At 51.4% G+C, this 70,018-nt stretch overlaps 2 protein-coding genes across 2 annotated transcripts; one reads left to right on the top strand and one right to left on the bottom strand.

Annotated features, from left to right (window-relative positions):
* Positions 1–16,549: 16,549 nt before the first annotated feature.
* On the bottom strand, positions 16,550–55,178 carry Iqgap3 (IQ motif containing GTPase activating protein 3). The gene is made up of 38 exons (XM_027920990.2): positions 55,124–55,178; positions 53,022–53,109; positions 51,075–51,231; positions 50,268–50,345; positions 48,554–48,630; positions 47,839–47,906; positions 47,638–47,751; positions 47,239–47,417; positions 46,705–46,783; positions 45,971–46,134; positions 44,596–44,683; positions 42,793–42,956; positions 40,812–40,969; positions 39,150–39,271; positions 38,884–39,047; positions 37,411–37,501; positions 36,255–36,422; positions 36,026–36,165; positions 35,751–35,921; positions 32,347–32,430; positions 32,118–32,189; positions 31,948–32,017; positions 29,998–30,206; positions 28,476–28,628; positions 28,101–28,264; positions 27,141–27,365; positions 26,070–26,210; positions 24,683–24,767; positions 24,046–24,278; positions 23,594–23,726; positions 23,367–23,469; positions 22,648–22,774; positions 20,867–20,954; positions 19,873–20,085; positions 19,250–19,416; positions 18,908–19,009; positions 18,330–18,438; positions 16,550–17,715 (listed from the first exon to the last, which is right to left on the bottom strand). The coding sequence occupies exons 1-38, from the start codon at positions 55,158–55,160 to the stop codon at positions 17,602–17,604; spliced, it is 4,899 nt and encodes a 1,632-aa protein (XP_027776791.2). The 5' UTR covers positions 55,161–55,178; the 3' UTR covers positions 16,550–17,601.
* A 6,965-nt stretch (positions 55,179–62,143) lies between these two features.
* Ttc24 (tetratricopeptide repeat domain 24) lies at positions 62,144–69,040 on the top strand. The gene is made up of 9 exons (XM_027920807.2): positions 62,144–62,834; positions 62,955–63,158; positions 64,042–64,170; positions 64,336–64,448; positions 65,155–65,253; positions 66,949–67,046; positions 67,142–67,245; positions 68,425–68,518; positions 68,959–69,040. The coding sequence occupies exons 1-9, from the start codon at positions 62,144–62,146 to the stop codon at positions 69,038–69,040; spliced, it is 1,614 nt and encodes a 537-aa protein (XP_027776608.2).
* The last annotated feature ends 978 nt before the right edge of the window (positions 69,041–70,018 follow it).

Raw genomic sequence — 70,018 nt, 5'->3', positions numbered from 1 at the left:
CGACAGAGAAATGGAGGCCATTCCTTGGGGGGACCTCACTGTCCTATCCAGTGGTGGTGGAGATCGGTGATTCCTGGCTGTCACAGGTGCTGAGTCCCTCGGGAGCTCCTCTTGGGGACTCTGCATCCTCAGTAGCTGCAGGATCAGAGGTCAGGCTGTAGGAGGTCCATTCATTCTTTTCTGGGCCTAGGGCTCTTCTGGTTGGCCCAAAGTCCCCGTGTCCATTTCCACTGAAGCACGAAGCAGAACTCCGGGGGCTGTCTTCTGTGACTTGTCCTGCCACAGGCCTTTCCACAAAAGAGGGGAAAGGGTGTTGTGGGTGGTTGCCCTGGTGATAGGGGGTTGCCACCATGACTGGCCTTGGAGGTGGGACTTCTGTTAGTGAAGATACTGGCAGCGACACAGTGTGACTCAAAGACATGCAAGAGGGGCTAGAGCAGCCAGAGACCCCAGGGACACACACGTGGATGAGAGGTTACAGGATGGACCAAGGGACAAGGGGCAGCAAAAGTGACACTTGATCCCCAACTGAGAGACCCAGGGCACAGAGAGGGCAGACACCTGAGAGCCCTGCATTGAAGGGGTATCAGGCAATCTGACAGAAGCTGAGAAAGGGGACACAGCAGGGCTTTGCAAGAGTCCTGCTCAGTGGTGCTCAGTGGTGGCAGGGGCAGTTCCCACAAAGTCCAGCCTTGCTGTCCCTACAGCACTGCTACCAGAGCTCCCCAGAAGGTTGCTGAGATGTGGGGAAGAGGGGCGCTGTTGCTAAGGAACAAGAGGCTGCGTCCCTGGAGGGCCCGGGAGGAGGCCCTGACGCTCCTCGCACCGGGGATACCGGAGACAGAAAAGGAGCTGGGTGGGCGAAGCTCAGGGCTCCGGCTCCCTGCCTCCCTGACAGGCGCAGGAGGGGTGCAGCCCAGGCTGAGGAAGCTGTGAGTGTGGGTCCCACTCCCGGATGCTGGGGTTGAGTGTGAACCCTCTGGGCGGAGGGGGGTGGGGGCCGGGGCAGGTTAAGCCTGGCTCCCAGGACCAGTCTTGTAGGGAAAGCGGGAGGACTTGCTCTGTCTGCTGAAAGGTGGGGAACTCAGCAGAAATGCAAAGGCCAAGGGCGAAACTTGGGAGAGGAGAGAAGGCGAAGAAAGCTGGTTGGAATTTGCATCAGCCTTCCAGTCACTGAGGCTTGGAGGACCCTACCAGGGGGAGGCCACGTGGCAGCAGGGGATCTCACCTGCCCAGTGACCTTCCCACTGTGTTTTATTTATTTATTTTCTGATTTTTTTTTTAGTTGTTGATATAGCTTTATTTTATTTATTTATTTTTATGTGGTGCTGAGGATTGAACCCAGGGCCTCGCACACGCTAGGCGAGCATTCTACCGCTGAGCCACAACCCCAGCCCCTGGCTTTGAACTTTTGATCCTCCTGTCTCAGCCTCCGCAGCGGCTGGGATTACAGGCGTGCACCACTGCTCCCGGTCTTTTCCCCATTTTTTATTGGTACGTTGTAGTCGTGCATATTGATGGGATTTGTTCCCACATGCACACAATATAACAATGTGATTTGGCCAATATCACTCCCAGCATTCCCCCTCCCTCTCGGCCTCTCTTGGTGCCTTTCCTACTGACCTCTCCCTTTGGTTTTTAGGAGATCCACCCTGACCTTTTGCTTTCCTCTTTCCTCTGTAGCTTCCACATATGAGAGAGAACATCACAGGACCCTTGACCTTCTGAGTTTGACTTGTTTTGCTTAACATGATGGTCTCTAGTTCCATCCATTTTCCTGCAAATGCCATAATTTCCTTTCTCTTTATGGCTGAGTAAAACTCCATTGTGTATATAGACCACATTTGTTTGATCCACTCATCTGTTGACGGGCACCTAAGCTGGTTCCACTGTTTGTAATCATGGCTATGCATGTGTCACTGGAGTAGGACGACTTTAATTCTTCAGGGTAAATACAGAGAAGTAGTAAAACTGGGTCATGTGGCGGTTCCATGCCTAGTCTTTGAGGAGCCTCCAGACTGATTTCCACAGTGGCTGTAGTATATTTGCAGTCCCACCAACAGTGTAAAAGTGTTCCTTCTCCTCCACATCCTCTCCGGCATTTATTATTATTTATATTCTTTTTTAAAAATATTTTTAGTTGACAATGGACCTTTATTTATTTATAGACCTTTATTTATTTATTTATTTATTTTATTTATGTGCAGTGCTGAGGATCGAACCCAGTTCCTCACACATTCTAGGCAAGTGCTCTACCACTGAGCCCCAGCCCCAGCTCTATTATTTGTATTCTTCTTGATGGCTGCCATTCTGGCTGCTGTGAGAAGAAATATCAGTGCAGTTTTGACTTGCGTTTCCCTAACTGCTAATGGTGTTGATCATTTTTTTCACACTTAAAAAAAATTTTTTTAAGTTGTAGAGGGACACAATATCTTTATTATTTATTTATTTATTTATATGTGGTGCTGCGATTCCAACCCAGTGCCTCATGCATGTAAGGCAAGTGATCTACCACAGAGTCACAACCCCAGTCCCTTCTTTTCACATATTTGTTGGTCATTTGTATTTCTTTTGAGAAGTGTCTGTTGAGTTCATTTGCCCACTTATTAATTGGGTTATTTGATTTGGGGGTGTAAAGGTTTTTGAGCTCTTCATATATTCTAGATATTAATCCTCTATCAGAAGAGTAGTTAACAACAAAGATTTTCTCCCATTATGTGGATCCTCTCTTCACATTCTTAATTGTTTCCTTTGCTGTGTGCCTCATTTTTGTTTTGAGACAGGGTCTTGCCAAGTTGCTGAGGTTGGCCTCAAACTTGTGATCCTCCGGCCTCAGCTTCAGAAATCACTGGGATTATAGGTGGGAGCCAGCACACCCAGCTTTATTTTATTTTATTTTTTAATTGCTGCATGAAGGAGGTCGATAGGAATCCACTTGTCTAGACAATAGGAGGAAATTTTAGGGGTCCATAGGGAACCATCAGGCTAGACTCTCCTTTGAGCCCTGTCACCCACCTCCCTGCATCTTGAAGCAGATCTGGGGACCTGAAACATGAAGAGCAGCTCAGTCCTTTACCTGGTGTTGACACAGGGCCATCGCCACTCTCCGTGACTCTCCCTCTATTGGGTCAGCCCCCGGCCAGAAGAGAGCCCTTTGCTTCAACAGGCACTGTGAACGGCCAGCCCGGGGCTGGGGCACCCACAGCCAGTCCCTGTGGCAGTCTGCTGGCTGGCAGCGGGCGGCTCCCTCCCTCATCAGACATCGAGTACATGTCATACACACGGGTTAACAGCTTCTTGCTGACCGTCCTGGCATGGTCCCCAAATTCTGCAGGGAACAGGGTGTGCTTCAGCCCCGTGAGGCTGAGAAGCCAGCCCCGTGGCTAGATAGCTGAGGAAGGAGAAGGGAGCCAGAGGCCTCATTCAAGACCCCCCCACCCCAGGAAGAGAAAAGGCTGGGGCTGAAAAGGGTGCGCGTTTATTTTCATTCCTGCTCTTTGCCACCACGCTGACACCAGAGGCACCATTCGTACAGGACCTCACCTGGCAAAATGATCTCTTTTTTTTTTTTTTTTGGGTACCAGGGATTGAATGCAGGGGCACTCCACCACTGAGCCACATCCCCAGCCCTGTTTTGCATTTTATTTAGGGACAGGGTCTCACTGAGTTGCTTAGTGCCTCGCCCTTGCCGAGGCTGGATTTGAACTCACGATCCTCCTGCCTCATCTTTCCAAGCCGCTGGGATTACAGGTGTGTGCCACCAAGTCCAGTTGATCTTCTTTGTTTTACAGAAGATGAGACCAAAGGTCAGAGAGGTTAAGGAGCATGTTCATGTTCACCTAGCAAAGAAATGGTGTGGGATGCTAACCCAGGACTGCCTGGGCCAGGCCAAAGGTCAAGGGAGAAAACAGCTTGGATCTCACCACTACTGGGAAGAAGAACACTGACTCCATGCCCCTAAGGACACTGTGGGGCGCAGGACTCCACATGCTGGGGAAACCGGAAGGAAAACCCTAAAGGGTAGTTAGACAATGCCCTCATTCGTTTGACATTGAAGGTGCTCCTAAGGACAAAAAGGGCACTGAAACCCATATGGTCACGTAGTGGCCTCTGAGTTGGTCCGATTTAGAGAAGGCTGGGAAATAAACCTGGGTCAGACAGACCTGAGATCCAGTCCCAGCTCAGTTATTTCTAGTGGTGGTGTGACCTTGGGTGAGTCACTGAACCTCTCTGAGCCTTGTTTCCTCGGTGATAGTATGAGAGCTACTCATAAAATGTTACAGAGATTACAGCAGATAATGGAAACAATGTACAATGCGCTGTGTTGCTTTGCAGTACGAATTACCCTGTCCTTCCATCCCCTGCAGAGAGAGAAAATATGTAGCCAAGGGCAAGTTCAAGAAAGGTGCATGGGCCGGGTGCGTTGGTGCACGCCTGGCCCACGCCTGTCATCCCAGTGGCTCAGGAGGCTGAGACAGGGAGATCGCGAGTTCAAAGCCAGCCTCAGCAATGGTGAGGCACTAAGCAACTCAGCGAGACCCTGTCTCTAGATAAAATACAAAATAGGGCTATAGGGCTGGGGATGTGGCTCAGTGGTCGAGTGCCCCTGAGTTCAATCCCCGGTACCAAAAACAAAGAGGGTGCAGGAGGCTGGGGTTGTGGCTCATAACTCCCAACTCCTATATTTTTCCAGTTTATCTCCTAAAACAGATGTTGAGAGTGGAAATAAGAACGGAAGTCCTGGAAGGTGAGAATGGAATCTGCCGCCCCATTTGTTCAATAACTTCCTATTTTCATCCTGTGAAGTTCACCAGAGGCACCAAAGGGATGCACACAGATGGTTGAGGTGGCACTGTCCCCGGCGAGCGAGGAGTTTTGGAGAAGAGAAGAAGTGCCAAAAGACTGGAGGTGGAGATAGGCCGTTCCAATCTTTAAGAAGGGGGAAAGAAGCTGGGCGCATTGGCCTACAACTGTAATCCCAGGGACTTTTGGAGGCTGAGGGGGGAGGATTGTAAGTTTGAGGCTCACCTCAGACATTTAGTGAGATCCTATCTCAAAATAAAAAAAAAATAAATAAAAAGGGGTGGGGATGTAGTGAATGGTAAAGCCCCCCTGGGTTCAGTCCTGAATACCCCAAAAGAAAAGAGGAGGGGCATTTTCAGAACTCCAGGCTCTACTATTCACAACCATTTTAGAAGGCTGGAGAAGAAAGGATTATTAGGAGCTAGTTGGGTTTTGCTGATCCCTGGAAGGTGGACAGAAATATAGAGAATCACCACCTCAGTCAGTATCCACCTGTCCCAGCTTATATTCTGACTAGAGTCACAGAGTAGCTGAAGGTACATGGAAACTATTCCTGGCCCCTAGAAGTGCTTTTAAAAGTGCCACTGAAAGCTAGAGGCTTCTTTGAGAACTTCTCCTTCCAGGCGGGGTAGGGGTCTGTCCCTTTTGCCCTGGTGGCTCCATTGACTTGCTTTGCACAGTAGGATTCCAAGTTCCCTTTTGAAGTGCCAGGCCCCAGCCACGCACATTTGAAGATCATCTGTGCTATGTTATGAAACATCTGTGCTGTGGAATGCCACACAGTCGTGCAGAGCACCGAGTGGATCTGAGCTTGCTGACACAGAACAGCTGGAGGCAAACTGTTCAGTGGAACAAGCAAATCTCAGCAGAGTACATTTAAGAGCAGGCCACCTATGCAAATAAGCACGCATGAGCACATGCATATTAATTATCTGTCCACACTCAGTGACCACGCAACAATCATTATGTTTTTAAAAAATTTTTTTAGTTATAGATGGACAAAATACCTTTATTGTATTTATTATTTATTTATTCACTTTTATGTGGTGCTAAGGATCGAACCCAGTGCTTCACACGTGCTAGGCAAGCGCTGTACCACTGAGCTACAACCCAGCCCTAATAATCATTATTATGGTGGGGATTGACTGGACTTAGCTGGATGATTGTCACTCGGGCTCCATGCTGTTGCAGTCTGATGGGGTTTGGGTGATAAGTCTTCCCAAAGTTGTCTTTGCAAGCCTGGTACCTGGGCTGAGCACATTCTAGCAGGTGGGGTCTGGGACAGCTATGATCCTTTTCTATCTCTCGTTTCTTCCTGTGGTCTCCCCGGCATGGGGACTTCAAGGGAGTCACACTCCTTACAAGGGGGTTTAGGGGCTCAAAAAGCATATAGCCTGACTGGGCATGTTGACACACTGCTATCATCCCAGCTATTTGGGAGGCTGAGGCTGGGGGATCACAAGTTTGAGGCCAGCCTCAGCAACTTACTATAGTTCTAGCAACTTAGTGAGGCCCTGTCTCAACATAAAAAAACAAAAAGGGCCAAGGATATAGCTCCAGTGGTTAAGTACCCCTGAGTTCAATCCCTAGTACCACCGCCCCCCAAAATAAATAAAATAGCTCAGTGGTAGAGAGTTTATCTAGCATTCATGAGGTCCTAAGTTTAATCCCCAGAACCATAAAATAAAAGGGGTTGGGTGGGGTGGGATGTATCTGAGTGGTAAAATGCTCTTGTACTGGGGTCGGGGGGAGCATATTGCCTGAGAGAAGACCAAGGGGACCAAGTCTGTTTCCTGCTGCTAGAAGCACAGTATTACAAGTCTGGGGAATTCATGAGTAACCACAGCAGAGGTTTATTTTCACTGACAGTTACGGAGGTCCAAGGTTGAAGGGCCACACTGGGTGATGACTTCCTTGCTGGCAGAGTCCCAGGATGGCACAGGGCATCACATGGCAAGTGACAGGGAGCTTACGTATCTGTATATGTGCTCCCTCTTTTTTGTGTGGTACAGTCGGATGGAACCCAGGGTTTCATGCCAGGCAAGCCCTCTACCACTGAGCTACATCCCCAGCCCTTCTTATTTATTTATTTATTTTTAAATTTTGAGACAGGGTCTCACTAAGTTGCACACACTGCTTTTATAGTCTTTTGCTTTGTTTATAGTACTGGGCATTGAACCTAGGATTGCTTAACCACTGAGCCCCAAGCCCAGCCCTTTTTATATTTTTATTTAGAGACAACGTCTTGCTTAAGTTGCTGAGGGCCTCACTACGTTGCTGAGGCTGGCTTTGAACTTGCAATCCTCCTGCCTCAGCCTCCTGAGTTGCTGGGATGATAAGTGTGCACCACTGTGCCCTACTCTGTTTGCAGATGACAGAGTCTTCATAGCACGATGGTAGAATTCCAAGAGCAAATGGCCCCAAAGGACCAGGAAGAAGCCATTTTGCTTTTTTCATTTGAATTTATAAGTTGCACAAATTCACCTTTACTGTAGTTAGAGGCCCACCCACATTCAGGTGGAGGGGACATAGAAGTCACCTCTGAATGGGTAGAGTTCCAGTATCACCACAAGAGGGGCATAGGGGATGGCAGATTTTGTTGTGGCCACTTTGGAAAATACAACCTGCTACATTCGTTATCAAAGACATGAAAACTTCTTTTGGAATGAACGGCTGACTCAGTTGTAACCCAGGGGTAAAAGCCAAGTCCTTTCTGTACAGGCCAGATGGGCCGCGTGTGCTGCAGGATGACCACCCCCCACGTCTCAGGAGTGTAACATAATAAGGGTCGTCTCAGAACCAGGCTAGTGGCTGTCTCTCCAGGGTGCTACGGAGCTGGTGACTCAGCTCCTGATTCACGTCACACACAGGTTAGCAGGAGATGCTCCAGAGAGTCACTCAGGGCTCCAGGCTGATTGGAATCTCTACTCTCTGGGTGCACAAATACCATGTCAGGGAGAGATCAGAGAATCACATATGGGATTTTTATGGCCTTGAGCCTGGGAGGTGACATACTCATATTTCCTGCCACATTTCATGGTCCCAAACTAGTCACATACTTCTGCCCAACTGCAAGGGGGCTGGGAAGGTTGCAGAGTAACTGGAGGTTTTAAGTGAGTGTTTGGTGGCTCTGCCCCACGTGACCTGCCCTTCCACCCTACCTCTCAGGCTTCCCTGCAGATGCCCACAGACCTTGTCACCTCCTTCAAGTCATAGCTACCATATTGCCTGTCAAGGAAGTCTCTCCTGATCACTCTCCTTTTATTGTGGTGCTGGGGATCAAACCCAGGGCCTAAGACAAGTGCTAAGACAAGTGCTGAACCACTGAGCTGTGCCCTCAGACCTGAGGGCCCTCCTTAGAACTGCAACCTATTCCTTACTCCTTTTCTCTACCCTGATGTCCCTTATCCTGCTCTTTTCTTTTTCCAAAGCACTTAATACCTCTCCCATACTCAAGCATCTTTCTCTGCTCCGCGAAGCTCTGACCTATGTCTGTTCTGCTCACCAATAAGTCCTGAGGGCCTGGGACAGTGTCTGACTAATAGAGGATACTTCACAAATATTTGCTGAAGGATTAAATTTTTTAAAAATACTTGCTGCTGGCAAGGGTGTGGTAAGACTGACGCTACGGTCCCTCGTAGCTGGATTATAAATTGAAGCAATCCATTTTTTAAATAAACTTTGTTATAATTTTAGATTTCCAGAAAAGTTGCAAAGATAGCACAAAGGGTTCCTGTGTGTTCCTCACTGAATTTCTCTAGGGGTAACATCGCGTGTCACTGTGGTCCATTGGTGACAACTAAGAAGCCAGTAGGAACTTTTTTTTTTTTTTTTAACTATGAACCAAACTCCAAAATATGTTTGATTTCACCAATTTTCCCATTCATATCCTCTTTGTCTGTCAGGATCCAACCCAGGGTACCACACTTCATCTGCCAGTACATATTTTTGTGTGTTGGCACGTTCATGTTCCTTGTGGGCAGAGGGGCCCTCATGCTAGTGGAAAGGCAACCGAGAGGTTTCACAAACACAGCAAGGACTGATCTGTACTGATTTGTGGCAAACTGCATCTGGGTTTCTCTAACTTTGGTCCCAGTGGTGTGCACAGGCTACTGTGTGCGTTCCTCCAGCGCCCAGTACTGACCTGCCATCTCAGGCCAAAGAGGAGCAAGTGGACCCCACGCAGTGACTTCTCACCAAAAACCTATTCATGGCCAGGTGCGGTGGCACACGCCTATAATCCCAGGGGCATGGGAGGCTGAGACAGGAGGACCTCAAGTTCAAAGCCAGCCTCAGCAAAAGCGAGGCCCCATGAAACTCAACCTTGTCTCCAGGTGAAATACAAAATAGGGCTGAGGAGGTGGCTCAGGGGTCGGGCTCCTGAGTTCAATCCTGGGTACCAACAGACAAAAGGAAAAGCTTTTCACAGCGGGTGGGGAAAACAAAAGCAGCTTTGACTGACTCCCCTCAGGGATTCCACTTTGCTCCTTTTTATGGACCTTTAAAGGAGAGAAAGTAACTCCCCAGAGAACTGCTGTGCTCTTGTGCCACGCAGTGATGAGGTAACCCCAGACGTTTGGGAGGTTGAGGCAGGAGGAGCACAAGTTCAAGGTCAGCCTCAGCTACTTGGCCAGACCCTGCCTCAGAATAGGACATAAAAATGACTGGGATGGAACTCAGTGGTAAAGCACCCCTGGGTTCAATCCCCAGTATCACACACACACACACACACACACACACACACACCACACACCACACACATACACAACACACACATACCACACACACCACACACACATACACAACACACATACCACAATAACACACACAACACACAACACATACACACACACCACATATCACATACATACCACACACACATACACAACACACAACACACACATACCACACACAACACACACACAACACACAACACACATACACAACATACATACCACACACACCACACACATACACAACACACACAACAAATGTACCACACACACACATACACAACACACATACCACACAACACACAACACATACACACACACCACATACCACACACACACCACACACCACACAACACACCACACACACATATACACAACACACACACCCCACATACACACCACACACATACACAACACGTACCACACACATCACACACAACACACAACACATACACACACACTATATACCACACATACACCTCACACACACACAACACACCACACACAACACACAATACACACCACACACAACACACACCACACACATACACAACACACATATCACACACCACACACACCACACACACACATACACAACACACAAAACACACACAACACACAACACATACACACACACCACATACGACACACACCACACACACATACACCACATACTACACACAACACACACATACACAACACACATACACACAACACACACAATATTCCACACACACATACACACACCACACACACATACACACACAAAACACACCACACACACACCACACACCCCACACATATTCCACACAGACACACACACATACACACACAACACACACCCCACATACCTCCCACACACACCACATACTACACACACACCATACAACACACACAACACACATATTCCACACATACACACACCACAGACACACACACATACACCCCATATACCTCCCCCACACACCACATACTACACACACAACACACAACAAACACACAACACATACTACACATGCCACACACACATACACACACCACACACACACCACACACCACACAACACACACACAACACACACAACACACATCCCACACAACACACATCCCACACATTCCACACACACATACACATTCCACACACCACACACACTTACACACACAAAACACACACACCACATACAACACACACAACACACACATCACACACCCCACACATATTCCACACAGACACCACACACACAAACACACACACAACACACACACCACATACTACACACACACAACACACACCACACACTACACATGCCACACACACATCACACACACATACACACCACACACACACACATACCACATACTAAACACCACACACACACACACACACACACTCACACACCCGACCACCCAAAAAATCTCCTGAATTTCTGTCTCTCTTTCTTTCTGTTAATTGGTTCAGGTTTTCTAAACAGTAGAACTCATGTTAAAAGACCTCTTTTAAGTGCATGTACTTTGACCCAGCAACTTCCTTTCTGGAAATAAATAAACAAATTTTGGTACCAGGGAATCAAACCTGGGATGCTTAACCACTGAGCTACATTCCCAAACCCTTTCTATTTTTTGAGACAGAGTCTTGGTAAATTGCTTAGGGCCTAAGTTGCTGAAGCTGGTCTTGAACTTGCCATCCTCCTGCCTCAGCCTCCTGAGTTGCTGGGATTACAGGCGTGCATCGCCACACTTGGCTAGAAATTTATAAATAATGAGCCTCCGGGGGTGTATCTTGGTGGTAGAGTGGGTGCTTAGCATGTGCAAGATCCTGGACTCAGTCCCCAGTACCCCCACCCACACCAGATATGTATAATAGTAAAAATGGAAAACCACCATCCGATCTGTAGAAATGTTAAAAGCATTAAATATATGGGCTATATACTATTGGCATTTATAATGTTTTTGGAGGACTTCTGAAGATACAGGAGAGTTTTTTTCATGGCTAATGAATAAAGCACAATCTAAAATTGCATATGCAATATGATCTCTGCAACTTGACTCAGTCCAGTTTACTTATTTATTTATTGTTACTGGGGATTGAACCCAGGGGTACTGAGCCACATCCCCAGCCCTTTTTCATATTTTATTTAGAGACAGGGTCTTGCTGAGTTGCTTAGGGCCTCACTAAATTGCTGAGGCTGTCTTCGAACTTGTAATCCTCTTGCCTCAGCCTCCTAAGGGGCTGGGATTACAGGTGTGTGCCACCATGCCCTGCTGTTATTTACTTATTTTTTATTGTGAATTGGCAAATTTGTATATTTCTGTCTAGTTTAATTCCACAGAGCCAGTGCCTTCCTGTGTCACATTACTAAAATATGCCTGCTAGAGCGTAGAAAAGAATGCATTTACAATTTTTTTTTTTTCGGTTAGGCACTGTGACACACACCTGTAATCCCAGCAACTTTGGAGGCTGAGGCAGGAGGATCAAAAGTTCAGTTCAGCAACCTACTGAAACCCTGTCTCTGAACAAAAATTAAAATGGTTGGGGATGTAGCTCGGGGTAGAGTACTCCTGGGTTCAACTCCCAGGGCTTGCAAAAACAATAAAACACAAAACAAACACTAAAATACACCTGCTAGAGCGTAGAGAAGGAAACAAAAAATCCAATCTGTTAGGTATTAAGACTTTTATGAAATATAAAACAAATGAGTTACTAGAAAAATGAAATTAAAAAGACAAGCCTCGATTTTTTCTCACTATTATCAGGCATGGAATTATTAGTGGCTTACTGTAAGTTTGTAAATGCTTGTCCTCAGTTCCTGCTTTATCTGGTTGCAGACTAGTAACAGCTTGTGAAGTTCACTATGGTGGGCTTTACGCTGCTCTAGAGTGTAGGGACAAGGGACAAGCCATCCTCCACAGGGCCCAGATCTCAGTTGTTTCCTCCTTCTCCTCCTCCTCTCCCTCCCTCTCCACTTCCTCCTCCTCCTCCACCTCCTCCTTCTGGAACCCAGGGCCTTGCACATGCTAGGAAGTGCTCTACCACGGAGCTACGTGCACCCCCAGCCCACACCTGAGTCTAGAGACGACTTCTGTATTGGTTTTCCTTTTCTAAAAGTAATATAAGCTCATTTTAATAACAGGCTGGAAAGAGACTTCCTTCATCGATACTCCCCTAAGGTGACACCACTGCCAAAAGGCCTCTGCATCATTCCAGACAATAGATAGCACTGACAGCTTTGCACATCAGCACACAATCTAGTTCATCATTCCCTGCGACTGCACGATGTTCCATTGTGTGGCTGCCCTACTAAGTGCTTTACCATTGCAAACAATGCTGCAATAAATACTCCAGAGCTCTTTGCCAAAATATCCAGATAGATACACAAGAAAATTTCTAGAAATTTCCTAAGTGCTGGACATGTGCACTTTCATTTTTTTAAATGAAAGCTTTGCTGGTCATGGAGGTGCATGCTTGTAATCCCAGTGACTTGGGAGGCTGAGGCAAGAGGATAGCAAGTTCAAGGCCAGACTGGGCAACTTGTTTTTTTGGCGGAAGTGAAGGGCTACTGAGGAATGAACTAAGGGGCGGGCACTCAACCACTGAGCCACATCCCCAGCCCTTTTTTTTTTTTTTGTATTTATTTAGAGACAGGGTCACACTGAGTTACTTAGGGCTTCGCTGCTGCTGAGGCTGACTTTGAACTCGTGATCCTCCTGCCTCAGCCTTCCTAGCTGCTGGGATTACAGGCCTGCGCCACCGTGCTGGGCTTAGACTAGGCAACTTTGTGAGAACCTGTCTAAAAATAAAAGATAAAAAGGTTGTGGCTCAGTGGTAGAGCACTGGCCTTGCATGCATGAGGCACTAGGTTTGATCCTCAGCACCATATTAAAAAAATAAACAGAAAATAAACAAAGTAAAGTTATACAAAAAAACCTGAGGGCTGAGGATGCAGGTCAGCGGCAGAGTGCTAGCCTAGCAGATGTGAGGCCCTTGGTTCGATAACCCAGCACCACACAAAGAAAGCTTTATGGAAATATAATTCCTATACCATAACATTGAGCTTTTAAAAGAATATGGTTGAGTGGCTTTTACTATATTCTTGAATTGTGCACCCACATTTTTTTCCTTTGGAATGGAAATTGACCCAGGGGTGTTTTGCCACTGAGCTACATCCCCAACCTTTTTACTTATTTATTTTATTAGAACTCTATAGTTGTATGTAGTAGTTGGGTTCATCCTGACAATTTATTTTTTGAGACATAACCATGCCTAACTCTGCCATGAACATCTGTGTGCAGATTCTTGTGTGGACATATACTTTTAATTTTCCTGGGTACATATAGGAGTGGAATTGCTGGGTCTTATGGTAACTATTTAATATTTGAAGAAATTGCCAAATTATTTATCAGTTAGGGCTCGCCCAGCTCACAACCCATCTAACAGTGGAAGAGCGTTGTAATTTCTCCACATCCTCACCAAGATTCATTCTTGTCTGTTTATTTTAGCCACCCCAGCGGAGGTGAAGTGGTATTTCATAGTGATTTTGATTTGCATTTCCCTAGTGACATTGTTGGGCATCTTTTCATGTGCTCATTGGTCATTGTATACCTTCTTTGGAGAAATGTCTATTCAAATCCTTCGCCTATTTCTGTTTTTCTTTTTTGTATCACATCCCTAGTTGTTTTGAGACAGTTTCTTGCTAAGTTGCTTAGGGCCTTGCTAAATTGCTGAGGCTGGTCTCAAATTCATAATCCTCCTGCCTAAGCCTCCCAAATCACTAGGATTGAAGGAGTCTACCACCACGCCTGGCTTGGGTTGTCTTTTTAAAAAATTTTATTTTTTTAATTTTAATTTTATTTTTTTTAATATTTATTTTTTAGTTCTCGGCGGACACAACATCTTTGTTGGTATGTGGTGCTGAGGATCGAACCCGGGCCGCATGCATGCCAGGCGAGCATGCTACTGCTTGAGCCACATCCCCAGCTCCTAAAAATTTTATTTATTTTAGTTGTTGATGGACCTTTATTTTTTATTTATATGCGGTGCTAAGAATCGAACCCAGTGCCTCACATATTCGAGGCTAGCGCTCTACCACTGAGCCACAACCCCAGCCCTTGGGTTGTCTTTTTATTGAGTTGTGAAAGTTCTTTATATTTTGTAGATGTGAGTCTGTTATCAGACATGTGACTTGCAAATACTTTCTCCTATTCAGAGTCCTTTTCTTATCCTGAAGGTGTCCTTTGTATCACCAGCTTTTAACATTAATGAAACCAATTAATTTTGTCTTTTATCACTTGTGCTTTTAGTGTTCTAGCTAAGAAACCATCGTCTAACTCAAAGTCAGGAAAATTTATAATTATGCTCTCTTCAAGGAGTCTTATAGTTTTAGCTCTTACATTTAGTTTGCTGATTGTTCTGAGTCAATTTTTGTATGTGGCGTGAGGTAGGGCTCCAACCTTATACTCTGTGTGGCTCTCCAGTTCTCCCAGCGCCATTTGTTGGAGACTACTCTTTCCCCATGGAACCGTATCAGCACTTTGCACTTATATTTTTGATATTGCCAAATTGTCCTCCAAAGAGGTTGTCTGGGTGTATATTCTCACCTAAAGGAGCCGCGTCTCTGGCCATGAAAGGTCAGCAAGAACATTGATGAACCTGATGAGCATACGGGGACCATCCCCAGGGTGGAACAGCGTGGGGTGGGCTAGAGAGAAAGTGTCATCAGCAGGGGGTGGTGGCGCACACCTGAGATCCCAGCTACTCAGGAGCCTGAGGCAGGATGATCAAAAGATGGAGACCAGTCTCAGCAACTTGGTGAAACCCTGTGCCAAAATAAAATTTTAAAAAGGGCTGGGGGTAGCTCAGTGTTCAAGCACTTACCTAGCAAGTACAAGGTCCTGCGGTCAATCCCCTGTTCCTTGTACACACACACAGGGTGGCAGAGAGGGTGGGTTGAAGACGACGAAAATGTTCCTCAGAGAAGGGAAAAAAGTGGGGGAATCTGAACTCTGAGCAGAAGGGCCTGAGCTTACAACCTGTCCTGCTCCTTACCAGCTAAGCAGCCACAGGCAATTAGCTCTCCAGCCCTCTGAACCTCAGTCTCATCCTCTGTTGCACGGAGATGGTGACTGCTTACTTTTGTAGGGTTGTTCTGAGTAGGAAATACACATAAATAGCCCAGCCCATGACAGGCCCTCGATAGCAGTAGCTCTTGTGACATTTCTATATGTGGTATATGTGGCTGAGCTCCTGTGACTGTGGGGGGCATCACCGTGGGGGTGGTGTTGGAGCCATTTGGTGAGTGTGAGATTTTTAATGATGACTGAGCACGTGTAGAAGCTAGGCTCCACTGGTATGTGTCACTGTCACCCAGAGCAAGGCAGTACTTGAAATCTTTGCTGTGACATGTTAAGGGGGGGAGAGGCTGTGACTGAGATTGAATGTGACAGCAAGACAGATCCTGAGTGACAGAACGGAATAAAGTGGAGAGAGGCAGGCTGCGCCAGGCAAGCGTGGGTGCCCAATAGGGGCTGTGGGGAGTTCAGATGTCAGGGCAGGTGTCGTGTGTGTGTGTGTGTGTGTGTGTGTGTGTGTGTGTGTGTGCCCCTCCTCGCTTCCCGAATGCAGGGGAGACAGCAGAAAGGGGATCTTGGTCACAGCATAGGACCTGCAGTACCCAAAGAGTGTGGCTCAGGCACCTTTGGTATTGTCACTCAAGGCCCCGGGAAAGGGACCTGCTGGAACTGTGGGCACAGTGTGTGGGAAGAGCCTGGGCCGGTTTCTTCTCCGAGCTTTAGTGTTCTGAGTGGCCAAAAACACAGAATCGAAACCTAAGCATTCCTTCCTCTTCTTTGTCCCTGGGGGGAGGGAAGAGAGGGACAAGTGCCACATCTCATTAAGCCTTTGCGAGCTCAGGCAGGCAGAGGGGGTCCACACCCGAGGCAGGCAGGGGGCTGGGGGAGCGGAGCCCAGAACTTGAGGCCTACTCTGCAGGAAATGAAATCAGGGGTTAACAACAGATGTGAGGCTGACAGCTGCTTTTATTAAGAAGAAATCAGAAGGGCAACAGGGACAGGAAGTTGGGAGAGGTGGGGTGGACAGAGAGTGGCAGAGTGAGCCTGCAGATCTGTAGAACCTGAGGAGACAGCTGTAAGGCATAAGAGTCCTGAGGGTGGGAGGGAAAAGTGAGACGGCTCTTTGTACCGTAGGAAGCTGAGATAACGAGATTTTAAACACCAGCAGGAACCCTACTGCCCTGACCCAAGGTGACTGCAACACCAGGTGGAAAGACCAGCATGGATATTGGTTTGAACAGGGCAAATGAGAAGTCTTTCTTTGAGCTCAAGAAGATGAAAGAATTAAAATCGTGATCAAGGCTGTACACTGGCTTGGAGCAGAAGGATGGGAGAGAAAATAAATACCCCAGGGACCCACATGTAAACAGACCATAAGCACGGCGAGGCTTGAGGGTCATGGAAGGCCACCTTGCCCATCCTGCCCCAGAGGACAACGATGCCACATGGGCACCCATAAACACTGCATTCCCTGGTCCCTGCGGGGGTGTGGGCGAGGGGTCGGAACGTGTGCTGTGGTGTTGAGCCGCAGCGTGGCCAGGCTAGGGCAGGACCACCCCCTGATGATGGAGTGGGAGGCAGGGTATGGAGCCCGGCCCAGGCTTTGAGGGTCTGCAGAGAGAAGGCAGGGAGAGGGGAAATCAGGCTGCTGGGGCAGTGCTTGTAATATTGGGGTGACCCTGGGAGGCAGTGGCAGACCCAAGAGCAGCAGCCTTCCTAGGAAAGATGGAAGCCCTAGGTTCATCCCCTGCTGGCTGGGTCACGGGTTGGTCCTGTGTGGTAAGAGCCACGCAGCCAGACCCAGAGGCCAGGCCCACTTACGCCATAAGAAGCAATACTGTGTGGCCAGGGAGGCGGACTCTGGCAACGGGACTAGGGGGAGAGTCCCTGAGCCTTGCCCGGTCCTGACTCTGGGCATGTCTGCGGGGACCGTAGCAGGATAGTGTCGAGGAAGGACGTCCAGCAAGGAGAGGGCGTCTGGCGTGGCACCACTGCCTCCATCACTTCCGCAGGAACTTCTTGTTGAGGAGGAAGATGAGAAGGTTGACATTGACCTTGGCCTTGTTGAAGAGCTTCATGACAGCCACGCCCTCATACTGGAGCTGCAGGAGGTCCTGGGAAGCAGCGGGCAGGGCAGGGCGGCTAAGGGCTTCTGGCTGCGGCCCAGGCAGCCTCCAACTGCCAACTGTGGGAGCCTTCCCTCGCCACAGGTGGCACTGGCTGAATGCCACTGAGACAGGGCCCTGAAAACCCACTTCACAAACAAGGCAACCAAGGCCGAGAGGGGTGCGGTCACTGGGCAAAGCAGCAACGCGGCAGAGTGGGGGCTTGAAATCAGTCTTTTCACTCAAAAGGCAAAATGGCAGAGCACAAAGATCTGGATTTAAAACCCGTTTCCCTGAACACCGGCTCTGACTTAGGCTGGCTTCTTGACCTTTGAGCCCCAGGGACTGTAAACCAGGGATGACGCCTCAGAGCAGCGGAGGGGACTAAATGAGGTACACGTGATAGGGCTTCCGACACTAAACCTGCTTCTGACACCACCAGCCACTCCACTGTCCCCGATGGGTAGTGCTGGGGTCTGTGTCAGGGCAGTGGACCTCCCGCTGATCGGGTGGAGGGCCAAGCTGAAGTCATGAGGCCTAGGGAAGTCGGGGGGCCATCCTCTTGAGGCCAGCACCTAAAGCCCACCACTGGGTGTCCTGAGGGTCATGGAGTGTCCCCTCACCTGATAGTGAAGCTGGAATCGTTCCATGTCCACACCTAGGAACTTGGCGTTGACTTCAAACATTCCTGCCTCATCGCCAGGGGTGATGTCAAAGATGACATTTCTGAAGCTGTCGGGAACAGAATTCAAAACAGGGACCCATGGCCTCTTTCCAGAGCTACAACCTGGCTCTTGCTGCTTCTCTTCCTGGGTGACAGTGTGCGACATCCAGAGCCCAGTCTTCCCGTCTGTCTCCCTGGGTGGGTGGAGTGGGGGGAGGGTGGAGCAGGGGCCGGGTGGGCTGGGGGCAGCTCTGTCTTCTCCCAGGTCTGCATCTGCTCACAGGGTATCTGTCCTGCTGATCCTGCCTGGTGGCCTCACTTCTGGAACCACTCCCAGCACCCCGAGTCCATCCAGAACCGTCCTGCACCATGTTCACGGTCCTCGACTCTCTGGGGTGCCCTGCCTGCACCATCACGCGAGTGGCTCCTTCAAGGCAGGGACCACGCTCCTCCTTCCCTGCTACCCTGTGCCCTGCCCAGAGCCGTCCCCAACAGGGGACAGGAAGGGCTGACATCCTGCCTTCCAAACACACATACTGAGAGGTGGGGAGATCTTCGATTTCCACCAGGACGCCCTTCTCCAGGAGCTGGGCAGCAGTGTAATGAAGAGACGGCTGCTTCTTCCCCTTCCTGGAGCTCCTGATGAAAAGAAGGACCCAAAGAACTCATCCAACAAGCTCTCCAGCACCACGGACCCTTGTTCCCCGGGATGCAGGAAGGAAACGAGGCCCGAGGAAGGTGCCTCACTCAGGGTGGGAGACAAAGGAGGGGGCTGCTGTGCTGAGATTCCCAGCTCCAAACCGGGAGACAGGGGCAGAGGGGGGCGTGGGCAGGGTAGCGGTCACAGGTAACTTCCAAGTGCAGGACGGCAGCACCTACTTGTTGCTGGGGGCCAGGTGGTCCAGGCAGGCCCGGATGTACTGGCTGTAGTAGTCGCCCTGCTCCTCGTAGAAGGCCGTCTTCGTGCTCAGGGCCTGGAACGTGGCCCGAAGCTTCACCAGCTCTGCCTTCCGCCGCTGCCGGTGCCTGCGCTGGTTGCGGATGTCCTGGAGTTTGGGACCGAGGGAGGGGGTCAGCTGGCCCTTCCTGGCTGGACAGCCCTGGGGCCTGACACAGGCTGTGAAACACTCACTGGGAGGATGTTAGGAAGAGCAGGAAGAGGCGGATTTCCAGCTGTTTTTCCTAGGAGGACAATCTCGAGGATGCCATCCCAGGCCCTTAAGGCATTCGCGACTCTGACTGGTTTCTAGGCCCCTCATTTTTTAGCAAAAGAACTGTAAGAACATCCCCTTCCCTGGCTAAATTTAGGACGTTTTCTTTGAAAAGAACCCTGTCCTTCCTCTGGCAGGTGACAATTTTGGGTAGCATTCACCAGGGACAGGCCTGCCCATGGACCCCTCATGTCGGTGTGCAGATACCTGGTACAGGTGTGTGCAAGCATTCGCACGCACATACACAGATGCCTGCGTGCAGATACCCAGAACTCAGACCCAGGTCATTACCTTTGCCAGCTCATCCACCAGTCCCTGATAGCCATCGCCGGCACTGACCAGCCCCAGGCCCTCTAGTCTACGCAGATTCCGCAGGACACGCCGCTGCTTCTCTGCCAGGGGCAGGAGGGAGTGAGCCGTGAAGGAGCGGTGTCGACGCAGAGCCTCGGGGGTCTGGGCTTCACAGGCCTGGCGCCGGCACATGAGACGCTTGTGGGCTGCTTCCTAGGGGCAGAGATGCTGGATGGGGCGCCATTCTTCCCCCACACTAGGACAGGCCGGGGACCCCAGCAACCCAGGGAAAGCACCCCCAGAGCCTAGCTTCTGGGGGGAACAGTGGTGGAAAAGGGCCTAGCAGGAAAACATCAGGGTGTGACATCCTGACACTTGGTGTGACACACGGACAGGCCTCGTGGACTGCCACAGGACAGAGGGGCCACCAGGAGAACCAGACAGAGGCTGCAGCATAAAACATCTGGATGGACATGGCTGTGACTTCCCAACCATGGAGCTCTGTGCTGCTCAGGGTGTGGGGGCACCTCCCTCCCTGCTCTACTTGAGGACCTGCCTCTACTGCCATCACCCCCTTTCGTCTGGGGAGCCCGGCTTTGTCTTTACTCCAGCTGGTCCCAGCCCCCACCCACTTCCCACCTTCTCCTGTCTGCAGCCGTCATTTGGGGAGCGAAACCCTTCTGCACTCTTCCAAGTACCTCTTGGAATGCCCCCTGCAGCCCCAGCACAGCAGACCCCCACAGGAAAGCTCATTTCAGTGGGGGGAGTGGGAGGGACATGGCCTCCACCACCCCGAAACCTGAGGCACCCTGAGGCAAGGCGGCTCCTCAGCCTGCTCAGGGTGGAGGGCAGATGCTTGGCCCTCGGAGCCCTCGTCACGGGCAGGCCGGGCACCTGTTTTAGCCAGCCATTCGAACCAGCAGTGCAGAGGGAGTGAGGTGGGTGAATGAGGCAGAAGCTGTGGGTGGGCTGGCCTGGTCACCTGGCCACTCACCTGCTCTCCGGTAGCCGGGAGGGACAGGATCTCTTTGAGGGAGTCCCCAGGATGGAACTGTATGATATCGGCCAACATCTGCTTGGTGCTGTGGAGGGAAGGAGTGGTGGAAGGGAGTGGAGACGCAGGACAGGGTCTGGACACGAGTGGCAGAAACCACAGGGTGGGCGTACCCTGTCCCATATCATGGCTGTCTGGGGCCCTCGGGGGTAAGGAGAGAGTGAGGGCTGGGTGGGGGGAGAGGGGTGTGGCCAAGGACACCTCTCCCTCAGAGTGTCTTCCTCAGAGTCCTTCGGCTGAGGGACACGTCCTCCTCGCAGCCCTGGTGTCCCTTCTGCAGCGCTCTCAGAGTACCTGGAACCCCCTTCTCCTGGTGGCTGTGTTCTCCCCAGCCCACCCTACTATGTGCTCTGATGAGGACCAAGCACAGGCCTTGCTGGCTCGTTTACTGAGCAAATAAGTGAATGGAAGCGGCTGCCTCGTTGGCCAGGAGACTATCTGGTTGCCTGGCTCCTCTTCTGCCCAGGTGACCGGCCCAGTCCTGCTGGGGTCCTGCCTTACTCTTGCAGAAGTGGGGTGAAGAAGAAAAGCCCCACGCCCCGTCCTTATTATCACAGTAATGGGAATGAGAACGTGAGCTCCCTCACCCACGGCCTGTGGGACTTTGGAGGAGACTCGTACCTACTGAGTTCCTTGCCTTAGCTATGAAGAGGGAAACCACCACCCATAGCTTGTCCTAAATGCTGACATTAAAAAGAATTTGGCTGGGCACGGCGGGGCCTGCCTGCAATCCCAGCAACTCAGGAGGCTAAGGCAGGCAAATCACAAGTTCAAGGCCAGCCTCAGCAACTTAGTGAGACCCTGACTCAAAATAAAAAGGGCTGGGGATGTAGCTAAGTGGTAGAGTATCCCTGGATTTAATCCCCAGTACCACACACAAAAAATTTTCTTATTACAAAAATTGTATAGATAGCACAACATTTGAACTCTGCTTGTTGTCCATATCTTTTTTTTTTTTTTTGCGGGGGGGTTGGAGGCGGGTACTGGAGATTGAACCTGGGGGCATTCTATTTCCCCAACCCTTTCTTTATTTTAAGTCATGGGTTGTTTTTTTTTGTTTTTTTTTTTGTATCAGAGATTGAACCCAAGGGTGCTTAACACTGAGCCACATCTCCAGCCCTTTTTATTTTTTACTTTGAGACAGAGTCTCCCTAAGTTGCGTAGAGCCTCACTAAGTTCTGAGGCTGGCTTTGAACTTGTGATCCTCCAGGCCACTATGATTACGGGCATGCTCCACCTTTCCCAACTAAGGCAATGTCTTATTTAAATTTATAGGATTTGCTTAAACCTTTCTTTTTCCCTTTTTTTGTGTGTGTGGTGCTGGAGATCAAACCCAGGACCTCGTGTAAACTAGCAGGCGCTCTACCAAGGACTGATTTATTATATTTTCTTTTCTTTCTCTCTCTTTTAATTTTCTTTTTGAGACAAGAGCTTGGTAAGTTATTCAGGCTGAACTTGGACTTAAGATCCTCCTGCCTCAGCCTCCCGAGCAGCTGGGGTGACAGGCTTGGCTGTCGCCCATTTCTGAACTGTCCTTTTCTTCAGCTATAACCCGAGCACGAAGTTAAGGTGGCAGAGGGCTGAGACGGAAGCAAGGGGAGTTCAAGCTGAGCTTCAGGGAGCACCTCCTACAGGCTAACGGGCCAACAGGAAAGTGGAACCACAGTATGGGGCGCAAGGCCAGGGAGGGTCTCAGGGGGGGCAGGGGCCACCACACCCACCTTAGAAGCAGGCTCTGGGCTTTGGTGTCGTCAGCCTCTGCCTCAAGCCCTTCGAATTTGTTGGCGAGTGTCAGGGACACTTCGAGCTTGCTCAGATCCACGTGCCCATCTGCAGCTATGTTCTCCCCTGGGTGGATTGAGGATCAAGAGGGACAGTGCTCAGATGGGGTCCCAGCACCGGGCTCCCCACACCCTCTCCCAGGAGCCCTTCCCGGGCTGCCCCATGGTTCCACACGATACCCTCGACCTGAGCACCACGGAAGGACCTTGCATTGCTGGTGATGCTCCCCACACCTCAGCCCTGGGGGCCAGAGCAGGGGCTGGGCCGTCCCCCCCACAGCCTGGTGCCCCTGCTCTCCCCCAACCCCTTCGTTCCGTCCTCTACCCTTGGAAATGTCCTCCTCTCACTCCTCAGCCTGAAATTCCTCCTTATCAGAGAAATCTTCTGAGACCCACAGAGAGGCCCTGTCCCTCCACGTCTCTTGCACAAGACTGAACTGGCCATCGACATAATGGGAGTGGGTCCCTCTAGGATCTGTCCACTCTCTCCAGGTCAGTCTGCAGGCCTGTGTCCACCTCAGGACAGGGAGGCGAGGGAGGGAGACATCACCAGCTGCTGGCACGCACCCCAGGCTGAGCAGACATGCCCACGTGCCTTCCCACTGCCCCTTCCTGTCCCTCCTTCTTGGTAGGTCCCAGCTGCCAAGGGGGGCACGCACCGATGAGGTCAGGGATGGTGGGCAGCTCCCCAAGGTCCTCTAGGAGCTGGTGCAGGGGGTCCTGGTGGTCAGGAGCGACCCAGTCCTGGTGCTCCAGCAGCAGCTGCGGCAGAGGAAGGACAGAAGCTGCAGGGACCCAGCAAGGCCTTCCTTCTGGGACCAGCCTGCCCACCGTGGGCTTCCAACCCCTCCCCACCTACCGGTGTCCTTCAGTCCCGGCCCCTCACCCTGTGCGTGTTGACCAGCTCCCCGACTGTGATGTACACCATGGGCTTGGCCACGGCCACCATGTCTGAGTACTCATCCATCGCAAAGCGCTCCTCTGGCTCTGGCACCTGGCAGGCTCTGCAGATGAACTTCCTGTCCCCAGAGAAAGGGCAAGTGAGATGGGGAGGGCTGGCATCCCCACCGTGTTCTGTCCCCGTCATTCCTTCCCTGACCCTCTCTAGCGACTGCTGGGACCACTTCTGACTCTCCAGTCTCAGCTCCTGCCCTGGCTCTGTCCCAGTGTCCCACTCAAACCAACCTCTTCTAATATAGCCCTCCCTTCTCCCCTGGGCAGTCCTCCCCCCGCCTGGCCCCCGCCTGGCCCCTGCCCGCTCTCCACAGGGGAGAAGTGGGCCACGGACCGTGGGAATGGAGAGAAAGGACAGAGAGCAATGGGATGCCAGGCCCAGACCTGAACTTGAGGTGTGTCTCCTCCAGGTAGTCATTCAGCACCTGCAGGTGCCGGCTCTCCCCAGAGAAGGCCTTGCCAGCCGCCGCGTGCTGCAGGAGCTGGGCTATGGCCCCCAGCGCATGGCGCTGGGGGGCGGCCAGGGCACCGCCCGCTGCCAGGGCCACGATGTCAAAAGCGTCAGGAGCCACCACAGCGGGGTTCAGGAAGCGGTAGTACAGCAGGTTCCCCACCACCTAAGGGCAGAGGACACTTTCCCAGAAACGCCCAGAGGCCACCCTCACAGCTACACCTCTATATTCCCAGCCCTCGTAGCTAGAAGGGACCACTTGGGCCAAACCCTTACTCGGCAGAGAAGAAACCAGACCCAGAGCAGGTGGGCAATTTGCTCAAGGTCATGCATCAAACTTGAGCAGGAGGCGCGTCTAGAACCCACGTCTCCCAAGAAGCCACCCAGGCCCGGGTTCCTTTCTGGGTTCCTTTCTGTCGTGGGAAGCCCTGCTGATGGGTGAGGCTCGGTTCACAGGGGGGAGCACATTTCCTCCTTAGATTTTACAGCACAGGGTTCTCTGTCCCTTTGCCTGTCTGGGGAGTACAGCGCCAGCAGGGCTCAGGAGGGGGAGGGGGGGACGACACTTGCCTTATAGACCTCAGTCTCTGTGGCATCGGGGAACTTCTCCGCCAGGGTTGTCTTCAGAACTTTGGCCACATACCGCATCCCGTAGCTGGGGAAAAGCAGGAGGTCTGCTGCTTCTGCCATCCCTGGCCACAGCGTGGCCTGGCTGTCTGGCCGCTTCTGCCTTCCCAGCCTCACCAAAGCTGAGCCCAGTCCTCGTCCCTCCACTTCCATAGGCAGGCCCCTGCGGCCATCCTCCAACACCTCTGAGCCTTGTCAGAGACAGGGCCTGGTCATCTCCTAAAGCTCTCCCGCTGCCTCCAACACGGCTGGAGAGTCTCTTCTTTGAGACTCCCGGCTCCTCCCAGAATACCCAGGTCACCTATCCCCTGCCTTCCCCAGGGAGGCTTTGACCTACCCCTCGGGTATCTGGCATTCATAGACACAACACTGTCCCAAGACAACCCAGGAGGCTCTATTTTTTAAAATATTTTTTTTTTTTAGTTGTTGACGGACCTTTATTTTATTCATTTATTTATACGCGGTGCTGAGAATCGAACCCAGTGCCTCACGCGTGCTAGGCGAGTGCTCTACCACTGAGCCACGGCCCAGCCCCAGAGGCAGCCGATCTTGTCAGGGATCTTAGGAGCTGTGAGGGGCCTGTCTGGGCCGGGGCAGGGCCTGCCCAAGGAGGTCAATGAACGGGAGTGGACACTCCAGTCCGACTGCTCACCAGCCGGAGACTTCAGGCTCTTTCCTTTCCCTCTGAGGGTGTGTTCTCTGGTCTGGAAAGTGGCAATGACCACTCTTGTCCTTTCTAGCTTATTTTAATTTAATTTAATTTTTTTAAATTTTTTGGTACTGGGGATTGAACCCAGGGGCAACAACCCTACCCATTCTTTATATATATTTTTAGAGACAGGGTCTTGTTGAGTTGCTTAGGGCCTTGCTCAGTTGCTGAGGCTGGCTCTGAACTCAAGATCCTCCTGCCTCAGCCTCCCAAGCGGCTAGGATTACAAATGTGCAACACCATACTCAGCTCTAGTCAGACGACTTTCAAAAGCTTTTATTGACTAAATTTTAAGAAGGGAAAAACTATAAGGTGCTTTACTGTTTCGAAGTGTTTCTTCTGTTTGACTTTGTGGATCAAAGAGTTCCATTTGATCCCCATTTGCTCAGACAGTAATGTCCCCATCATCATCTCAGGTTCCCTGCTCTGGCTCCCGTGACCTCCAATGGGACAGACCCGCCGCTGAATTCCACCCTGGCAGTGGCTCCCAGCCCGCTCGGGCACCTCCAGCCTCACTCCCCTCTCTGGCTTCCTCCCTCGGGCTGTCGTCCAGTTCTGCCCTCCCCTGATGGCTGCCCTGGGCATCCAGTGCCCAGCCTGTGGCACAGCAGTCCTACTTACGGAATTTGGTCCACAGAAGAAACGATGGCCACGAGGAACTTGTCAGTCACGGCAAGGAGGTTGCGCAGGGAGATGTCCAGCCTTCTCTGGACCTCGGGGTGGCTCAAGGCCTGCTCGGGGGTGACGTCATAGGGGAGACGGCTGTGGGCAGAGAGACCAGGTAAAGCCGGAGCACCTTCCTGCTGCCTCTCTCCCCACACCAGGGTTTCACACTGACTTGCTAAGGACTCGGGGAGGTTTACAGAACTGTGTGGCAGGGGAGGAAGAGTTAGCATACCCACGGGAGGCTGGAGAGTGTGGGAAGGAATGGAGAACCTAGAATTTATGTCAAGACTCCTAAAGGGAACCAGAGGAAATAAGGGGACTGCCCATCGAGGTGTGTCTGTGTGTGTATGGAACTTGGGATTAAAGTCAGGGGCACTTTACCACTGAGCTACATCCCCAGCCCTTTTTATTTTTTATTTTGAGACAGGGTCCTGCTAAGTTGCTAAGGCTAGCCTTGAACTTGTGATCCTCCTGCCTCAGCCTCCCAAGTTGCTGGGATGACAGGTGTGCGCCATTGTACCCGGCCCCATCAAATAGTCTTTGGCACTTCAGACAACAGGGAAAGTTGGGGACTTGTATTTCCCTTACTTATAGCCTCCTATGCCATCCAGAGCAGCCGTTGGGATTGCCAGATCTCCTCACTGGATCCATTTCCCTAGCACCTGTGAAATTGAGCAATGCCCCCCAACCTACAAGGATAACCTATTACTTCCATGTTCTCATTTGCTTATTTATCTGTAAATCTGAATATTCATATGAACCCCTATCAATAAGAAGTCTACATCCTAACTCCCACAGCTATTAGGCACACTAGCATAGTCATGTGTGCCCACTTTATGTTGAGCCCACCGGTGTCAATCACCAGAGCGGGTCTGAAAGGCTACCTCATTTACTCCTATGGGGTGGTGTCATATTTGCATGAATCAGCATGCTCATCCGTATGTCACCTTCAAACACACCCAGGCTTCCCCAGTGAGGTCCAGCTGAAGCTGATCAGAGAGAGCTCTCCTCTGCCCATCTGCTCACCTGCGCTGCCCCGTCTGGGCCTCAGTCTGGTTGATCCAGCTCTTGTAGATGTGGACGGGGTCTGTGTGGATGCTAAGCACTTTGTCCTCCAGCACATCCTGGATAACCTTGCCCAGGATCTCCCGCAGGGCGCTCTGTCCCCGCTCATTTCGGTAGAATCTCACCACCAGCCTCACCACCGTGGGGTTGCCTGTCACTATGTCCTGGGGCCGTTCCACCTTTGACCTGTGGTTCAAAAGATCAGTGCAGCTGGTCTCCGACTCTGTGTAGGACAGATAGTTGCTTTTCCTTTTTGGGATTTTGGTTCTTGGAAGCCTGCTCTGGTGTCCCTTTTTTTTTTTTTTTGGTGCTGGGGATTGAACCCAGGGGTGTTTTACCACCAAGCTACATCCTTTTTATTTTTTATTTCCAGATAGGGTCTCACTAAGTTGCTCAAACTTGCAATCCTCCTGCCTCAGCCTCTTGAGTCACTGGGATTACAGGCATGCACCACCATGCCCAGATAGTGTCTTTATCTTAAGAAATGTCCCGCTATCTCGGTTTCATCCTTTTTGCTAATATGTCAGCCCATGTCCGCCCACTGTGCTACCCGGAAATGCCCTACAGTCCTTCCACGGAGGCAGAGAAGACTGGGCTTCTGCTGCCAATCTACCCTGCACCTCAACAAGCCATCATCTTGTGTGGTTTTTTGGTACCAGGATTGAACCCAGGGACTCTCAAGCCACATCCCCAGCCCTGTTTTATATTTTACTTAGAGACAGGGTCTCCTTGAGTTGCTTAGGGCTTCACTAAATTACTGAGGCTGGCTTTGAACTCATGATCCTCCTACCTCAGCCTCCCAGATACTGCGATTACAGGTGTGCGCCACCATGCCCAGCGGAGCCGTCACCTTGTGAGGGAGTCCCAGGGGCATCACCTCTGAGCCCACCCTTTCCCCTCCTCTGCATCTGGAGAACCCACTTGATTTCCTCCTGCAGCGCAGTCTTGAACAGCTGGAGCAGCAGGTAGGCCTCCCGGCGGTTGGAGGCGTAATTGTACAAGCTGAAAATCACTGCCTCCATGAACTTGGTGGTCCTATTCTGTGGCATCTGAAAGATCAGCTTGGCCAGGTAGATGGGTTGAGTCTACAAACAGTTGGGGAAACAGGAAGGGCTGATAATGGCACCCAGATTGGAGAAAGTAGTCTCACCTTCTTAGGAAGCAGACAGTCTCTCCCCCAGGGACAGGGCATTAGGATTATGGGAAAGGATACCTTGCAAGGGGGAAAAGACACAGAAAAGGTCTTGGGCCCTGAGGGGGTGGTAGAGACTTCTCCTTCCAAAGTCCTCTGCTCACCTGGAGCAGGTAAAAGAGGTGCTGGTAAGCTTCTAGTTTCTGCCGTTTCTCTTTGCTCAGCGACTTTAATCCCTTCTGCTTGTCCAGAACCATCATATCTGACAGCTGCTCCTTATTCTTCTTGGTCAGCTTCTTGCAGTGGGAGACCACTTCCTGCAGGCGCAGGAGAGCAGGCAATACAACCAGCCCAGGCCAGCACGGCACAAGGAACATATGGTCTAGAATCAGCGCCTGGACGGGCCAGGGCTCTCTGCTGTTCAGGGAACAGGCATGAGCCAGGAAAGAGCAGCGGTTCTGGGGCGAGGGAGGGCCCCTCCTACTGCCCAGACTCCATCTGGCACCTCTGCTTTCACAGGAGTGAGTCCCCAAAGAGGACCCGGCTGCCAGGCTGGAGGCATTGTGTCTACTTGTGTTTTGTGATTCTTTCTCTCTTTCTTTTTTTCCCCCCCCTTCAAGTCTGGGGATTGAACCCAGGGACACTTTACCACTGAGCTACATTCCCAGCCCTTATTTATGTATATTTATTTATTAATTTTTTTTTTAGTTGTAGATGGACACAATACCTTAAGTCAATTAATTAATTTTTTTTTAGTTGTCGATGGTCATTTTAAAAATTTATTTATATGCAGTGCTGAGAATCAAACCCAGTGCCTTCCACATGCTAGGCAAGGGCTCCACCACTGAGCCCCAGGCCAGCCTATTTATTTATTTTTAATTACTATTATTATTGTTGATTTGGTACTGGGGATTGAAGCCAGGGCTGTTAACCACTGAGTCACATCCCCAGCCCTTTATATTTTTTATCTTTTATTTTGAAACAGGGTCTCACTAAGTTGCTTGGGGCCTTGCTACGTACGTTGCTGAGGCTGGCTTTGAACTTGTGATACTCTTGCCTCAGCCTCCTGAGCCACTGGGGTTACAGGTGTGCACCACTGCACCTGGCCCCCTTTTTTGTTTTTTTATTTTGAGGCAGGGTGTCTCCAAAGTTTCCCAGGGCTGGCCTCAAACTTGCAATCCTCTTGCCTCAGTTTCCCTAGTGGTTGGGATTACAAGTGTGTGCCACTGTGCCCAGTTTGCTATTACTTCGTATTAGACTGTTATGCAAATTTGAGGGCAATATCACAATGTCACTACCATCTTCTCACTGCATGTTTGTATATCCGTTAACAGTTTAAGAAGTTTCCATATTTACCTTCACATGTGGCCTGAGGGTGGGGCGGGTAAACACTCTTATTATTTCAGTTTCCTAAACAGGAAACAGGCTTAGAGGTGAAATGACCACCCACAGCTCTTCCCTAGCAGGCAGCAGAGCCGGACATTCCAATTCCACCTCCCCTGTTCTTGCCCACATCCCCAGCCAATGGCTCACTGCAAGGCCAGAGGACCACTGGAACAGGACTCAGGCTTTAATGAAAAAATCCACACATTTTGAAAAGGTTTCGTCAGCAACCAGAGACTGGCCAACGTGCCCTCCCCAGAGGCAGCTGGATTTGGCGGTGGGGTGTGGCTGAGGGCCCCTCACCTGTAGGGTGATCCGGTTCTTGACCAGCAGGCCGATCTTGATGTCCATGAGGTTGAGGTCCTGCTCCAGCTGCTGATTGGAGCGGATCTTTCTGACCACCTCTTCCTGCAGCTTCAGCAGCTCGGCCTCGGCTGAGAAGTCCTGCTGGCTTTGGTTGAGGAGGTGGGCAAACCTGCGCACCACACCGAGGGCGGGGTGGGCTGCGTGCACTGCCGGAGGGCGGAGGTGTGGGGTCAGAGGCCTCCCCCAGCCTCTCTCCATTCCAGTCAGCTCGCCCTCAGGCCCCTCTGTTGACCTCTGCTCGAGGCCACAGGCCCTGAACTTCAGACCTGCTCCAACTGGCTCTGTCTCCCGGCCAGGCCTGTCCCTGGGCTCCTTGTCTTACAGTTGGGGTGGACAGGGAGCTGTTCTGCCCTGATGTGCTCCCTGCCCTCTGTAGGTGACCTGCCACACACCACAGCCAGAGCCCAGCTCCCTCCGGGTTTCCTTGGAGGCCTCCTCCCGTCCACCCCCCTCTCTTACTGGGTTCAGCTGCTTCTCCTCGCACTGACCAGCCTCCTCTTGGCCCCGCTGCCTGGCACAGAGCTCTTGTGGGGAGGGTCTGTGCATGCAGGGGAGCCCAAGAGATGGGGCGGTTGACGTGTTCCATAATACGGGGAGGTCAGAGAAAGACAGAGAAAAGGTGGGAGGAGAGGAAGAGCAACAGAAGAGGAAGAAGAGGAAGCAGCAGCCTCTGAGCCGCCAAGCCACCAATGCATACAACGTTCACTATAAGCTGGACGTCATGATAAGGGCTTTGGTTTTTCTTTTCTTTTTTGGGGGGGGTGGTGGTGGAGGGGTACTGGGGATTGAACCCAGGGGCGCTTAACCATGGAGCCAGACCTTAACATCCCCACCCCTTTATATTTTATTAGAGGCAGGGTCTCACTGAGTTGCTTAGGGCCTCACTAAACTGCTGAGGCTGGCTTTGAACTTATGATTCTCCTGCCTCAACCTCCCGAGTTGCTGGGATTACAGGGGTGCGCCACGCTGTTCTAAGTGTTTTAAAATCACTCCACGTGGTCCAGACACCATAACCATCCATCTTACTGATGACCCTACGAGATGGGTGTCACCATCTCTACCATGTAAAGGAGGAAACTGAGGCAATAAAGAGGTTAGGTAACTTGCCCGAGCCACACAACTAGCAAGTGGCAGAGCTCTGGGCAGAGTCTGGGGGCTGAAGAAGTTGGGAAACAAGACCGGGAAGAACAAATTTTTCTAGAAAAATCAAGAACTGAAAAGATAAAGGACGGTCTTGTGTCAGCGCAACAGCCAGGCTGGGAGAGGTGGGCAGGGAAGGAAGCTGGCTGCCCTGGAGATGCCCGAGGCCCCTGAAGGGCAGGAAGGGGGAAGGAGGACTGAGGAGTGAGGGAGGGGACTCGAGATGGCACGTTCAACCTGAAGCCCAAGAGTGCGTAGCCTCCAGCCCAGAGAGGCAGGGGGCTGCGGGACCAGAGGTAAACACGGAGATGACACTAGTCAATTCCACAGAAAAGAAAGGCACCTCAAGGCTAGGCTTCTGGATTTGAGGGCGGGGGCCAAGAGCAGCAGAGAAGGGTGTTCTTGGGAAATAAAGGCCTCGTGTGTGGGGGCCACAAAGTGAGGTGGCAGAGTCACGGGCCAGGGAAGCGACAGAGTTGGAGAAGGTGGGAGCCCAGGGAGGAGGGGAATCTCGTCGTTCTGGTCTGCTGTGGTAGATACGCCGGAAGCAGAGAGGACCTGGCGAGAGGCCCTTTGCCCGCAATGGGCTGCCACTGGGTCACCACCCCTGCTCCACACTCCCGCACGGGCAACTTGTGAATGCCTGTCCCCTAACTGCTGTGCACCCCAAGAAGGACCACCTAGACCTGCCTGGCTCTGGGGTCTCATGTCCCCATGAAGAGGGGAAGGGTAGGCCAGGCAGCTCACCCAACATCCTGTAGTCATCCCGGGCTTTCCTGGCTCGGAAAAATGCCTGGATCTTCACAACGGAGTCAACCTGCCGTGAACACAGAGGGCAACAAGGTGGCTGGCTGTCCTTGCTCTGGTCTCATGGGCAAAGGTTGGACCAGGGGCCAGGGGACCAGGGTGACACTCACATTCTTCTGGAAGTAGCGCAGGCGCCTCAGGTATTGCCTCCGAGCTGCACACATCCGGGCCCAGGCCTGGATCTGGGAGGAGACGCTGCCTCAGAGCACAAGGCCAGAGACCCATGACAGACCAGGCCAACCCAGCCAACTCCAGAGGTCACAGGGTTGTGAAAGGACTACAGAATCGTTCTCAGAGCGTCCCTCAACATTCAGAAACCCACCAAGCCACGACACCTACCTTGATTATGGCATCCAGGTTTGCTTTAAAATACTGCAACTGTTCCAGGTAAATTTTGCGCTGTCTATAACCCCGCCAGTGAGCCTGCAGAGCAGGAGAGAAAAGGAGGTAACCAGAGCAGGTGTCCTCTGGCTCAAGAGACCTGCAGGAATAGCCTGTCCTAGGGTTTGCTGAGAGGGTGGGGAGAAAGGGAGGAAGAGAAACTGGTCCTGTTATCAAAGAACTTCCCACTTTATGGGGAAGACTGAATGGTTACCCGTAGCCAACCATGTCTCCTGCACACTCCCTGGCCCCAGAGGACACAGACGCAGACACACAGACACCACCCCTCCACACTAACACCCCCTCATGGAAACTCAAGCAAGAAACAGGCCTAAGAGATATTAATAGAGCAAACACCTACTCACCAACTTCACCAAAGCATCTACCATATCCCCCCAAAATACACTCAAGACACCCATATGCAGACCACCCACACCCTATCACACACTCCACCTCCCTCACACGCACAGAAAGTGGGTAGAGAACATTCTGGAGCAACATGCAGCTGCGGATGGGAAGTGCGTACAGGCACAGAGTCGTGTGTCCATCTCCGCCAGTGGCCACCTGGGCAGCAGGTTCCTATTGTTCTGATAAGTCACACTTTTCTCTATAATGACACCATCCAACAGTTGACCCCAGCTCTCAGCAGATCTTCCTGCCAAGGTTCCTGAATAGCTGTCAGTCTGTTGGCCTCTCCGGGGCTGGTCTGCTGCAAAGGGTCTACCTGACCAACCCCTCCCCAAGCCACACCCCATCTCTTCTCTCAAATGCAAACCTCACAGCCCTCCTGTTTCAGTCTTTCCCAGGAACCGCTTCCTCTCACCCCAGGCTTGGATGAGATCAACCTTTCTGAAGTACCACTTGGATAGCACTTGGACACAAGTTCCCGACCCTCTGGCCCCACTCCCCATCTGACTTTCCACTGGTCTTCGACCATCTTAAGGATGCCGGCCACAGCAGGCATTTCATGCCTTATGAGGTTCTGGCCTTGAACCTTTATTTGTGCCCACCCTCAGCCCCAGCTCTACCTCTACACACTGAAATTCTTCCTGTCTTTTAGGCCAGTGCCAAGCATTTCCCAGTGTGCAAGCCTAGGTGGTGGTCCTCTACCACTGACATTGCTGTGGCTTCACCCAGTTGTCCCCCATCCTGCCTAAAGCCACTTCTCCTGGATAGGTTTCTTCCTCAGGCCTACTCAGTCCCTGTTAAGCTAGGATGAAAAAGAGGCAGCCTGGCCCATACACCAGCTGTCCATGCTGGAGCCCAGAGGCCAGCAAACCCATGCCTGCCCTCTGTACTCCCCTCCCACTTCAGCCTCTGCTGATATACCCAGTGGAAAGCACTGTAGGGAAAGGCAGAGGGCTCTTCTCTCTTTCCTTTTATTTTTTTCTTTTTGGTACTAAAGATTGAATTCAGGGGCACTTAACCTCTGAGCTACATCCCCAGCCCCTTTTATTTTTTATTTTAAACAGGGTCTTGCTAAGTTGCTGAGGCTGGTCTTGAACTTGTGATCCTCTGCCTCATTCTCCTGCATCGTTGGGATTATAGGTGTGCACCACTGCACCCAGCCTTTTTTCTTTTTTAATTTGGAGACAGGGTCTCACTAAATTGCTAAGGCTGGCCTCGAACTTGCAACCTTCCTGCTTCGGCCTTCCAAGTTGCTGGGATTTCAGGAGTGTGCCACCATACTTGGCACCAGAGGGTTTCTCTCTCTGCTCAGTCCCTACCCAGCCCGGACAAAGCGCTTCTTTAATAATCTGCCTCCCGGGCTGGGGCATGGCTCAGTAGCAGAGAATCTGCCTCACATAAGCCAGGCCCCAAGTTGGATTCCCAGCACCACAAAATGACCAAAAACGACCAAAAGATACACGCTTCCTAATCTGGACTAGTCAGAATTCAGAACCCTGGTTGGGGTTCCAGCTGGATCAGAGGTTTCAGGAAAGACTGAAATCTCAGCATGCCCAGTCAGTCTCATCTTTGAGGCTGGAGGGCAAGTGGCCTGAGGGTCTCAGCTACCTCTCTGATCCAGGACCCCACAGTTCTAGAATGAGAGACAAATGCCCCTGCACACAAACACGCACACCATCCCCGTCTCCTCTCCCACTGTCGTGTGGCTCCTTATCTCCAGGTGTGAAATCCTAGCCTCGGCTCAGGAGGGGAGTCCCCATGATTCAGAGCACTACCTGAAATTCCAGAAGCTCTGTACTAAGTTGTGGGACCAATGCCCTAATCGCAACATCTCATAACGGCAACCACTAATGGAGCCACTAAGCCTTCCATGTGATTTCCTACTTACTCCTCACCATCAACAGAGGAGGCGAGTACCGTCATTATCAACGAGAAAACTGACTGCCGGAAGGGTGCAGGTAAGGGGCACAGACGGCGTCTTTGACCTGGAAGGGTAGGTCAAGGAGGCAAACTCTGGCCTCTGACTTCAAAGCCTGAGCTCTGAGTTCCTGCCCTGCAGGCCCGAGGTCATAATCAAGGGCCATCTGCCAGTCTCAGGCCCACATGTGTCTCCCTTGGTATTTCTGCTGTTGTCTTTGTATCCTGACTGTCACAACATCTAACGTCGCAGGCAGTTCCTGCGAGGGGAGAGATGTGACCACTCACTGGGGGTCTCAAGCCCATCTCCCGTGCGTGCCGTGTGGCGTGCTTTGCAGATGTGGGGCCTTCGGAGGCCTAAATAGATCAAGCTAACATTCCCACGTGGTCCTCCAGATATCCCTGCCTGCAAGGTCTCCCGTTATTCCCGGCTTGCACAGTGCCCTGGCTATCCTCCCAGCTGGCAGGTGCGTGAGGGCCAGCCTCAGAGGCCACACTGGACCACCAGAGGGTGGACGAACCCGAAGGGCTGGCTGGAGCAGGGGAAAGGCGGAAGGCTCCCCTGTCCCCAGGCACAGTCCAGCCCTCTCAGCTCCTCACACCCCCTTTTCTCGTGAGGACACCCCCCTGGTGTCTGACTAAATCTTACCTCACTCTTCCTTTGGGGAGGCTAAAAAGCACCCCTTCCGTTCTCTGGACAGTGATGAGGAGGCCACTAACCAGGTCACCTCATGTTCCTGCCTGCTTGCAGGCACTGCTTATAAACACTGAACGTCACTCACTGAACCCTGTAACAACCTTACCATCATCTCTTATTTTTCTGGGAGCAAACAGGCAGAGAGTAACTTTCAAGGTCACACAGTTAACAGGGGCAGGGCTGGCTTCCAACTTCAGTTGTCCCTTCCAGGCTCCGTGCTCCACTGCCACCGTCTACAGGCCCAGGATCCTCCCAATCCCCGCGGTCAGGAGGAAGGGGAGCGAACACCCTACAGCTCAGGTCAGCCTGGGCCCGGGCCACTTAGAAAGCCGGAGATCACCTGGATCTTGATGACGGCTGGGACCCAGGTCCTCAGAAAGTGTGCACGCTCAGCAAACTTCTGGCGGACCAGGAAGCCACGGAGGCGGGCCTGCAGCTGGACGATGAAGCCGACGTTGGCCTTCCAGAGCTGCTGGCGGTCATGGGCAGCAGTGACTTTGGTGATGGCCGACTGTGGAGGCAGGAGAGAAAGCCTAAGGTCCTCTGACGGGTAGGAGCCTCTCCTTTAGGGTAACACCATCCGTGACCCCTTGCCCTGGAAGGGTCCCTGCCCACCTGGATCTCTTCACGACTCAGGTGGGAGGTGTGGAGGTGGCCGTTGAGGGGTTTCTCCCAGGTCCCCTGGAAGGTCTTCAGGTGGAAGTAGTAGGCGGTGCCATCCCTCATGTCATGTTGAACCCAGAAAGCTGTGTCCCCTGAGCAGGAGCCAAGTAAGCAGACAAGGTTTGAGAAGGCACGAGTTGGCCGGGGTAGGCAGAGAAGCGATGGCCAGTGGGGCCATTACCTGCACGCCTCTTCTTGGCCACGGCACCCTCCAGGGCCCGCTGGTAGCCATCGGCACAGTCAGGAACCACTCCTCGGAGGGCCACGGCAGGGTTCCGCAACACCCGCTCTGTCTGGGCCGCCTTGCCCTCCTTGATGGCCTGGTTGATGGCAGCCACACCGAGGGCCACTGACAGGCACAGGAGAGAGCAGTCAGTCCTGCCCTCCAAGTCCCTCCCACGGGCCCTGTCCTACCCAGTGGGGCAGGACTCAAAAGAGAAGGACAGGGCTGGGGCTGGGGCTCAGTGGTGGAGCGCTTGCCTGGCAGGTGTGAGGCACTGGGTTCGATCCTCAGCACCACATAAATACAAAATAAAGGTCCATCTATAACTAAAAAAAATTAAAAAAAAAAAAATAGAAGGCCACGAGGTCACCCCATCTGATGGAGATGGGGAACATCCCAGGATGGACAGACAGTCATGAGGAGCAACAGCGGGTGCTGTGCTTGAAGGAGGAGCTGGCCGTGCGGGAGGCTCCTGAGGAAGCAGGCGGGCCAGGCAGGCAGGCGCTCAGGGGAAGCAAAATTGGCTCATTCCAAGGTCAAAGGCAGGATATGGGCAAGGAATTCTGGGAGAGTTTCTTAGAAGAAGAGAGTACAGAAGTGGGAAGGGCTAATGTGCACCTGCCCTCCAGGCCCCACAGACCCTGAAAACGGGCCCCCTGAGTACCCCCCAGCACACCAGGGTCTGCCTGCACCCATCCTGCCCGTTGCCCTCCAACTCTGGCCAACCTTTCTTTCTCCTCCCCAGGACTCAACATTCTTTAGACAAGCCAGAACTCATTGTTGGAAGCAAACTCAACCGACTAGCAGAAATGGAGTGGATTTTGGGCCACCCCATGATCTCATAGGCTCATGTTGCAGGGAAAGCGCCCACAGGAGGGCAAAGCAGGAAGCAGTGGTGGGCTAGGCTGTCCATTCCTAAGAATTTCCTGCCCCGCTGCTTGCCAGGAAATCCACCCTGTGGTGCAGGCAGCAAGCCTCCTGTTCTGCCTCCTCTCAGAGGCTGGAGGGAGAGGCGGGGTGGGGTGTGGGGGTGCTGGGTGGCTGCTTATCTGGGATGCTGCTGAGTCCCTGTGTCCTCCCCTGCCCTCCCAGTGCCCCTGCTTAGCCCGTTTACTTCTCTGAGCTGTGCTTGTGTCCTGGTTGGCTCTGACCACTCCCTGGCGGATCTCCTCCAGCCACAGCACAGCTCCAGGATCACCTGTCACCTGGAAAATTGAGAGAGACAGAAAAAAGATAAGACCCTAGGCTGACCTCTCCAGGTTCCCAGGCTAAGCAGCCAGGGAGAACCGAATTGCAGGCAGACACCAGGAGCCAGGGATGGCAAACTTCATTCCCTTCTTTCCTGCGCAGGCATGGCCTTGTGGCCCTCTGGGACTGCCACCAGGCACCCAGGCACAGAAGGCTTTTTTTCTTTTCTTTTTTTTTTGTGTGTGTGATACTAGGGACTGAATCTGGGGGTGCTTAACCACTGAGCAACACCCCCAGCCCTTTCTGTTTTTTATTTTGAGGCAGGGTCTTGCTAGGTTGCTTTCAGCCTTGCTAAACTGCTGAGGCTGGCTTTGAACTCACGATCCTCCTGCCTAATCTAATCCTAGTGGCTTAGCTTCCTGCCAGCGAGCCGGAACTCCACGTGCACTCCCTGCCCTCAATGGGGCTCCCTGAGAACTCAAAAGTAGGGTCTATATACAACTGAATACACAGCCTGTTTCAAATCCAGCATCATCCAGTCACAGCAATTATACACAGCTTAACTTAATTATCATCATCTTAATGGCTCGCTGGTGTCACCTCTCAACCACTCCTTCCGGCAACATGCCAGGCGCCATCCCGACTCGGCTGTGGCTCTCAATGGCTGTGGCTCACAACATCGCTTCACTGTTGCTGAGGCTGGCTTTGAACTCTGATCCTCCTGCCTCGGCCTCCTGAGCTGCTGGGATTACAGGTGTGCGCTACTGCGCCTGGCTTGCTAAAGTACTTTTATGAATTAATGTTTATAAGGAACATAAAACAATGCTTGGCACAAAATGATGCTTGGCACCTCACTTAAGCCCTATAACTGTGAGGTGAGCTCATTATGTCAAGTCTGTAGACAAGGAAACAGGCAAAGGGAGGTTAAGTAACACTGCAGGATCAGACTGTGTGACGCAAACTCAAATAATCTGGCCCAGGAGCCCTAGTTCTCAGCCACTCTCTCTACTGCCACATACTCAGGGCACCGTTTGTCAACTCTCTTGATTTTCACCCACATTCTGGGAGATCTGTAGGAGCGAGGTGTGTAGTATTTTACAGGTGAATAAATAAAGTTCAGAGACTTTAAGGGTTTTGTCAAGGACAAGTGGCCAGCAGGCATCAGGGTAGGGAATTCAGCCCAGCTTCTCTGAGTCCCAGGCCTGTGCTCTTCCCAGCTGTCCAGTGCCCTGGCAATTGGAGCCATGCTTCCCCCATGAGATCCGAATCCTGCCTGTGCCCCGCACCTTGGAGTGTGGCCATCAGGATGGAGCTCTGCCTGGGTGCATGCTGGGCACAGCTGTACCCACAGGGCTGTCCCTCCTGCTCTGGTGACCCACCCGGCCAGCCCTAACCTCACCTGGGCCTTCTGCCTCTTGGCTGCCACAAGGAGGAGATGATACCGAGGAGCAACAGGAAGGCTGACATCTTCCAGGCCAGCTGCAGGAAGCAGCAGGGCCGACAGGGTCTTCTCAGAGCTGCCCTGGTCCAGAGCCTCATTGATAAGACTGACCGCAAGGACCTCTGAGAAAGAGAGACCTAGATGGGCAGAGGCCCCAGAACTGTGGCCGAGGGAAGGGATTGCCTTAGTGAGACCGCCTTCCCCCTAGCCTGCAGTATACTCACGATCGGTCTCTTCTTGGACCTGGGCGTTGACCTGGCTCACGGTGGCCTGCAGGTCATTCCAGCTCAGGAAGGTCCCATCTACTCCACGCCCCTGTCGCAGCTTCATCAAGGCATCAAAGTACCTGGCATCAGGGAGAAGGGAGCAAGATAAGTGGTGTGTACACTGTCAGCCAGAGTCAGGAAATGTTCGAGCCAGTTCCTCTCGTGGGACACCACACTCTCTTGGCTCACCCCCACCCCAGGCAGTTCTTTCTAAGGCTTCTCTGCAGGTTTCTCCTGACCTCTAAACAGGTGCATCCTGATTTTTTGTCTGTAGAACTCTTCTCCCTGAATTCTCACCCCTAACCTCAGGACTTAAATGCTAATGACTCCCAAAGGCACACCTCCAGCTGCCAGATATCCAGCAGCCTCTTCAGAACCTCCACACGAGTGTACAAGGAACACCTGGGCCAGGCACGGTGGCGCATGCCTGTAATCCCGGTGCCCTGGGAGGCTGGGGCAGGAGGATGGGAATTTGAAGCAGCTTCAGACATTTAGCAAGGCCCTAAGCAACTCGGCGAGACCCTGTCTCTAAATACAATACAAAATAGGGCTGGGGCTGCGGCTCAGTGGTTAAGCACCTCGGGTTCAATCCCTGGTACCAAACAACAACAAAAACGCACGGACACCCCTCAGCTCACATCTGGACTCCTGATTCCCCATTAAACTGTGTCCCAAGGTCTCTTCCTTGCCCAAAACCCTGGAGCCATACCTGACTCCACTCCCTGTCACATCCCACATCACTCCACCACCCAACCCTGCCACTTCTGCTTTCAAAACAGCCACAAGCTGACGCTTCTCTCCACCCTCACTGCTGCTGCCCTCGGCCACAGCCCATCACTAGTGTCTGGATTACTCTGATAGCTCCTACCAGGTCTTCCTGCCTCGCCTCTCGCATCCCTGCGATCGATTCTCAGCCCAGCAGCCAGAACGACCCTGCTAAAGTAGGTCAAGCTGTCTCCTTCCTTGCTCACTTGGTCTGACCTCTGCTACCCCGTCTTCACCTCCCACTCCTCTCCCTGCCTCAGGTCACCCTGCTACCCGGTCTTCCTCGTGTTCTGTTTTCACTTTTTGTGGTCCCAGGGATGGGATCAAACCAGGACCTTGCGCATGCTAAGCACCCGCTTGGCCGTTGAGCTAACAGCCCAGTCCTTCCTGGTGTCCTCTGAATGCACCCAGAATATTTCTTTTTAGGCCTCTGCCTCATTAGGCCCTTTAGGTCCCTCTTGGATGACCCCCCATGCAGAAGGTCATCTGAAAACGCACAGTGGGAACAGGAAGCCCACCCGCCCCCCGTGTGCCCGCCTTCGGCTTCCCTGGCTTCCACTCTGGTAATCACCCTTCTCCTATTATCTCACGGAGGTCTGAGGAGAGCGGCACCTAGAATAGTACCTGGCCTGTGGGAAGCTACTCAAACATTTGCTGTGAAAGAATCCATCAGTGGAGACAAGGGGAGCGACCGAACTCATCCACACCGGAGAACAGGCCCAGAGCCGTGAACAGACCCAGAGGCACCTGGGCCCAGGGTGGAGCACCCACTAAAGGCTGATCTCCAGCACAAGTCTTAGTCTCATCCGTATTACCTCCATCCCTGGCCCCCACAAGTGGCAGAACCTTTCTCACCGCTGAGCATTTTCTCCTTCCACCTCTGCCAGGCCGGTGGCAGGATCCGCCAGACTGCTCCAGAAGCCACAGGCATCCCTGGCCTCCAGGGCCCTGTTGATCAGGACCACAGCCGACAGCATCTCCACAGCCACGAAGAGCTCCTCCTGGCAGAGCTCCTGCAACGGGAGGGAGGGTGGTTCCCAGGGGGAGCTGGGCCCCTGGGGAATCCTGCTGGCCTGCCCGGGGTCCTACCATCCCCTAGACTATGCTCAAAGCCCGGGGTCTGGATTCACCCACTGACAACAATCGTACTAAAAACCTGGGGATGCTTACTCTGGGCAGCTAGAAGCACTTCACACCTAGCACCATTTAATTTTCATAACGAGCCAATGAGGCGAGTATCATGACGAGTCCCATCTCACAGCCAAGCCCGTGGCCAATAATGTCTGTTGACCCAACTGCCGATTCCAGAGCGCAGACCTGAGCAGTGGCCTCGCCAGCGACCTTCTAGTCTTCACTTCACGTCAGTCCTGCTCTGGGCTGATAGCAGAGCAAGGCCCTGGTCTTCATCCCCAGTACCAGGGGAAAAGAGAACTGCACTAGGCCAGAGATGGGGGCAGAGGGGCACCTCCACCCTGTGCTGTGCATGGCAAGGCCCTGGACCCATTTCTCTGCCCAGTTCTCATCCGCCTCCTCTTCAAATATTTGCTGATGCTATTCTATCTGAGCACCCTTCCTGCTTTCTATTAATAGAACAGTGCAAATAACAACAAATAGTAAAGATGGCCAGAACCTCCTTACCAGGCCCTCTCTCTAAGCACCTGTTAACTCACTGAATCCTTATGACAATCCAATGAGTAGATATATGATTGCTGCCCCCTGCCTTTTTTATTATTATTATTTCTGGTAGTTGTAGATGGACACAATGCCTTTATTTGTTTATTTCTAAGTGGTGCTGAGGATCGAACCTGATGCCTCATGCATGCTAGGTTCATGCTAGGCAAGTGCTAAGGATGGAACCCAGAGGGCGCTTACCCACAGAGTCACATCCCCCGCCCTTTTATATATATGTATACATTTTTTAGAGACAGGGTCTCACTGAGTCGCCTAGGGTCTCACTAAGTTGTTGAGGCTGGCTTTGAACTCACTCACGATCCTCCTGCCTTGGCCTCCTGAGCTGCTGGGATTACAGGCATGAGATGCCATGCTTGGCTTATTGTTCCCTTTTTATTCACAAAACAGTGACGGGTGGAGAGGGTAAATGACTGGCCCAATGTCACACAGCTAAGGACTAGCAGAGCCAGACGTAAACTGGGGCCTCTGAAGTCCCTAACCTCGCTCGCTCTGGTTTACCTCTTGGTACTCATTTCGCACTTCCTTGTTCTAAGGGATTCGCAGGTGGCGACTGCTCCTCCTGAAGGCGCAGCTTGTGCCTGAGGTAGCCGCCCTGCAAATGCCTGCTGTGGGTGGACGATTGTCCTGTCTCCGGAAGCCTTCCCAGGGCCCAGGCTCTGCTGCCGCACCCCCTGCTCTGAAGCCTTCTTGCAGCTACGTCGTCTGCTCTCCCTTCCTGTCTCTGTCTGGACCCACAGGGGTATTGTAACTCCCCCACAGACAGGGAGTCCCTGAGCGAGGTCCCATCATCTCACTGTCAGAGAAGCTGGACGGACTGGACTGAGGTGGACGGTGGAGTTGTTCAGAGCATGTGCTTCCAGCACATTCCGGCTCGCATTCACTCCCAGCATTGCTAGTTGCACAAGTTACTTTGCATTTAGGTTTCCTTACCTCTAAAATGGAAATACTCCTCCTTACCCAGTGGGGTCCCCTTAAGGACTAAGTGAGTGAGGAGCAGGGTTTGCTCAGGGGCGTTGGCTGGGTAATGCTCAGGAAAGCAAAAGTGACAGCACTTTCCCTGGCCTATCTCGTGCCAGCATCTCGGAGAATGGACTGCCCTGGTCCCTCTGCCTGCAGCCCCTGGCCCTGCCCTTCTGGGGCTTACCCCCTGCTGCTGTTGCTGGAGCACTGCCAGCTCCTGCTGGTACACAGTGGCGGCAAAGGGATACACTGGAGGCAGCTGGGCTTCGGGGCACATCAGCTCCCGCACGGTGTCAGCGGCCACTCCCCTCTGGATGGCTTTGTTGACCCGCCTCACAGCCTGGAGCACTGCAGGGGAGGAAAGCAAGAGGATGCCCAGGCTCAGCCTTCCCTGCCCGGGTTCTCCTGGCTAACTGGGCTCTGCGGGGGACCTCCGAGGGCTGATGGCCTTGTAACCGCTCTAGAAAGCCATTCATTCTTCAGGCTCAAAACGTGTTTCTAAATGTTCAGGAGGAAAAGGGGCTGGGTTGCTTTAAGAAGAGGCTCCCGAAGAAGCGATTTGTCAGGCCTGGAAGTAGAGTAGCTCAGCAAGAACAGGAGCGGCTGTCAAGGCAGAGGTGAGCTCCTAAGGTAGTGAGCACAAGATTGACAGGTGGCTACGAAGCGTAACTAAGAGAAGCTTAGTCAAGGGGCTCCAGGGACCAAACCTTGGTGACAGCGCAGAGGAATATGGAACCAGCTCCAACAGGCGGGAATAAACTCGAAAGGGGCCATGGTGCATTTGAGTAGTTTGAGTTTACAAACTCTGGGCAGATGTGGACCCTGGCATCAAGGAGCACACAGCCTACTGGGGAGAAATACGGCTACAAAAATACCCGTGGAGCACTGCTGTCAAGGCCAGGTGAGAAGTACCCCCCCATCCCCAGAAAAGGCTATCCGGCAGCAGGGGGGGAGGGATTCTGGCTGGGAGGGAGCAGCGAGGCCTCACGGAGGAAAACCATGTCTTTGAGACAGCTCTAGAGGTGTCTCCATCTGCTCCTGACAGGTGAAAATGTGGGAGAGATGCAATCCAGAGGACCAGAGCCTAGTGCCGGGAAAGGCTGGGGCATCAGGAGCAGGTCCTCGGCTCAGCAGAGCGGGATGGAATGCGGACAGAAGAGGTGGGGAAGAATTCTGGAAAGGTCTTATCTGCCAGGCCAAGGAGATAGGACCAAAGTGGAGGATAAATAATGAAAGAACCCACGAAGATCTGAAGATGTCCAACAAGGGAGAGGAGATCTGATCTGTGCTGAGATTCCTCTGGCAACAGCCAGCGGGAATGTTCCAGCCACGCAGATAAGGCAAGCAGCTAGCCAGGAGTGACCTGGGAGCTACTGTGAGCTGGCGTTCGAAAGCTGCTAGGCATAGGTAAGTGGCTACCAAGCAATCTCAGAACCTGACAGCAAGTCAGACCGAGTCAGGCAATCGTGACAGATCTAGTGTCTGCAGGCCACGGTAGCTGGCCTGAGCATCCCTGTCTTCACTCTGGCTAGACAGACTGACCTCTTGGAGGGAAATCATGACTCATTCACATTCTTTGAATAAGGAATTGTATTTGTAAGTAATATTCTTAAAGGAAACTGAGCTAGAATATGAGTTTCTTCTCTCACCTGGGAAATCACTACATTTCATAAGCCAAAGAAATTCAAGCAGGTTGACACTTGTCAAAATTATAGGTGAACTGCCCGGATGGAAACTGCATGCCCAGGAGTCCAGGCCAGTGCAGTACTGACAAGGCACTATCTCTAAGGCCCTGATTAACTTATCTGTAGTGTCCCTCCAGCCAGCCAGAAATGGGAGCAGAGTATGTGAGGGGGAAAGTCCCTTGCTGGGCTGGGACACTGGGCAGTCGTGAGCCTTGCTCAATACAGAACCCAGGAAGGGATGGGATGCTCTTCTAAGGGGTTGGGAGCCACCCAGTCTGGGCCTCGGCCTGGGGAGGACTTACTGGCTTGCTCCTGATCACCCTTGGTGTTGGCTGCAGCCACAGCAGCCTGAACTTCCTCTTTTTCCAGAAGCTCCACCAGGCCCAGCTCCTGAAAGAGGGAAGAGATCCAGTAAAAGAAAAGTCTCCAGGACCAGGGACATGCTTCAGGAGTGGCCAGCAAGAGCTTCCAGGTCCACCAACCCACCCTCCCCCAGTCCTACCTCTCTCGCCTTTAGGCAAAATAACCTGGTCAACCCATCCTATTAACCCATATATATATATATATACATTTTTTTCTTTTCTGGTACTGAAAATTGATCCCGGGACCTCACACATGCTAGGCAAGTGCTCTGCCACTAAGCTACATTCCCAGCCCTTTCTATTTATTTATCTTATTAATTTTTTTTTTTTTTGACATTGGGGATTGAACCTAGGTGCGTTCTGCCTCTCAGTTATACCCCCATCTCTTAAAATTTTTTTTTTTTTTTTTTTTGAGACAAGGTTTCCCTAAGTTGCCTAGGTTGGCCTTGGACTTGTGATCCTCCTGCCTCAGCTTCTGGAGTTGCTTGGATTACAAGTGTCCTCCATGGTTCAAGTCCTTTTTTTTTTTTTTTTAACTTTTGCATTACTGGGGATTGAACCCCTGGGTACTTTAACACTGAGTCATATCCCCAGCCATTTTTAAAATTTTGAGACAGGGTCTCACAAAGTTACTCAGGGTGGCCTCAAACTTGCAATTCTCCTGCCTCAGCTTCCCGAATCATTGGGATTATGGGTATCACTGCATCTGACACCCAGTCCTTTATATTTTTAAGATATTTTTTAGATCTTTATTCATCTATTTATACGTGGTGCTGAGGATTGAACCCAGTGCCTCACACATGCTAGGCAAGCTCTGTGCCTCTGAGCCACAACCCCAGCCCTCCTTTTTATTTTATTTTGAGATAGTCTTGCTAAGTTTTTGAGAATGATCTGGAACTTGTGATCCTCCTGCCTCAGTCTCTCAAGTAGCTGGGATTACAGGTGTGCACTATGACACCCAGGCAATTAACCCACCGTTAACTTTTCTTACCAAGAACTTGAAACAACAACCTAGACAACACAAATGTCCACAGTGTCAGAGAGAAAGTCTACAGCACTGAAAACAAGACGAAGTTGAGGTCTCAGTTCACCAACGGGGGAGTCTGCCAACTAGATGGCTCCTGGGTCCCTCCCAGTTAGTCTGAGGGATTGTCAGAGAGTAGAAGCTGGTTAGTCTCATGCACTAGGCTTTGGAGTGACTGAACCATCTACGCAGTTGATCACATCCTGCTGAACACAAAGAACTAACAGTGGAGACGCTGAGAAGAGCCCTCTCCTACCTCACAGGAAAGAGTGTCAGGTAACAGAGCCTTACCTGTGCTTTCTGCTCCCTGTCTGAGCTCAGCTGTTCCAGGTACCAGTCAGCAAAGTCTCTTCTCACCCCTTGTAGGGCCAGGGCAGGGTCCTGAAGGGCCTCTAGCAAGGCTTCAGAGCTCTGTCTTTCCAGGGCTTCATCAATGACTTCTAGAGCCCCACGGACTGATAAAGACCAAGACTCCACGATGATTAGTGTGAGACAGCCCATCTCTCCCAGCCCAGCCCAGCCCTGGGAATCCGCTTCTTCCTATAGGCCCAGAATCACCTCCACCCTTGCCCCCTGGGTTCCAGAGCCCATTTGGTCCAGCCCCAATTCTTCAGCTTGGTCTTCACAGCCTTTCCATCTTACCATCCTGGACCCTGAGGATATTCTAACCCTAACTGGAAAATGCCCACCCATCTTGCCCTTCCTGCCCTGATCTCCTCTACCTTCATCTTTACCCCATTCCCTTCTCCAAGGGACCCCAGGTCCAACTGCCCCCCCTGCACCAGGAGCTGAAAGTTCTGCCCCTTTGTCTCTGCTCCCTCCTTGGGCCTTCAAGCAAACAGAAACTTCCCTGGAGGGACCACTTCTCCTCTGGACACTGATGGCTAGAAAGCAGAGCAACACTCCTCAGACCTAGATTTCCCCGAGGTAACAGCTGGCCCAAGTGGGGCCAAAGGCATCCCTCAGCCTTTCAGTGCAAAGGCTCACCCCTCAGCCCCTCCAGCCCCTCCAGGCCTGTCTCTTACCATTGACATGGTTGATGTTGCCCTGGATTTCAGCCTGGGTAAGATAGTAGTCATAGATGTCCTGGTTTTCCCTGTCATCCTGCAAAAACCACACTGAGTGGAACTCCTAGGAAGACCAATGGAGTCTTCTTCTCCTCCCTCCCTGTCTACACTGATTTCTTCTTCTGTAGACCTTCGCAAGACCAAAGGTCAGTCCACTCCTAAGGACTCTGGGGACAGTGTGGGGTCTAACGCCTGACCCTGACACAGTTAAAGCAGACCCACTTTTGGAATCTCCAGTCTAATCTCATCCTGTCCCCCATTCCAGAGCCTCTCAGGCTTCCCTGGAGACCATCCCACCAGAGCCTTTTCTCCAGTTGACTCTTTTGAATTCACACCCTTCTCCCACGTTCCTCTCCATTTCTCTAAGATCACTCTAGTTACAGTTTCTCTAAGAAGCAGCTTCGGGACTTAGAGACGGGACCCAGGTGTCCTGTTCCACTTGAGACTTCCCAAGCCACTCACTTTGGCTCTGCCCTCCCCTGTGGTCCTTACGTGGTTCCTGGCATTGGCAGCCTTCTCCACCTTGGCCAGGGCCAACATTTCCTGGTAGATGGCTGCCAGAGGCTCTCGAAGATTCCCCAGAAGGGCACTGGGATTCTGCAGGGCAGCCAGGGTGTCCTGGACCACCCCTCGCTCCACTGCCTCATTGATGGCAAGGACAGCTGCGTGGACTGGGCGGAGACACGGGAACAAGGTCAGAAGGCCAGGAAAAATGCCGGGCCAGAGCCCAACCAGTTGTGGGCCACTCTACGTCACCCCTTTTCATCCCCAGAAGCCAGGTAACTGACCACCCGCGCCTATGGACACCAGAGAACAGAGCCGGGCACTGAGGCCTGGAGTCCTCCCACGTTCACTGGGCCGATTCCCAGCAGGGCAGAGCCCAGGCCCCACCTGCAGCCTCATCCACAGACAGCTCATTGGCCAGGATGCCCCCGATCTTGCTGAAGGCAGGCAGCTGGAGGCCATATTTGGCCAGTTCAGAGGCCATGTTGCTGAGTTCCTCAGCTGGAAAGAGACCACCGGTGCCCTTGGTCAGGCCAGGCATCCCCAGGCCTTGGCCAGGTGGTGATGTCTGGGAAGGAGCTGGCTTACCTGTGAACTTCACTTTCCCGTAGAGGTCATGGATCTGAGGGGCCAATCCCAGCTGGAAGAGGAAGAGACTGGGGAAGAACGGAAGGCGTTGGGGCCTGTTCACTTCAGTGCTCTGCCTACAGTGAGTTTGTGGGGCACACCGTGGGGACCAGAAGGCCACTCAACGCCTGCCCTCAAGCCACCCCCAGTCCACAGGGAGAAATGTCGTCCATCAGCCCAAAGCAAGTGCTACAGAAGGTCAGCAAGATGCTGTGGGAGGTCCAGGGGACTGGGAAGGCTTCGCAAAGGGTACACTGCAGTAGGAGGTCATAGGATGGAGACGGAGGATAGGAAGGGCTCAGCAAGCCCGAGACCTGCTGAGCCCAGGAATGGAGGCACAAAGGACAGGGGGAGGCAGGAAGAGATGGCATGGTGACCACAGGAACCGGTCTGTGGTTTAGTTAAATGATGGCCTTTGCCATTCATACTCAGTGGCTTGCATGTGACACTCTGGATGGGTCCTATTCTGATTCCTTTATACCCCAGTTACAAGGATCCACCATAACTGCTCTTTCTCACATAAGTGTCACATAAATCTCAACTTACCCTGGTGAGTCTAACTTTCTGGAGAGGTGCTTGCTATGGTCTACCCTCCCTCCTTCCTATTGTGTTTCTTGACAATTATTGGTTACATCTACCCAGAGGAACCTGGGTGACAGAATTTGGGATCTCTCACCTAAGAGCATGAATGCAGTAGATCACCCGGGGCATGTTCTTCTTGTCATAGATGTCTGTGGTCTCCGGGAAGAAGGTCTAGAGGGGAAACCAGCCAGTTACCACCACTGAGGGCCTTTGAGCAGCACCAGGCATGTACAGAGGAGCGGAGCAACTGGGTCTTCCTCTCCAACCCGAGGCGTGTGTCCCCTATGCCTGAGGCTTCTACGTCAATCTCCTTAGTCATTTCTAGGCAGTTCAATATAAATGAAAGGCAGCCGGGCACGGTGGCGCATGCCTAGAATCCTGCTGCTCAGAAGGCTGAGGCAAGAGGATCGTGAGTTCAAAGCCAGCCTCAGCAACTTAGCGAGGCCCTATGAAACTCAGTGAGACCCTGCCTCTAAATAAAATATAAAAAAGGACTGGGGATGTGGCTCAGTGGTTAAATGCAGCTGGGCTTAATCCCCAGTACCAAAAAATAATAATAAAAGAACGGCACTGGGGACACACTGAGCCAAGACAGCCACAGTCACTCAGTCACAGGGTGCCCGGTTTAACTCAACCCCAGATGATGCTATCAAGGCCATAGGATACAAACCCTATCTTCCAGGAAAAATAGGCCCCAGTCACTTATAGCCACAATAAGCCTATGCTCATGTCCCTCACCTTAGATTCCCACCAGAAAGGCGATATGCTGGGGGGCTGGCCGTGTTCCCATGGGGAGCCCAACGAGGCATGCGTTGCCAGGGAGCACAAAGACATCAGGATATGTCATCCCTGTCTCCAAGTCAGAGGCCTCTGGTCAGTGGTGGCCCCTTTAAGAACTGGGGCACCCTAGGCATGTCTTCTCTGGTGACTATAATGAGGCCTAACCTCAATACATCTTGGCTACATGTAGGCTTAGGATAAAGGACCAAATCTAGAGACTTAATGTCAGTCCCACTGAAGGCACACGCCCTCCATCGCTTCTGCCTCCCGTCAAAAACAAAACAAAACAAAACAAAAAAAAGGGCATCTTTCTTCACTACTGTTTCCTCATTTAGAGTTCCCTTCTACAGGGAAGGAAAACAAAATGGAAAAGAACCACACCTTAGAGAATCCTATCATGCCTTGTAGTTCTTTACAAAGAGGATCTGTACCGAGCAGGGGATCCCATCAGAAGATAAAACAGGGCAGGGTCCTTTATCCATTTCAAAGTTGAGAAACAAATTGAGACTCACAGAATAAAGAACATGCAGCAGGCACCCAGCGAGGGTCTTAGGCCTAGGAGTCCAACTTGAAGCCCACCACCTAAGGATGTCCTTACTCCATTGGAATTCTCATGGAGAGATGGCTGGCTGATATAAGCATATCTCTGGTGTTATACAGGGGCCCCACTGCAGAATGGCAGCTGTAACTCAGGCCAGAAGACCTTCACCCCATTTTATCCATAGGGAAGTGGAACAGAGACTAAGGAACTCAGTTCAAAGACACACAGCCCCAAGGAATTGATCTCTTAGAGTCATTCAGAAGATACATGAAGATGGGGGCTAAAGAGCCCAGGAAGATAAAGCTTATGGAGCTGGGGGTCAGTGGGGAGAGGACTGATGAAGGTAAAGATGAACAACGATATTTTTGTTTGTTTGTTTGCGGTGCTGGGGATGGAACCCGGGCTTCATGCATGCTAGACAAGCACCCTGCCAATGAGCCCCACCCAGAGCCCGAACATGGGAAATGATCTTGAGGCCCAGTGTTACCGAAGGCAGACCGACGTGGGCAATGGCCGACAGCCAAAAGTTGATGTTGTCTGTGTGGCGGAAATGCAAGCCCGTTGCCTGAAAGGGAAGGGAAGAGAGAAGAATTTATTTCCACAGTTGTCAGTGCTCCTTATGGGCAGAGAGCCCACCACAGCTTAGAGAGTCAAGAGGAAAGGGTGGGGAAAGCCGGAGGACCCCACCCTGTGGATTTCCCATCTTCCCAGGACAGAGGAACACAACAGAGAAGCCACCAGGAATGGATGATCCACTTGGACAGCTGGAAATGACGGCACAGGGGTGGGGCTAACAATCCAGCAAAGGGGAGTCTGGAGCTGGGAGGAGGTTTAAGCTGGCTACAGCATGGAGAAGAGGTGCATGCCCAGGAAGAACTCAGGGTGGCAAAGCCCACTAGTCACTGCGTGTAGCCTGTGGGCAGAGGAGTCTGCAAGCAGTTCTAGTCTCAGGGTCATCATTTTCTTTTTAACTTTGCTGTGCTGGGAATGAACACCAGGACCTGGCACATACCACCCAAGTGCTCTATCTCTGAGCTCCATCCTGTGCTCCATCCCAAGCCCTTCAGGGCCATCTTAAAACACACCTAGCAAGTGTCCTTGCTGCTAAAAATGATCCACACCCACTTGACAGAGAGACACTGATTAATACCTGTTGTCCCAGTGCAATGATTAATAGCATCCTCTTTCATCCTTTAAAGTATCCAGATTTGGACAATAAATTCTATGGGCACTCTACCCTCACAGCTGCAAGGAGACGGGGTAGCTTGAGAGGAGGAAAGTAGAGAGTGCTCGCCTGGTACCGCAGCTGCTCCACGTCGTAGATCTTCTTCAGGGGAACCACAGAGGGTGCAAAACAGTGGCCCAGCTTAGCCAGCAACACTCCGTTACGGAGGCTCTCCTCCAGCTGCACCGGGGAAGGAAGTTCCTCCTTCAGGCAGGCCTCCATCCAGCTAGGAGCAAGAAAGCAGAGAGCCTTCTCACCTGCTCTGGTGGGCCACGCTAGTTTACACCAACTGCAGGACCTGTCCTCCCTCCCCAACCCTTCCCCTTCTGCCCCATTGCCTGACTGATCCCACCTTCTTCCAAGCTGCCCCAAATACCTGGACAAGCCAACCCTCAGCCTCACTGACCCCAGAAAATCCTCCCTCAGGGATCCTGCACCTGCCCATCTTCAGTGAGGCTTAAACAGACTTTGCTTGTTATATAACATAAGCTCTCGTCTGCCTGGCTGTGTAACAGTCTACTGAACCAAGGTGAATCTGCTTCTTCCTCCATATTGCATTGTTCCCTGGGAACCTGGTGCAGAAAGCTCATGTTTGGGTGCAGAAAGCTCATGTTATGTGGCTCATAACTCAGCTTTGGCCAGGCACAGTGGTGTACGCCTGTAATCCCAGTCTTTGGAGGCTGAGGCAGGAGGACCATAAATTCAAGGCCAGCTTCAGCAACTCAATGACATCCTATCTCAAAATAAAAAAATAAAAAGGACTGGGGCTTTAGATCACTGGTACAGCACTTTGGGTTCAATCTCTAGTACTCCCTCCCCACCCTCACACACAAAAGGACTGTTGGTTAAAAGGAAAGAATTAGATGTTTATCCTGCTCCTCCTCCTGGATAAATTGGATGGTAGAATAACCAAATAGTCCCAAGATGATGAGGGAAAGTTTTGTTTGGTCTTGTTTGGGCAGATTTTCGGCTGATTAATGAAGACATAACAGAATTAGAAAACAGTTATTTTGCATTTCCAATAAAATAATAGATTCTGGTAGGTCAACCAAGGAGGAAGCCATTAGAAAGGTTAATGGTGAGTTTTATGAAATAAAGAAAAGGCTATAACCTGAGCTCCCAGATCACACTAACATCACTAAAAGTGGGACAAGCAGACACTGTTCCTCCTATGAGATGTGAGGTGAAACACACCACCACCCATGAAGTCTACTTGTCAAAAAAATGTTGAACCTGAATCTAATCAAGCCTTTAGAACCAACATCCATTTATAGGAAATTTGGGGTTTAGAGGAACAAGTTGAATGACACAAGGAAGCAAATAAAGTCAGAATGTAGGATGTTCTACAGGAAAAGTGATCCAGTTTCTTAAATAAGTCAATGACATAAAAACGGAAAACGGGGAGGTGAGCTGCTCTGGATTAAAGAAGACTGAAGAGGTAAGTGTAATACGAGAGCTTCTCTAGAACTTTATTTGAATGAGTCGAAGGGAAAAAACTAGTTGTCTTTTTCAACAATCAGGACAATCTGAAAATGGCCTGGGCATTGATCTTCCAGGGACTGCAGACAATTTAGTTGGGTATTATAATGGCACTGAGGTTATGTAAGCAAATGTCCACAGGTTTTGGAAATATGCATTGAAGTGTGAAAGAGGATAAAAAGATATAATGTTTGGGGTTTGCCTTAAAGAAACAGAACATGCTGACCCACGCAAGTGGTCCCGGCAACTTGGGAGATTAAGGCAAAAGGCAAGTTCAAGTCTAGCCTGGGCAACTTAGCGAGACTGTCCCAAAATAAAAAATAAAAAAGGGCTGGGAGAGTAGATCAATGGTAAAGCACCCCTGAGTCAACCCCTAGTACCAAAATAACCCCCTCAAGAGAGAAGATGCTATTTTAGCTTGCCCTTTCCCACAGAACAGATCTTTGTCCTGTTGCATTTGCTTTGGGAACAGGTGCCTGGGGGTGGGGGAGTGGGAAAGGAGACCAGGAGGAGTCCATCTTGCTGGGCCTCACTCACCGCTTGGCTTCTTCCAGCCGACACAGGTACTGATAGGCCACGTTCTGCCTCCTCTGGTTATCCATCTCCTCAGCTGTGAGGCGTTCATCTGCGGAGGGAAGAAGGTCCGTGAAGCCCTCAGCACTGAAGCTTTAACAGACTTCCCGAGGCAGCCCTGCTCAGAGTCCTGATACGTCCCCATTCCTCTTCTAGGACACCCTTTACCAGGGGCCTCCTATGCCAGAGGCATTTCTTCCTTTGCCTCTGTAGCCATATTCCTGTCCTCCTCCTCCTTCCCTCCATCTTGCCCAAGCAGGGCTGTCTAGAACTTTCCTTGGCTGAGAATGTTGCTCCATAATTTATTCCTAATTAGCCTCTGAGTTCTCCAAGAGGACGAGCTGTGCCATCCTCATCAGGTGCTCTCTCAAAGGCTCAATTAACAGAACCACCCAGGATTCATCACTCAACAGCCACTCATTCATTCAATACCTCCTTTTGACCAGGCCCTGGGCACTAGTGGATTCTACTCTTCTTCTTTTTTTTTTTTTTAAATGGTGCTGGGGAATCAAACCCAGGGCCTCATGCATGCTAGGCAAGTATTCTACCACTGAGCTATGTTCCTAGCCCTCAGAACTCTACTCTTATATCTATATATATATATAGATATATCTATATATATATATATAGATATATCTATATATATATAAAAATTTTTTTTTACTTGTAGGTGGACACAATATCTTTATTTTACTTATTCATATGCAGTTCCGAGTATTACAGAAATAAATAAACAAACAAACAGAAAGGGGAAAAGGTGGTCCAAAAGTGGGAACCACACCATTCACTTGGGATTAAGTGGAAGGACAAAAAGAATTTTTGTAAATCATAAAGGTACTTCAGCTATCCTTTTGTTATAGGTCACCGAGGAGCAAAATAACTTTCAAGTTAAAGAAAATGCAGACAACATTCTGACCTTTAAACTTGAGAAGTGGGAATGCCTTAAATGATAGTGTCCTCCTGTGTGACCTTAGCCCACAGCCTCCATTTATTCTCTGCCCCAACTCTATATTCTCTTTAGAGAAGACAATAAAAATGAAACACAAAGGGTGAGAGAAAGCGAAATACACCCACCAGAAGGATAAACAGAGAGGTCCTAGAGAGTCAGAGCTTGGTGATTCTGCCTTTGACTCAGCATTTAATGTCATTCTCACTCCTGATCCTATTTCCTCATATTGCATACCCAGCAATATGGTTTGGGAGAGGGCAGGACAGTAGCAGTTATGAACTGGCAGTTATGAAAGCTAACACACACACACACACATCTCCAAGTACAGATTTGAAAGCACTGGCCAACCACAGGAAATCCAACAGTTCCTCTGAGGGGGTGTACAAGGAACAAGTGTTGGCTGTTGAGCATGGAAAATAAAACAGTAAGTGGGTGACATCACCTCAGAGTTATGAACTGAGGACTGAAGGACTTTGCACACCTCTCTCTCTCTCTCTCTCTCTCTCTCTCTCTCTCTCTGCCCCCCCCCAATGGAGAAGGAGGGGGTGAAGGAAGAGCTAGCAGGTTTTGCCTGTCATTCAGACGATCTGACGGAGACCTGCCCTCCCACCCCTTCCAACCCATCTCGGTCCCTAGCGCAGTGTCTTGGAAGTGAGGCTCAGGACCACCGGCCTCCACCACCTGGGTGGGGTGCTCCTTATAAACGCTGACTACGGGCTCCAACCCAGATCTACGGAGCGGGAACTCCGGGGTGGAACTCGGGAATCTGCACTCTAACAAGCCTCTCGGGCCATTCGGGCACCTGAGGGACAGTCTCAAAGCCCAAGGGCTTCCCAGGTTCCCCAGGAGTCCCGATCCTCGGCGATGCTGGGCAAGGCCGTCGGTCATCAGCAACAGCTGAGTTTTCAGGGGCGTCTAGGCCACTGCGTTCTCCCGCCCTGCAGTGCCACGGTTCGGGGATGAGAAGGTTCTGGAAAGCTCCGGCAGCCGGGGGCGTTTCGCACCGGCCAGGTCCCCCGCCGCTGGCCCAGCGAGCCCGGCGCAGCCCCCGAGCCACCCTGCCCGCCATGGCCACGACCCCACCAGCAGCAGCCCCCCGGACCCTCTTTGCACTCACAGGCCGCCCGGCCCCGGCCCGCTCCTCTCCCCTCCATGTTCCTCCTTCTTCCAGGTTTGAATCTCCCGCCGCTGGGCCACCGCCCCTCTCCGTCGCCACCCTGGGACAGGACACTTCCGGTGTCCGCCGCGGGAGACCCTGGGATTTGTAGTCCTCTGCCGCAGAGTCCGGCGGCCCAGGTGGGGAGGATGCGGGCCACCTGAGGCGGCGCTCCCCTGCCTCGCCGTTTCCCCAGGCTCCTTCGTTGCCCCTAGCCTCGCCTCTGTCCTTCCTCCGTAGTGCTCCCATTACCGGCCCCGTTTCCCATTGTTTTCTTGGGTCTCGCTAGCTTGCGGGCCTACTAGGTGCTGTGCACTGAAGCAGGTGGTGGAGCAGCGTTGGATGATGCAGTGAAAGCTGGAGCTGAGTTTGCTGTTCTAGGACGGACAGCCGGACAGCCGTGTCGTCAGATACATCAGGGTCAGCGACACACAGGAGGGAGGCAGTCCTTGCAGTGAAGGGCTGGCCAGTCTTCCTTTTGGAGGTTGACAGCTGATGTGGGTTGAAAAGTGAAAGAGAATTTATCAGATTGAAGGAGAGAGGCGTTCGGGTCAGTGGAAACAGCTTGTTCAAAAAATGATTTGGAGAAGCCAGAGGGGTGGCTCTTGCCTGTAACCCCAGCCTCAGCAATTTAGAGAGGCCCTAAGCAACTCCGTGAGACCCTGTCTCTAAATAAAATGCAAAAGAGGGCTGGGGATGTGGCTCAGTGGTCGGGTGCCCCTGAGTTCAATCCCCGGTTTTTTGTTTTTAAGTGATTTGGAGAAATAAAACCAAATTCAGCTTCAGGGGAGAGCAAAGTTCAGCCAGGGAGAGGCAGGATGGGATCTCTGAGGTCAAGCCAGGTCCCACACAACCATGGTGTCATGCTAAGGTGTTGGGATGGGGTCTGGTTAGCAGTTATCAGTCAGGGAGCCCTTTAGACCTAGATCAGGACCCGATTTACAATTTAGAAAGAGTCCTCTTATAGCAGGGGCTTGGAGGAAGATGTTGCTAAGGACAGAGACCAACTGGGAGACTAATGCAGTAGCCCTGATGAAAGCTAATAAAGACCTGAACTAATGAAAGAGAACTATAACAATAATTATGCTGAAAAATATTTTTGGCATGTTTTGTGATGGGGTCCCTCGTCTGGTATTTTTCCTATCTCCACTCAAGTAACCAGGCCATCTATGCTCACTGAATCAGGGGAGACGTGTGAATGGGCAGAAAACAGAAAGCATCCAAACCTACAGCCTTCAGAGGAACAGAGAAGATTCAGTGCTGAGGCAATACTCAGAAAAGTAAGACTCGAAGACAGTGAGTATTCCCCTGAAGACCGTGAGGGGGTCATTCCCCTTGCCTCTTGCCAGCTGGGGGAAGTAGAGAGAGTCCAGGTGCAGGGGGCTCCTGGTGATAGGAGTTCCATATTCCACTTCCTGGGGAGGCTGGGAAGGCTTCCAGTAGTACTGGACCCTGAGACATTCAGAAGCCAGGCAGATACACCCTTAGATAGCTGTGCAGAAATTCCCTAGCCAACAAGAAGTCAAGTTCCTGAATGAGTTACCCTCCTCTTCTGCTTGGTGAAGGTCTGGGCCTGAAAGGGTCAGCAGGATAAGGAGAGTGGTGTCAGTGAACACCTTTGTGAACAGATAGCTGAGGACCAGATGGGCCTCCCCTCTCAAGACTTGGTAGCACATATCATCATATCATCTCCTCTTGGGCTCCCAAACTGACTCACATTGCTTCCACAATCCCAGCAGAATTGGGGCAAGAAACAGAGACGAGTAGAGATGTATTTCTTGTACACCAAAGTTATGTACCAACACATGACGTCACTATGTATTGAGTGCTTATATTCTAGATGCTTTATTTAGCATCATAAGAACCATCTTATTTAATCTTCACAATGTTGATGATAAACCGAGGCTCTAGACAGCTAATAATTGGTAGATGCCGCAGTCTGGCTGGGCACAAGATAACCGAGCCGCCACGAGGCACTTGTAGGTTCAAACAGGAACTCCTTTATTGCCCAAACTCCCGGGAACACCACCCACGCGGCCCTCCCAGGAACACCACACACCAACCAGAACTCCTTCCACTGGAACCTCACCAACCAACGCGAACTCTCCAGGAATCCCTGTGAGAGCTCAACTGGAACTCAACGGGCGCCCAAGGCAACAGGAGCCGCCCTATTGCCAGACAGCAGGGGTCCATATACAACTGAATACACAGCCTGTTTCAATCCAGCATCATCCAGTCACAGCAATTATACACAGCTTAACTTAATTATCATCATCTTAATGGCTCGCTGGCCTCACCTCTCAAGCACTCCTTCTGGTAATATGCCAGGTGCCTTTCCGGCTCTCAACCTCTCCAAGATTTAAATTGGATAGTCCCCTTCCAAGTTTAAGTTCTTAGCCACTATATACAGTTTCACCTCCAAGGTCATAGTCATGAGACTGTGGAAAAGAGCATGCACTGGAGAGGAATTTCAAAGGTAAAACCATTAACCGGGTGAGGTGGTACATGCCTGCAATCTCAGCAATTTAGGAGGTTGAAACAGGAGGATTGCAAGTTGGAGAATGGCCTCAGCAATTTAGGGACACCCTCTCTGAAGAACTTAGTGAGACCCTGTCTCAAAATTTTAAAAAAGGACTGGAGAGCCTGTAATCCCAGTGGCTCTGGAGTCTGAGACAAGAGGATTGCAGGTTTAAGGCCATCCTCAGCAACTTAGTGAGGCTGTAAGCGCTTCTGTCTCAAAAAATAAAAAGGGCTGAGGATGTAACTCAGTGGTAAAATGCCCCTGGGTTGAATCCCCAGTACCCACTCCCCACCCCACTAACAAAAGAAAAAGAAAGAAAGGTGGAATCATTGGGCTAAGATGAAGAATCAAAGAAGGAGCTGAGGTTTTCTCCTGGGTTTCTACTTGTAACACTACAAACATGAAGAAATACGAGTTTCATTTGGACAAGTTAAGTCTACAGAAATTATTGACTTATCAGTGGTGTCAAAATCAAAGGAGTGGATAAAATGTTCTTGAAAGAGGGCAAAGGACAGAGTTTGGGGAAAACTAGCTTAGGAGGTGGAAAGAGGACCAAGAAAAGGTGAGGGAAGAGGAACTGTCAGCGAAGGAAAGACAGAGCCAGGACACGTGGGTGATGGAAAGTAAATGGAGAGGCGCAAGGATGTGGTAGATACAGCGTGAAACCAAACAAGGAAACAATTCAGAAGCCATGGGCTTCTGGAATCCCACACCTGTAAGCCCAGCAGCTCAGGAGGCTGAGGCAGGAGGATCACAAGTCCAAAGCCAGCCTCAGCATAATTTAGCAAGGCTCTAAGCAACTTAGCAAGACCCTGTCTCTAACATATAAAACGGGCTGTGGATGTAGCTTGGCACCTGTACAAAAAAAAATTCAGAAATGGTGGCTGGATCATTGGAAGGTCATTGGAACGTTGGTGAGAGCAGTTTGGGTCCTTTCCCTCACCACAAATCATCCTGTCCATCCTTAAGGAGGGCTGCTGATTGAAGGACAGACTGAGCTGCGTATTTAGCCCGGGGCTAGACTGTGGTAGGGTTCTGAAGGCCTAGAGGAGCCTGCCGTGGGCAAGGGCACCCTCTAGGATGTCTGGCAGGATGCCTGCCCACAGCCAACACTCAGCAGAGGCCGCAGGGCAAATGCAGGTGAGCCCAACAACTTCCTTATAGGTTCGTTTCTGGCAAAGAACTCTCTACTTAAAAGAAGCCTTTCTCTAGGTAAATGAGGACATGTGCTTTCTGATTCAGGCCACCCTTGGAGAGTTGGGTCATTAGGTCCCTGTGGTCCTGGGGCCTGCAGTCCTCTCATTAAGCAGAACCTGGAGGTTGCAGATCAGTGGAGCTAGGAAAAAGAGTTTGGGGGCAGGGAGGTCTTCTGATCTTCAGGCCTTTTCTGACCATCAACCTTTTTCACCCTGTTCCCAAATGTGAGACTACCACACAGAGGCACAGTTTGTCAGAGTGTGTGTGTCTGTGAAAGGATTCACCTCCAGAACAGCCCAAGCCCATTAAAGCTTGTAATCACGGCATGGCGAAGGGGCTCGGGGCTAATTATCTTGAACCAGAAAACCTGGGGTCTAATCCCAGCTACACGACTGCCCTGGGCCCTCTTTCAAGTCACATCTTCGTTCTGAGCCTCAGCCATGTTGCCTGTGCAGGGAAGGGATGGGAGAGATGATCTCTAGAGTTTTAATTAGTAACCAGCCCTATGAGGCTGTGATGCTTTCCTTGAAGGAAGGGACTTGGGGTGGGGGTGTTTGCAGGGATGGGGGAGAGGGAGGGGAATAGACCTCTGGTGTCTGTGTCCCAGCACCATCAGGGCATAGCACTAACATAGGCCACCTGAGCTGTCACTCAATTCCCTGGGAGGGGAGGGCGGTACCCCGTTGTCTGGTAACCCTGGGGGCTCCGAGCTTAGAGCTAGGGGAAGTAACCCAAGCCAGAGGAACCATTCCAGAAAGCCAGCTGCAGAGAGAAACCCAACAGGTAAGGCGTTCTGCAGCAGGGCACCCAAACTGGATGGGGATGGCCAGGAACACCCCAGGGTCGAGGGTCTTGGAAAGTCAGCAGGTCTGGGTCTGTTTTTGTTTGTTTTTGATATTGGAGATTGAACTCTTTGGTACTGGAAATTGACGCTTTACCCCCAAGCTATTTCCCCAGTCCTGTTTATTTTGAGACAGGGTCTTACTAAGTTTCTGGGTCTGGCCTCGAACTTCCAATATTCCTGCCTCAGCCTCCTGAGGTCCTGGAATTACAGGCTGTGCCACTGCGCCCGGCCAAAGAGACTGTTTTTAAAAAGAGAACGCCTCACTTCTGCCAGCCCTTCCTAAAAAAAGATGGAGACAGGGGAGAAAATAGGAGGGGCCAAGAGCCCAACACCTGGGGCTTTTCCACTCCTTTTCCTGTGTCCTAGGAAAGAGTTCAGGAATGGGCTTTGCATTTGTTTCAACAGGAAAAATACTAATAGGATACACATGCGGATGAGATGAATGTATTGGGGTTTAAGAGAACTCTGGGGACTAGAGCAGGATGTTGGGGGACAGAAACCGACAAGCAGGTAGAAGGCAGAGACAGGGAGAGAGAATCCCGCCCCTGAGGAAGGGAGGAGGTAGTAGATCTGGAGACAGAATTGCTCTTCTGGAGGTTGGCTCCTTGCCCATTCAGTAGCCTGTTCAGCTTTGGGCCCCGGATGCCTCATATGGCTCCTGACCACAACAGGAGCTCACTGACCTCAACTACATCTTGGATTTGCAGCAGGGAGCCTAGATTATGACTGGACAAGTGTATGTGCAGGCATAGTGTAGATGAGGTGTTAGAGGAGGGGCTCTGTGTTTCTTGTTCTTTCTTTGTTCATTCCATAAACTTAAAAATTTTTTTTTGCATAAACTTTTTTTTTTTTTGGTGGTGGGGAGTACCAGGGATTGAACTCAGGGGCACCTGACCACTGAGCCACATCCCAAGCCCTATTTTGTATTTTATTTAGAGACAGGGTCTCCCTGAATTGCTTAGGGCCTGACCTTTGCTGAGGCTGGCTTTGAACTCTCGATCCTCCTGTCTCAGCCTCCTGAGCCGTTGGGATTACAGGCGGGCATCACTGTGCCTGGCTTGCATAAACTTTTTTTATTGTGGTAAAGTAGATATAATATAAAATTTGTTTTAACCTTTAAAAAATTTTGTGTGTGTGTGTTGGGGATTGAACCCAGGGCCTTATGCATGCTAGGCAAGTACCCTGCCACTAGCTACACCCCCATTTTCTTTTTAAGATTTTTTTGAGAGAGAGAGAGAGAGAGAGAGAATTTTTTAATATTTATTTTTTAGTTCTCAGCGGACATAACATCTTTGTTTGTATGTGGTGCTGAGGATCAAACCCGGGCCGCACGCACGCCAGGCGAGCACGATACCGCTTGAGCCACATCCCCAGCCCAAAAAATAATAAACCCATTTTCATTAAAAGAAAATTTTGAGGGGCTGGGGATGTGGCTCAAGCGGTAGCGCGCTCGCCTGGCATGCGTGTGGCCCGGGTTCGATCCTCAGCACCACATACAAACAAAGATGTTATGTCCGCCGAGAACTAAAAAATAAATATTAAAATTCTCTCTCCCTCTCACTCTCTTTAAAAAAAAAAAAAAGAAAATTTTGAGGCCAGAAGTGGTGGCAGTACTAGGTATTGAACCCAATGGTGCTCTATCACTGAGCTATGACCCTAACCCCTTTTTATTATTATTTTGAGACAGGATCTCACTAAATTGCCCAGGCTGGCCTCCAATTTGTAATCCTCTTGCCTCAGCCTCCCAAGTGGCTGGGATTACCGACTTGCACTGCTATGCCCAGTTATTCTCACCATTTTTTTTCCTTATCTTTTTTTTTTTCTTCCTAGCTAAATTGCTAAGTCTGGCCTTGAACTTGCCATCCTCCTGCTTCAGCCTCCTGAGCTACTGGGATTACAGGTGTGAGCCCTGTGCCCGGAATTCTCACCATTTTTATGTGTCCACTTTGGTGGCACTGAGTACACTCACACTATATACCCATCAGCAGCAGCTGTCCCTAGAACTCATTCATTAAGTTTATTAAGAATCTATTATGTGCCTTCAAGTTGCTCCAAATCTAATGGGAGAGACAGACAAGAAAGTTAGCGTCTCCAAACCAGCGTAATAAATACCGTAAAAGACACAGGCATAAGGGGCTGTAGGACCACAGAAGTCCCCAGTCGGTGGCAGGGAAGGGGACTTTCTGAAAGAAAAAATAAGAAACCTGAGAGCTGAAGGAAAGCTAAGAACAAGTTCCTCAGAATCAGTGTCAATCTGCGGCACACTGGGACAGATGACATGAGGTGAGATGTCAGAGGGAGACCCCGGAACCTGTGGGTTGCGCCTGGACAGGGGCAGAGTTGGATTGCCCTTTAGGGATCCTTCTGTTGGGGAAGCCAGGGTGGACGTACTGACCCTCTGTTCCCCACTGTCAGCCCAATGTCTCCCCCCAGTCCTGAGGATATCCCCCAGGAACCAGAGCCCTTGAGTGACAAGAAGAAAAGAAAGTGGCTGCAGCAAGAGGCCATTATCCAGGCCCTCACCAGGGCTGGCCACCGGGCTCTGCAAGCCGGTCAGAACCACGAGGCCTTGACCAACTTCCAGAAGGCTTTCCTCCTGGCCTGTGAGGCCCCACGAACCAGAAATAACCCTGTGCTTCGGGCCTGCGCCTTCAACCTGGGGGCTGCCTATGTGGAGACTGGGGACCCGGCCAGAGGCCTTGAGCTGCTCCTTGGAGCCCAACCTGAAGAGAAGGCACAGGGCACGTGTCATGGTGACCAGTGTTTCAACGTGGCTTTGGCTTACCATGCCCTGGGTGACCTGCCCCAAGCCTTGAACTGGTACCACAAGGCCCTGAGTCATTACCAGCCACAGGGTGACCAGGGGGAAGCCCAAGCGAAGATGGGAGCCTGCTACCAAGCCCTGGGACAGCCCGAGAGAGCAGCCCAGTGCCTGAAGGAAGCAAGCCAAGCCTACGCCGAAGCAGGCCGGCCTCGGGCTGCAGCCCGGGCACTGGGGGCTGCAGCGGAGTGTATGCTCAAGAGTGGGCGGCACGGGGTGGGCGAGGTGGCGCAGGCGCTGGAGGGGAGCCGGAGGCTGGCCAAGAGGAGCACCAAGCAGGGGCTGCTGGGTGAGGCCTTGGGCAGGGAAGATGTGGGGTCTGGGGAGACACCGAGCTGATGCTACTGTGAGGTCGGGGAAGGGGCGAGTGGACGGCCCCAGACGTGACTGCTCTGTCTGTGTCCTCCAGGACAGCTCTATAACGATCTAGGCCTGGGCTACTCCCAGCTCCAGCTGTTCCCTCTGGCCGTGGAGACCTTCCTACAGGCCCTGTCCCTGTGTCAGAGGCCAGGAGAGCAGGCCACTGTGCTAAGAAACCTGGGGATGGCCCACAATGCCCTTGGCAACTATCAGGAAGCCCGGCAGTTTCACCAGAAGGCTGCTGAACTCCATGGTGAGTGCAGGGGCTGGGGAATGAGACTGGGGCTCAAGGAGTAAGGGGGGGGGGGGCTTCAGTGGGGCCCAGGACTCAAGGTAGATGACCTTTGCAAGGTCTTTGGGCCTGGAAGCCGAGAGTGAGGAGGTGAGGGCTGAGAGTACAGGAAATGGGATAGCCAGAGGGGACAGAGGGTTGCGGCCCCAGGAGCTGGCACCCCCATGTTGCAAAGGCAGCGATGGACACAGGGAAGGGCACTGGTTGGGATAAGAGGCCCCGGGCGGAGCCCAGCCCTTCCTCTGACTGAGTGTGTCCTTCTGAGCTTCCGTTTCCCCCCATATAAAATGGAGCTATTAAGGTCTGCCTTGCCAGGCACGGAGGTTCATGCCTGTAATCCCAGCTAGTCAGAGGCTGAGACAGGAGGACTGCAAGTTCAAGGCCAGCCTGGGCCACTTAGTGTGACCCTGTCTTAAAATAAAAAATAAAAAGGACTGGGGAATGCAGCTCGGTGACAAAGTACTTCTGGGTTCCCTCCTCAATACCTAAAAATAAAAAATTTAAATTAATTTTAAAGGGCTGGGGATGTGACTCAGTGGTAAAGAGCCCCTGGGTTCAATCCCCAGGACTACAAAACAAACAACCAAACCAAACCAAACCAAAACATGTGCCTTGCCTATCTCACGAGGTTGGTGCATGGTAAAACCAGCCAGGGTGGGCAACGGGGTCAGAGCTCAGGACCCGAAAAGCCGGCACAGAGAGTTCAGGCCTCTGTGGTGCACCTGGAGCTGGGCCGGGGCTGGGTGCGGGATCCCTGGGCACCCTTCCTTACTTGATGGGAGGCAGGGTCCTGATGCCCCGCAACCAAAGTCCCCTCTTAGGACGGGCTGCGATCTATCATCAGGCTCTTTGGGGCAGCGATGGGAGCAGGGACGAAGCCTTGGCAGCCTGGCATTCGCGCTGAGCCAGCTGGGGGACCACAGGGCCGCCAGAGACAACTATCTGCATGCCCTGCTGGCTGCCCAGGATGCTGGTAAGAGTTGAGGGGGAGCCCATGACTTGGGTGGGGTACCCCCAAACTGAGGATCCTTGGGGCTATGGGGAGGCAGATGGGGGATCTAGGGGTGGGGAGTACCTCTGGAGTGGACGGTCCACGGGATGGGACAGGATGAGGAACGTTTCAGACTCTCTTTCCCAGGGGACACAAAGGGGCTGTGGCAGGCCTACGAGGGTCTTGGGGCTGCTGCAGCCAGACTGGGACAATATGACCAGGCTTTGAAGTACTATAAGGAAGCGCTGATACAGTGTCAGGTGAGGTCCTCTTCCCCACTGTCCCTCCAAGAAGCCTTCCCAGGTGATATTCCGGTCTTTACTCCTTCTCCTGTTACTCACTCACTCTCAAACATACACTGGAGCTGAGTGTGGTGGCGCACACCTGTGATCCCAGCGGCTCTGGAGGCTGAGGCAGGAGGATCCTGAGTTCAGAGCCAGCCTCAGCAACTTGGTGAGGCCCTAAGCAACTTTGCGAGACTCTGTCTCTAATAAAATATAAAAAGGGATGGGGATGTGGCTTTGTTCAATCCCCAGTACCAAACAATCAAAAAAAAAAAAAAAAAAAGGAAGAAGAAGAAAGAAAGAAAGAAAAGAAAACATACACTGGAGGCTGGGATTGTAGCTCAGGAGTAGGGTGCTTGCCTAGTGCATCTGAGGCCCTGGGTTCCATCCTCAGCACCATATAAAAATAAATAAAATAAAGGTATTCTGTCTATCTACAACTAAAAAAAAAAATTTAAAAAAGAAAACCATACACTGGACACATTGAGTGCTGGGTCCCGTATACTACTGGGAGGAAGAGGCATTCTCTGTCCACAGGACACTGGGAAAGGCACAGGGCTGGGGTAGAGGAGGGGAGATAAAGCCCCTTTCCCTCCCCTCTTTCCTATTTCTTTCTCACCCAGTTCCCTGAGAACTACAAAGTCCAGGCCTTTCCTTTCCCCCATTATCTCCCTCTTTCCAGAAGGAGCCAGATTCTGTGCGGGAACGGCTGGTGGCCAAGCTGGCAGATGCCATGAAGACCCACTTGGCCCAGGTGGGGCTGGTCCAGGTTCACCCATCGGTGAGATGACACCTGAAACAAGAAGCAGGGGAGGAGGGAGAGGTTGCCTGGAGAAGGGGCAGTGACAGGGCTGATGTTCTCAGGGATGCTGAGCTTGACTGCTCATCTGTGTCATCTGGGTTGGCGTGTGGGATGTGTATCACTTTCTCAGTGGCTGGGAGGTGGGCAGGGACTGTGGCACACATCCAGCACAAGAGCTGCTCCAGGAGCCGGGAGCTGTAGTGCACTCTGTAATCCCAGTGACTTGGGAGACCTGAGGCAGGAGGATTGCAAGTTGGAGGCCAGCCTCCGCAATTTAGCAAGGCCCTAAGTCACTTAGTGACACCCTGTCTCAAAAATAAAAAATAAAAAGGGCAGTGGGTGTAGCCCAGTGGTAAAGTGCCCCTGGGGTCAATCCCCAGTACCAAAAAGAAAGCAAACAAGGGCTGCTCCAGGGCTTTGGTTGGTTGGTAGCAGCAAGCTCACTGGGTGCAAGTAAATGAGTTCAAACAAGGATACTAAGCCTTTTGTGAAGGGTTGAAAGGTGTAAATCTTTAGCTGCAGTTCCCTAAATGGCCACAGGATGGGGATGTTGCTTTGAGGAAATCTTACTGGCGAGTCTCCAGATTTTTGGGGGGCGGAGGGAGGGATATGCAAAAATAAGAGGATGTGGGGAGAAAAGGAACACTTTTATACTGTTAGTGGGATTGTAAATCAGTTCAACCATGTGGGAATCAGTATGGGATTTCCTCAAATAACTAGGAATGGAACCACCAAATGACCCAGCTATACCATTGCTTGGTATTTATCCTAAAGAATTAAAGTCAGCATGCCCTGGTGATCCATGCATACCCACGTTTATAGCAGCACAATTCACAATAGCCAAATTATGGGACCAGCCTAGGTGTCTTGTCAATGGATGACTGGATAAAGAAAATGTGGGATATATACACAGTAGAGTTTTATTCAGCCATAAAGAAGAAGGAAAGTATATCATTTGCAGGAAAATAGAGGAACTTGAGAGCATTGTGTTAAATGAAATAAGCCAAACTCAGAAGGTCAAGGGTCATATGTGTTCTCTCATATGTAAAAGTTATGGGAAAAAAAGGGAGGAAAAGTGTTCTGTGTTGGGGGGGAATCTCCTGGAAATAGAAGGGGGACCAGTAGACTGGAGGAAAGGGACTAGAATGGGGGTGGGGAGATACTAGGGAACCCTGGGACAAATTGAATTGTTATATTTTGTGTGTAAATATGTAACAATGAATCCCACTATTTTGTATAATTATAGTGCACCAGTAAGAAAATATGGGAAAAATGAAAATAGTTCTGAAAAAAATATTAGCCTGGCTCAGTCAGGAGATTGGATTTGTGGCCAGAAGACCTGGGCCTTACCTGAAATCTGCCACTAACTCTGTGGTTGTACTAGGTGAGGCCTGAGGCAGGATGGGGCGGTAGTCAGGCTCTGGCCAGGTCCGTGAGCCTGAGTTCTAACTTGAAAGTTGTTACTGGGGACCTTAATGGAATAAAAAACTTTATCCTGGAATTTTATTCCCAGTAATGTGGGCACACCTGGGGTGTCTCTATTAGGTGAGACCGTCTCTCTGCGGCCATGATGTCTCCCTGCAGGCAGGTGAAGGGAACACACACTCACATATGCATATGCAGTGGGGAGGGGTTTTTCTTAAATCAATTCTTTGGACTCCTCCTTCTTCCCAGACCCCAGCACCAGGAAGACCCCAGGCTCCAGGCAGGATCAGCCAAGTGGCAGGGACCTCAACCAGGGTACAGAGCAGTACAGCAGATGCCCAGCACAGGTGAGGCAGCTTGGGTCAGAGACTGGGGTGTTGAGAGGTGTGGCAGGGGTGGGACCTCCTCTGCCCCTGCACACCTCGTTCACCTGCCCCTGCAGACCGTCTGGTAGATGGGAAGATAAAGAATTTGAGGAGGGCCAGGAGGAGAAAGGAGAGGAGGGATTGGTGAATGTTCCCACGTCTGTGCCTCAGAAACTAGAGGGTGAGTCAAGTAGGTGGTCCCCCCGTCTCACCTCAGCTTACTTTCCTGGTCCTCCAGCCTTCCATCTGTCCTTGAGTCACCCAGATCCAGCTCTCCAGATTGCCAACCCCTGGAAGAGTCCTCCCCACACTTCTGCCTCCCTCTCAAGGCCCTGGCCTGTTCCTCCACACCCCAACTCCACCCCAACCCTAGCCCTTTCCAGATTGGTCTCTCCCTCCATACTTGGGGCTTTCCTAACCTCTAGAAGTTTACATCTCAGAGCACCAAGGTTTGTTGAGAGCCTGCTACCTGCCAGGTACTAGGCTGGGTGTTTTTCTGACCCTAGCTTAATCTTCACTAGAATGTTCCTCAAAGGCTCCCAACTCTGGGATCCAAGTTCCTTGTTACTTGCTGAGCTCCCCCAAGCACAGCAAAGTGTACTGACTACCAGCTTTAAGTTAGCCCATGTGCCCCTGTAGAGAGAGGGCGTAGTCTTTTTTTTTTTTTTTAATCTGGGATTGAACCCAGGGATGCTTTACTACTAAGCAATATCCCCAGCCCTTTTTATTTTATTTATTTTAATATTTTTTTTTAGTTGTAGTTGGACACAATACCTTTATTTTATTTATTTATTTTTATGTAGTGCTGAGGATCGAACCCAGTGCCTTGCATGTGCTAGGCGAGTGCTCTACCGCTGAGACACAACCCCAGCCCCGCTTTTTATTTTTTGAGACAGGGTCCTGCTAAGTTGCTGAGGGCCTTGCTAAGTTGCTGAGGCTGGCTTTGAACTTGCCATCTTCCTGTCTTGGCCTCCCAAACTGCTGGGATTATAGGCATTTTCAATCACACTGGCTGCTTCTTTTTTTTTGTACTGAGGATTACCCAAGCGTATTCTGCCACTGAGCTACATCCCCCTCCCCAGCACCCCCCTTTTTAAAATTTATTTTTGAGACAGGGTTTCACTAAGTCGCTCAATCTGGCCTCAAATTTGGAAACTTCTTGCCTCAACCTCCCAAGTCACTAGGATTACAGACATGCCCAGCTGAGGGCACAGTCTTTGGTACACCCTCCCTGTACCAGGACCAATGCATTTTCTGATATCCAGCCTCCTTGTTCCTCCCCCAGAGCTTTCTCTTTCCCACCATGATGTTCCTTGATGTGAAGAGGCTTGTGGTGAATGTCTGACCCTCTCCATTCTAGGTCCAGGACCCAGGACCCATCTTCCATTTGGAGGTTTGGGTGCCCCTAGAGAGCACTCTGGTATCCTGATACCCAATGGCTCCCAAGCCAATAGGTGAGTCCTGGAGGAGGGGAGAAGAATGGATGAAGGAAGCAGAAGATGTGTGTGGCTTGGGATGATATTTGATGGAACATGACCACTGTCATAGCTGGGAAAAGAAATGATCTGGTGCCTGGGATAGGGGGCCCTGAATGTTTGTCTTACTTCAGCAATCTGAACAACCCTCACCCAGCTCTGGAGCCCAGGGTCTCCCTGCCTCCTGCATGGCCTGACTATGGGAATGAGAGAGAGAGAGAGAGAGAGAGAGAGAGAGAGAGAGAGAGAGAGAGAGAGATCTCTACAGAAGTGGGGAACATGAAGTTTAAGCCTCCTGCTTCCTCCACTGGAGCCCACCAGTGGAGGCCAGTGAGGGCCTAGGGAGCTGGAGCCAGGGCAGGCCCCCTGCTCTTCTCCCTCGCTGATGCCACTGGCCAACCCCTCCTTCCCTCCTTTAGGTCAGCCAGGCGGCCCAGGGAAGCCCTCCCCAAGAACCCTCAGAGGAGAGTCACCCAGTCTGGCTTCTGCATAATCATGTGACCTGCACCCTGCTCGCTGTAGCCCTCACCTCTGCAGGACTCCCCAACACACACACTTCATAGACTTCTGGGGACTGAGCCTCTTCCCAAATCATTCAACCCTGTACGGAAATAGAACAACACAGTCACTGAGTGGACTCCTGAGCAGGTGGGCTAAGGGCTCTGCAGTCCCAGCTCCAAGAGATTCTCTTTGCTCCTAATTGGAATTTTTGGACTCAAAAGGCAAAAGAAAAAAGAAAATGGATAGTGAACTCCTACCCTGCTTTTTTTTTTTTTCCTTCTGAGTCCAGACCTCATGATTGCTAAAGCCCTTGCCAGTTCTAAAAACTATGACTTCTTGCTAGGTACAGCAGCACACGCCTGTAATCCCAGAGACTTGGGAGGTTGAGGCAAGAAGATAACAAGTTCAAGGCCAGCCTGGGTAACATGGTGAAACTGTCTCAAAATAGAAACTAAAAAGGGCTGTGGATATAGCTCAGTAGTAAAGCACCCGTGGGCTCAACACAGGAACAATCAACCAATAAAACTCTGACTTCTTGGTCAGGTGGTTTTGAAGTCACTGACTTTCTGCAGACCTTCTTTTCTCAGATGGGAAATGGAGATGTAATGCTACAGAAGACCTTACACTAACCGACCCAGACCTCTGTTCACTGCTTTCTCAGGCCCACAGCCTGTAGGACAAGGCCAGCTGCCAGCCAGGGCAATAGCAATGACACTATTTATTTGGGGTCATTGGGGATTGAACTCGGGGACATTTGACCACTGAGACACATCCTCAGCCCTATTTTGTATTTTATTTAGAGACAGGGTTTCACTGAGTTGCTTAGTGCCTCCTGGTTGCTGAGGCTGGCTCTGAACTTGTGACCCTCCTGCCTCAGCCTCCCGAGCCACTAGGGTTGCAGGTGTGTGCCACTGTGCCCGGCTAGCAATGACATTATTAACATTTATTGAGTACTTAGCACATGTCCCATATACTAAG

This window comes from Marmota flaviventris, chromosome 10 (assembly GCF_047511675.1).
Source record: "Marmota flaviventris isolate mMarFla1 chromosome 10, mMarFla1.hap1, whole genome shotgun sequence".
NCBI classification, from domain to species: domain Eukaryota; kingdom Metazoa; phylum Chordata; class Mammalia; order Rodentia; family Sciuridae; genus Marmota; species Marmota flaviventris.
This window is presented reverse-complemented; position numbering and strand designations above follow the sequence as displayed.

Excerpts from the sequence above, each read along its gene's own strand:
- Iqgap3 (XM_027920990.2), bottom strand. The coding sequence starts at position 55,160 with ATGGAGGGGAGAGGAGCGGGCCGGGGCCGGGCGGCCT. Across the intron at positions 48,631-50,267 it reads CCCACGTCGGTCTGCCTTCG|ACCTTCTTCCCGGAGACCAC; the intron begins GTAACACTGGGC and ends TTTCCCCTCTAG. Across the intron at positions 39,048-39,149 it reads GGTCCAAGAAGAGACCGATC|AGGTCCTTGCGGTCAGTCTT; the intron begins GTGAGTATACTG and ends TCTCTTTCTCAG.
- Ttc24 (XM_027920807.2), top strand. The coding sequence starts at position 62,144 with ATGTCTCCCCCCAGTCCTGAGGATATCCCCCAGGAACCAGAGCCCTTG. Across the intron at positions 64,449-65,154 it reads AAGCGCTGATACAGTGTCAG|AAGGAGCCAGATTCTGTGCG; the intron begins GTGAGGTCCTCT and ends CCCTCTTTCCAG. Across the intron at positions 67,047-67,141 it reads ACAGCAGATGCCCAGCACAG|ACCGTCTGGTAGATGGGAAG; the intron begins GTGAGGCAGCTT and ends CTGCCCCTGCAG.